Consider the following 71,805-nt stretch of genomic DNA (forward strand, 5'->3'; position numbering starts at 1 on the left):
TGTTTGTGATTGAGACCTGAATCTTATTAACAGGCACCATTACAAGAATGAAAAGGAGAAGGGTGGAGGCAGATAGATAGATAGATAGATAGAACTTGTACTATTCTAACAAGTCACCACCTTTATTATGAAAATGAAGCTGCTGCCATATCGATGATAATTTGGCCTGAACATTTCACATTTTGATTCATGACTCCATCAGACCTGTTCCACTGAATTTCATGTCAGTTCTTGTGTAATTTGCCAAATCTCAGCTTACCTGACATACTTTCCCTTCTGTAAGAATGGCTTCTTGACAGCCACCTTTCCACTGTGACCATTTCTGATGAGGCTTTAGTAAACAAGGGATAGATCAACTGAAAGACCAAATGTCTCTCTCACCTTGTGTCAGGATTGTTTCCTCTTTATTAAGAGTATGACTCTCAGATACTGTGAATCTGTTGTAGAAAGCCTGACTCTGCACATCATGCTGAGATATGCCAGGTTTTCAGCTAATAGCTCTTTGGAAATCACCTTGACTTTACGTCTGTCAAACTATGTTACCTTTGCTTTTTTTCACAGATTCAACTAAAGAATTTGGAACAAGTGTTAGATCAGTGGCCTAACAAACAGAAAATCATTTCACTAGCTGGGCCGACGTCCTCATTTTAGGTTTAACAGTGTTTGAGTAGGTAAATGCTTTGACATGAATTGAGCTGCGGTTTGGGGAAGGCCTCGAAGGGGACTGGCGATGGCTCCCGGGCCTGGCAGATCCCTGTGTACTAAGTGAAGAAGTTAAAGAATTGAGAACAAGGAGGGAGGGAGGGTGGTACGTAAACGAGAATGATTGGCTTGCAGAACTGGGGGGACCTACATAGATGACAGCCGGAAGGAGCGTGTTCGGAGGCGTGGTCCTGCTCCTGAAAGTCTGATACATAATCTCCATTTCTTTGAAAATGGACAGGTACAAGGAGTGAAGAACAGTTGATAGACCGCCAGAAAGCTTTGAGAATTATTGTCAAGAAAATCTGCATCCTTAGAAGAAAAATATAAGGAAATGAGTTTTGTAAAAAAATAAAATAAAAAAAAAGCACCGCTGATCTAAAACAAGCTGTCTAGCAGAAAATTAATGGAAAAAATTCTGACCAGTCAGAGACATCCAAGTAATTTTTGAAGTGAAAGATATGATGGTCCCTGATAAACGTGACGGTTTGCTCCTTTTTCTGTTATGTGGTTATGTGTAACGATCATATTTCCTTTTTTTTTTTAGAGATATTTGACTCTGTGCTGGAGAAAGAAATTTCAAGCAACAAAACATTAAATGATCAATCATTAAAATAACTCATCATGTAAGTATAGATGTCTCCAGCAGCTCTAATGTAACCATTTCTGTTATGTTGTTTTATAAAATCATGTGTTTTTGGTCAGGTTGGAATTAAGAAGAAATCTTTTTTTCGGTGGTTATCTGGCATTAGAGGTTAACAAATAATCATAAGTATTGTTTACAACACATAAAATGTAATTCTTATAACAGCATTCAGCTTGCATGGCTGTTTTTGCTTCACATCACTGGAATAGCTTAATGTGAAAATGATGAATTACAGTCACAAAGTTACATTTTTACTTTTTTGGGGGGTAGTAATGTGCAGTTCTTGTGAGACAAAATCCATATTTCATATTTTCACATGTTGTCAGATGCCTTGAGTCACAAGCTGCGCATATGTAGAGATCTTTTAAACCATTTCTCTAAACCAATTGTCCTAATCACTTGTAAATCCTTCCAGTCAAGTGGCTCATGAGAAGAAATCGATGACATTAAGCTGAGTAACCATAAACATCCTTTGTGGTCGTTTTCTCTCCACACTCCTGTTAAACATGCTACAGTGAACAAACGCCCTCTTCATCCCCCCACATTTCATTCTGTGAATTCCTTTCATCAGTGTGGGTCACTGACTCCGTCTTTCTGCTCTTGCTCCTCCGCTGACCCGTGCTGCTTGTCCTGCATGTCTACAAGATATGTTTGTTGACCCATTGCTCTTGTTGCCCCCCCTCCCCCCCCCCCTTCCCCATCGAGGAACCCCCTGCCGCCTGCTCATCTCGCCCTCCAGCTGGTTCCCTCCACTGTCCAGAAGCCGCCGAGCTCTCCTGGCATGAGTAGGATGGCTAATCTAGATAGCGGGAGGCCTCCCTCCTGCTAGCATACACAAGAGAAGGAAACCCTAATTGCTTATGTCATAAAGCTCTCTGACCCAGATAAGCCTTCACTCCCCAAAGCTGCTGAGATAAACCCCACTTTACCTCACCAAACCTGCCTCTCCTGATCCACCATCCCCCTCCTAACCTTTCCGCACCTTCTGCTACGTTATTAACACCCTGAGCAGGGGGAGAAAAAATGTACACCATAGGTTTTAAAGTTTAAAAAAGATGACTAAGCATATACCAATTATATATAGTATGTATGTAAAACAAATGAATAACCTAACTTAAATGCATGAGTACTCTAACTCAAAGATTTTTGCTACATTGGTAAGGCCTTGCTGTTGTACATGAGTAATAGGGAAGTCGCAATGAAGTGAGTGGAAGGCAAAAACAAAGCCTTACTTAATAAAGCTGGTGATGACCAAGTGTGCGTCCAATGAAAGCTGATCTAAAGTCATAGCATGGCGTTGCGTGCCACTTGCCCTCGTGTGCCTGGACCCAATAATGAAGGCTTAGCCACAAAATGCCACGGCCCCTCGCACAGTTGTCGAGTGCTGAATGTCACACGTGCTCCACTTTATCAACCAACAGATGGCCGGTTAAACCATCAACGCTCGAGCGAAGTTGAAGCTGAGCACAATGATACTGACGTGTTTTATTTTCTTCATCACCTTTCTTTTTTTTATTTATCAGGATATAATGAAGGCTCTCCTGGGAACCTCACTGGCCATGGGCGTCATTGCAGAGGGAATTCAGTCCATATGAAGCAGAAGTCATACAGAGAACTCATTAAACTCCAGTGTAACACAGATCTTAATTACTAAGTAGGAACTTTTAATTGGATTCTGTCCCAGCTCACCTTGTAATCACCTGTCACATGCTGTTGGTGCAGGGATGGCTTTAAAGCCTCCCCATCTTAAACCCCGTTACACCACAGGTTAGAGTCAACTAGGTCAAGTGTTTTGGAGAATGATACTCCTCTGATAACTCGCAGTTTTCTCACTTTGAGCGACACATATAAAGGTTTTACATAACGTCACGCACGCTCTGAGTTCAGACGGGCGAAGCCTGCTATATTTGAAACGCTTTACTTGGACATGAAGTGTTGCAGTTATTTTCAAATGATGCTTCTGGAAACTCTGTTGACATTAGATGTCATTGCAAATCCCTCTGGTGAAGTTAATTGATTGGGTTTGAGCAATTCCAAGTGCTCAAAGAACCTTCGCATGACTGAGGATGTTTGTTTTCTTACTTACAATTTGTTTTCAAATTACTTTTCATTTGAAACGTGTACACAAACAATACAAGAAGAAAATGTAATAATATTTAATTACTATTTATAAAAACTGGTGGTATAAAAACACATACAGTAAAGTTATTTATTTTACAGTTTTGTAGGGTGAATGAATGCATTTTTAAAAATTCAGCCCAAGGAAGTCTTTACTCGTCTTATAACAGAAGAATTTGGACCCATTTTTTATACCAAATAAGCATTTCAGTTTAATAACATAAAAGACAAATACATTTCCTCATCCTCCCACTTTACTCTTGCATAAATGATAATATATATACATGTTTAATTTTGAAGTATTTTGTACATTATTTCATATCAGTGACCTTCCCTGATTTGTAAAGTGACTCATTAAAGGAGCATTTCCTGAATTCTTTCATTTTTTAAAAAAAAAAAGAGTCTATTATCCAATGATTATTGCGATTGTTGTCTAATCCTTCAGTGCGTGATGAAGTTTGACTGAATGCTTTACAATATTTAAAAAATTGTCAGGGTCTCGGGGGGTGGTGTGGGGGCTAAGACAGGGGTTAGAGGCAGAGGCAGCACACTCTGTGGACAGGTGGCAGTCTGTCACAGGGCTCACTACAGCTCAGTTACATCTAAACAATTATTATTTTTGTCCAGTAAAGCTGAATTTTAAGCATGTTCACAGTGTGGATGCTGTTACATTTCCTTTGATTTAATGAAGTCCAGTCTGAACCTACTGTAGGTTCAATAGAAAAAATTTGATATTTTAAGTGATATCAGTCTTACCTGTAAGTGTCAATAAATTAGAGCCATTAACACAGATCATTTCCCAATTTTCCCCAAATACCTCTTGGAGATGTTATATTTGTATTTCTCCCTTTTATCAATCAAAAACCTTCAATATATAGAAACCTCTCGACTTTGGTTGAATTGAAAACTGACTGAATGGCCAAAAGGGATTTCTGAAGTTTCTATGTGTAGTATGTTTGCTAATGTTGGTAAATAGACTGCACAGGATTAAAGGTAATATATAAAATTAAGAAATTACAATAGTAAGTGTTTTGCACACTTCCATTACACTGTCTTGTCTTGTTTTTTTGCACATTGCACTTTACATAGTCCTGTGTTTGTCTGTCATATGTAGGACCAGGAATGTTGTCTCGTTTCACTCTGTACTGTACATGTTTGAAATGACAATAACAGTCACTTGACTTGACATCTTCATGCAGCACATTTAGTGCTTTCGAACAAACAGACACTCTCTCAGTGGATGCACTGGAGGCAGCTCAGGGTTCAGTATCTTTCCTAAGCCATGTGGGCTGGATGATCCAGAGATCAAGCCACTGACCTTCTGACTAGAAGATGACCTGCTCTACCACCTGAGCCATTCTTTCTTTCGCATACTGAGTTTGTGATATAATCAGGTGTGATTTCACTAACTTACTCTATTCTTGAGTTAGAGCTAGAGTCAATCACAGTCACGGGTCAAATGTAAATAATCCAGGTTTATTAGAAATTTCAACAATACAAATCAGGCATCATAGAGAAAAAATAAATAAATAAAAAAAACAATAAATTTCCAAATAAGGAAGAAACACTGCACCAGGAAAAAGCACTGCACCACATAATCACATAAGGTAACGTGTTCAAACTGAATCTGCTCCAAAAACGCTAAATAAATTATTTCATAGTGGTTTAAATTTGGTGCTACAGGTTATTCTTTGTGGCTCGAGGTCATAAAAAACTATTCCTGTTAACAAACAAGAGTTTTTACAATAAATATATCACAAACATGACGAGTGAGGAAGAAAAAACACGTCAGTCCGTCTCGAATCGAGAATTACATTTAAATTAAACACTTAAACATGTGAGTCAAACACATCTGAAGTGTATATGCATTCACTACAAACAAAGAAGAAGAGTGGTAGTCGAGGTTAATACTGTCTGTATGTACCGTAGTTACAGAATAAAGCCCAAGATCAAACATTTGCTGTCTTTTACTCCAATAGTAGCAAGAGAAGCAAACCTTTAACACCACAGGCTGCTCCTGTTTGTGGTTCACACTTTGATTATGCTTTATATGTGTGCTACATTAGTGCCTGTAGCTGCCTGCTCCCAACACACACTCCAGCTGAAGAGGTAAAAACAACAACAAAAATCTCTTGATAAATGTAGAGGGCTGCCAGCGTCAGATCCCCAGTGTTATAAATACAGCAGTTCTCCACAGTGTATGCAAAAATCTAGTGTTGTGCATAATCTCTGTACACAGGCTCCCACGGCTTTGTTCTCATGAGATGAACCCTTTCAGTCTGATAAGCACTCGCAGCCAAATGTGCTAACGGCCGTGCTGCGGAGCTGCTTCGCGTCCTGAGCACCAAACAGCGCCGCTGATGTGCGAGCGCTCTGCTGTTTTTACCACAGGCTGAAAACAAACCACAACCGGGACGCTCGAGCGATTGTTGCCACCTTGTGGTCAGAGCACACTACAAGACACGCTTTACTCCCATGATTGCAAGTCTGCAGAGCAACAATCAGACTACTTCATCATTTTTTTTCTTGAATAGCTGACATAAATGTCTGAAACCAGGCCAAACAAGTGAAGTTAAATAGTGTGAGGAGGTTTTTTAGCCACAGAAATCTGTGTCAAATCAAAAGATGCAGATCCATCTGCTGTGACGACCTTGTCAGAATAAAGGAGCAGCTTTATCTTTAAACTAGTGTTTTTGCCCTTGGAGGAAATATAATAATCAGACCTTTCAAATCCCCAAAAGGAAGAAATGTAGCATTTTCAGCTTCTCTTCCAGTCAGAGGGCTGTTAGTGTTTGTATATATGTCGATGGAGAACTTGTTTCTGTACAGAAAGCCTGATTAAAGCATCTTCAGCATCGCTCTAGAAAACAACGCCGCTGCCTTCCTGCTGATGTCTCCTTGTAGACAAGTAAACCTTTGTGATGCTCCACCACCTTCCTAAAAATGAACCTGCTCCGTCAGTCTGCAGGAGAATAAGCTGGTCAGGAGCTCCACATTAAGCAGCTGGTCCTTACTGTTGGTCCCTGATGTATCAGCGAATTCATTTTTCTGCCAGCTGCTGTCAAACACCACCACGCATGTTAACTTTAAACACAATGTCTGAAATGTAAGACGTTAAAACTTCATGTTACTCGCAGTGAAATCTAGGACTCTGCTCCATTTTTGAATCTGGACGAGTGTAAAATGATTTCCAAATATAGGATGCATTCCTTATGTGCTTTAAAATGACCCCAAATGTTTTCTGAATGTGCATTTGAGTGAAATCGCAGTGAACTCCAGATTTTCTGCCCTGTTTCTCACTCTTGAATGATCATTTCTTTTTCTCCCATCTCAGCGAACACTCAGAAATCCCCAGGCAGCATTTCCCTGATGCTCATTTTCACAAAATTTGAAATAAACGCCTACTGTGCCACCATCACAAAAAAAAGGAAAATCAGAGAGAAACTAGGAAATTGATGTGCTGACTATGAAAGTTGGGCAGAAAGGGTTTTACAGGAAGCTAAATCTGGATACAAGACGAAAGCGTCCGTCGTTTCAGCTCGACAGCGACGTCATCGGCGGCCGATGTCCTCGTCTTTTTTTCAGCAGCGCCGGGCGGAGGACGGATATTTGGTCTTCAGGCCCTCTTTGAAGTTGCGAAACAGAACCCGGTTGCGTTTGTTCTCCTCGTCTTTCCTAGCGTGGAACTCCCCCTGGATCTTGAAGCCGCGGTGCACCACAAAGGCAGTGCTCAGCACGGAGAACCTGTATCCGGCCACGTGGAGCTCACAGGCCTGGAGGGAGATTAAACAACAGCATGAGGAGACAGACTTGGAGTGGGAAGTGATGAGAGCGAACGGGGGGAGGTGAGAGAAGATAATGACACAGGAGACGGTTTTGGTATCGAGGGCAGAAGGCATGAGAACAAAGGTGAGAGAGCGGACATGAGGAAGGAGAGATGAAATGTCTTCTTCAGGTACGAGGTGTCAGGGAGAGGCTGCGTGGAGTGATGAAACCGACAAAGGTGTGGAGACATTTCCACAGGGGAAAGGAGAAGCTTAGAAAAAGAAGGCCATGAGGTTTAGAAGAGACTACAACCAAAAACGATTTGTGTCGAGCAGATTAATTTAATTTAAAGGAGTCTTCACACCTTTAATACAGTACTTTCCTAAAGAACCTGTGAGAGGTCAAAGCTGATGCACCAGAGGCAGACGTCCTGTGACCTCTCGTCCTCAGTAAAGGTGTGTCCACAATCACGTGTTTTAGTGTTAAAATGTGTACCTCTTACTGCATTTACATCCTCGTCTGAAGTTTTAGGAAGCTTAAAACTCCATAAAAAAGCTGCTGACCCAGTTTTAGTCTGAAAAGTCCAGGATTATAAAAAAAAGATATTTTATGGGATTTCATCCCGCTCTGGGTCACGTCCTCTCCCACTACTGTGACTCATTAAACTTCATTTGTGATGACTCCTAATCTCTTGTCCATCTCCATGACCTCTTTACACTTTTGTGTTACTTTTGGTAACTTCCATTCATTTTCCAAACTGTTTATAGTGTTTATGTTAAATGATCTGCTATAATGATAAAGTTCAGCCAATTTGAAGGCAGGAAGTAGAAGCAACTTAAATAATACGCGTGTGAGATAACAGACTTGTCAATAGCACAGCTCTATCACTAAGATATGGGAGAGTATTTAAATTAAAATAATGTTTAAAAGACAGTTTCAGTTTTTATGCTTTCAGCTGCAGCTTCGGTGGCGTTTAACAGAAGTTTAAAACAAAGACATTAGATACTGTTGGTCTGTGGGATCTCCAGCAATGGCGATGCTATTATTAGAATTGATTATCAGTAGGGGGTAATCTCTAAACCTGTGTGATCTCTAAAGCAGAAAAATGACTGGTAGCATATATTTGTGCACATGCTTTTGAATTTAGTCTGCAATTTAATTTAAGCAATTCATCTCCAAAAGTTGATTCTGTTCATCTGGACGTAGCGTTTTGCGGGAGAAACGTTTCGTCACTCATCCAAGAGACTTCTTCAGTCTCAGCTGACTGCAGGTTTCCCCAACCTTATAAACAGTACATTTGCATGACTGAAACCAGTCATGCAAATGCACTACGTCCAGATGAACAGAATCAACTTTTGGAGATTTACTTTCCTGGATGATTGAGAATGTATCAAGACGTTAAGCAATTCATCTACAGAGTTTTGGACCTGGAAAAAAAAACCCTGAATCTTTTAGTGCAAACAGAAATAATAAAGAAAGTCCTTGATGATAGAAAAAGTGAAGAAAAAGCCTCCATCTGAGTAAAGAGTGAATAAACTGCAGACTTCTGTCAAACTGTGTTTGCAGATCGTACAGAGTAGTAGTGCACCAAGTACTTCTTCCTAAAATGAAAATATACACGACTTACAGTCAAATTAAGAGATTTAAATGCAGAGGTCAGCAAAGTTGTCGACCACTTTCCAGTTTTTTAAAAATACAGCAAAGTATAAATACTGCTGACTTTGGTTTACTGGGACCTGAGCTTTTAATTTTAGAAGGCTGATTGTTCCAGCCACCAAACACCTGGAACAAGCTGCTGCTTTACTCCTTTAGTCTAAGAGCGATACAGATGCTGACCGTGTGTGGTAGCTCTCTCCTGTATGTTCAGTGATTGTTGTGGTTTTGTATTTAAAGACCTCATGGGCTTCAGCTAACAGGCAGATCTTCTTGAAATCATGACCACCTTTCTCATACCAACCTGGCTGATACGATTGAAGCCATACTGCTTGAAGTTCTCATCGTAGAGAGGCACAGAGTGGTGCCCGATATAAAAGGGCTCCCAGGGGTCCACCCAGGTGAGCGTGTAGGCAACTTCCAGGGTTCCCGTCTCTCTGACGTGGCTGTTTACCCACTGTGAGTAGTTGGTGGGGGCCTGACAACGAGGACACAGCTCTTCATAAAAGGGCCGGACTTCACCGACCTGGTAGAGCTGAACCAGCTCTGCCTTGGTGGCTGGCATCTTCCTAGCGTGGCGAATCTCGAAAGCTGGTAGGACGAAGACCTCATCACTCACTGGCTCACGCTTGGCGATCATGGCCATGAACTGCTCATGCAGGTCGGCGCTTGGCATCATGTCCATGTCAATGACCAAGATGTAGGAGGACTCCGTGCCCCCTCTGGCGATGTTACGAAGAAGGTTGTTGGGGTAGGAGATGTTTCCGCTCATGGCATAGTTCTTGTACTTCTCCCCGTGAGTCTCCAGTCTGGAGAACACTGAGGCACAGTCCTCAAGACCTGCAAAATGCTCACGGTCCTGCTCCGGGAAGCTGGCCATCTCTCCAGAGAGGCAAACCAAGTGGAAGTCCACCAGGGCTTGGATGTGAGGGCAGAAGAAGCTGAGAGCGTACACCAGAGCTGTGGCAAACTTCACATCTTGGCCGTGAGCAAATATGGCCACAGAGATGGGGTTCTGCCACCTCTCCAGCAAGGACTCCAGGTAGTGCAGGTTATTGATAGTGGTGTGTGTAGCTAGAGCCAGGATGTTGGAGCTGGGGTCAGATCCCGGCTTCTCATTCGTGGTGAAGTCACTTTTGATCAAGTTCTTGTACACTCGGTACTGCCCGCTGTTGTCAAAGATCCCGCCGGTGGACAGTGAGTACCTCAGGCGCTCCTTCCGCGAGTTTTTCTCCGGGTGGGCATTTTTCTTGGCCCCGGAGCCTCCGAAGAGCTCCGAGTATCGGTACCGCTGCTGCTTTCCGTGAAACTTGGACAGGAAGGACAGGTAGATGAGCTGCAGCAGCGCCACTATCAGCAGGGCGCTCAGCACTACTTTGAAGGCGGAACATTTCTTGGAGAGATGCATCCCAGACAGGCTGCAGGACACAAAGAGGTCCGAAAACCACAGCTGGATGCCTCTTACTGCTCTATTTCTGTCCCAGCTAGCGTCACCGACACTGGCGCCTCGGTGCTAACTGCAGCCTCCTCGGCTGGAAATGTAACGAATACTCGATCGCATGTTTTCCCGGTTAGTGGCAGCGCTGACCTAGATTTCCACACGACTCAGAAAAGAACAAATAATAGCGATCATCCAGTTTCTGTGATCTCCATCAAAGCACAGCACAGTTGTCAGCAGTCTGCTGCTGCTGCGACAGCGGCGCACACCGATGTGTTATAACCGTAATGACGGACGCAAAGGCGCCGCTGAATTTACTCCTGGAGAAGTGTTTGCGCTTGTTTTTAATTTGTCCTAAAGGCCAATGTGTGAACCCGTGGATGTTCTAATTACGGTGCCACGTTACGTGAGAACGAAGTCTTTAGAAATAAGCCAAATAAATATGGACACTATTCTTCTATGTTGCCCTTGAATACAATTTGCTGTTGCGGTAGAGACATTCAGACGAGGTGGCCGAGTGGTTAAGGCGATGGACTGCTAATCCATTGTGCTCTGCACGCGTGGGTTCGAATCCCATCCTCGTCGGTGTCTTTTCACTTTTTCCCACTTAATCCCGAATCACGTGTTTTGTCAGTTACGTAACGCCATATGTTCAAAAATAATCTCAGTTGCTCAGTATCACTTGCTCACATTAGTCCAAACGGACCATGAGGTTTAAATTACAAATGAAAGAGCTTCAATCAATCCGCCTCAATCCCATATAAAACCCAGAATGAATACTATAAAGTGTAGCTATATATATATATAGATAGAGATAAATATAGATACGTGCAAATATGGCAGTGCACACAGACGCCCAGAGAAAATATCTCACATTTTTTATTGTATTTGTTAGCTTTTCTTTTCCCCTGTCTCAGTTTACTTTAGTTTCCAGAGTTAATCTGATATTTTAAGGTTTATTTTTTTGCCTAAGAGTTTTTGGTGTGGTTCATTCTAGTTTTCATTCTATAGTTATAATTTTTGTTGCTGTTGGTTTTGTTTTTGGTGGTTATTTGTCATAGGTAAGATAATAAGTTCACAAGCACACGGCTCTCTACCACATACTCGTCTCAACTAAACATAAGCTCCAGTGTCTTTTAATGTTTGACAAAACTAAACTTACAAAAATTATAACTAAAGACATTTTTTGTTTATTTTTTGGTTTAGTTTTGTAAACAATCAACATCCTGTCCATTTTTCTTTAAAGTGTGGTGTTTCAGTTAAAGTCCTTTCAGTTCCCCACACTAAGTTTTAATTTTTGTTATTTATAATTGCCTTGCAGACAAATTAGGAGCAATCCAGAACTTGGACACCAAAATCTGTTGGCTGACCTGTGGTTTTGCTCTTTTTTTGCTTTAGAATGAAAGTGAGCACATAGATGGCTTGATGTACCTTAAAGGTATTATATCTTACTTTAACTGACGTGTATTTTCCTGTTGATACATTTTAGGTGTTTTCTGTACTTGATGATAAGTTATCTTCCTTTCACTGTGTCCAAAACCTTTGGTGAGTGGCAAACATTTCACTCTCCCAGAAAACCCCCAGAGGTCTTTTTATAACTCCATACAAAAGACTTTCCCTATCTTGAAATCAGTCTTAGATCACCATGCTGAAGGATGTCTCAGTTTCTGAACGTCATGATTTGACAGAGCTATAATAAATGATAGAGGTTTATCCTTTGAAAGCAGGTGCTGCACATACAGGCAAATATACAAACCATGCTATGAGAGGGACTCTTTAAACTAGTCCTTTTTCCTTCACCATTCGTGTGTGAGAACAATTTATGATGCACTTCTGTTGAACCTCGTCTCATTTTGTTTAAAACTCTTGTTGGCGCCACTCCTAATGGAAGTGATGAGATGAACTGAGGACAACAACAAAACACAACTGTGACATTTTTTATTCATGATCATTAACAAAAACAAAGGCCTTACAACACATTAACCGTGTGGACAGTGCTCAGGGGGTCCTAGGAGGCATTTCCTCAGTTATGGTGGGTTTTTATTATTAAGGTGTGACAGTTACACTTCCAGGTTCATCACCCCTGAACACAAACCGACCTCATTCAGAGCTAATACTCTACATGGCTCATGTGTGCAGCTAAACGAGCTCAGAGGAAACGAACTCTCACAGAGGGAGGCTGAATGTAACGTGTCTGTTGTTAAGTCTGATGATGTACTTAGAGTAAATTTAGATGTTCATGCTAAAGACGAGTGCTTTTTAAATGCCTTCATGGACATGAACTTTTGCTCAACTTGTTAATTTTTTACAGCACTATGAAATCTAATTTTTGCACATCTTTCAAAATGATTTATTTTACTGGATGTTTAGGTGTCCCATTTCTTCTTACTTTTCGAAATTACTCTTTAATTTTGGCCAAACACATTAGCACATTATCATTATTGTGTGGAAAAAACACTTTTGATAATCTTAAGACAGCAAAATCATGTTTTTAGCTGCTCCTGCGTGAGTGCGGGTAAATGTTCAGGTGGTTGAATTCAATCAGTGAACTGATGTCACAGTATTTCAGCATTAAAAAAGGCAAACATAAGACAGCTTTAACTTTCACACTGAACATAAGGAAGCAGAATACACCTGCTGCAAATTAACAAGTGCGTTAGATTAAGCAGAGATTTCAGTAAACTTCAAATCCAGAGTTATCCTGCAAAGAGTTTGTTTTCCACCTAAACTGTGTGACTCCATCTACGTGTTCAGCACTGCAGAAATCAAAGGGCCCTGCTGTCACTGTCCATGCTCACTACCTATGAAACTAAAACACCGGCTCCGCTTTTGGATCCGCCTCCTTCGCTGTCCCTGGAGGGAGCGGCTGACTGGCCCTTTTCCTCTCCTTCGCCCTCTCCCACCAAACGTATGTTGTAGCGTTCCCTGTACTCTGTGAGCTCCCGCCCTTTCGTCTGCATCTGTGAGTTGATGGACTCGATTATTTTGGAGATCTGCGAGGACAGAAGGAGGAAGAAAATTAAATTTTGAGTTAAATAAGTGTCTGAGTACAATATATGAAGCTATTAAACGCCAGAGCACTCAGTGTTTAAAGAAAAATTGTAAAATGCTCTCATTTCCTCTTCCATCACCTGTTCTTTGTTGTTTTCCAAGGCAGGTAGAACTTCTTTTACTGTCCTCTCCACCAACACTCCTCCTATTAGACGAAAGCATTTCCTCGATGGATCCACCTCCTTCAATGTGTCTATTACTAAGCTGAATAGAAAAACAGAAATGTTAAAAAGAAAACTAATTCAACTCAAAAGGTATCACAGGAATGCCTCAGCTAGTAGCTGACATTGTGATTCCCCAGACTGTGAAATATTTGCGGCTAAGAACATGCATTCAGTGTTACATTCGCATGCACCACTTGGTCTGCCCTAGGGCTTATTACGTATTTAGATGCTTATAATGTCAGGCCATAAGTCTCAATTAACCTCCACATCCACAAGTCCACTAGGATCATAAATTTCATCATCAGACAGTGAGTGTCCATGTGTCTACGAGGACGTATCCACGGAGACTTTATTTCACCATGCACCGACCACACATGCACTCTGGGAGGTGAACTTAAAAGAAGTATAACAGGAATAACGACTCAGCCATTAGGTCTTCCACCAAGTATATTAATACCCATACAAGTATATCTGACACCTCATTTAAGAATTTATTTATTTTTTATATTTAAACGTTTTAAGATCAGTTACTTAAACTCAGTTACCAAAGTAACTACTGCAAACCAGCCACCTGTTCTGGTTGTGCCAATGAACTGTTTGCAATCAGTACTGTTTGCAAACATGCAAACGTTTCCTAATACTGGAAGTGAGAAATAAACACTTGCTGTGTGTGTTTTTCTATCATCTGTCTGCTTTGTCTGTGTACACGTGTGTGCGCACACATTTGGGCCACACATCGCACATTTGAGAAGGCACGCAGTAAAACCATAAAATAATTTAGCTGCTTCCCAGAGCGTGTTGCAAGCCATGGTCAGATGGATTAAACTCCACCATCTTGGACTTCTGCTCTGAGATCCTCGATGAGCTGGAGGGGCACTGGAGCTACAACCTGAGCTAGAATTTGACGAGGACCTAGAATCAAGGCATGACCCTTGATGCCTAGATAACGTCTATCGCCACTAGGATTTCATTCTGCTGTCGTAGCATCGGAGTCGTCAAATAACATAACAGAATTTTGTATATCAATAAATCATGTTCATTTCTCTCTTTCTTGAACTGCCGCATGAAACTTCTTTGTAAATGTAAACTGTTTAGAGCGGATCAGAAGGTTTGTACCGACCTGTGCTCGTTGATGTCCATCTCCAACTCTGCAGCTTTAGAAGCCATACTGCGCTGTTCCTGACGCATCCTCTGAAATGTTGCCACCACCTGCCACACAAAACCACAGTGAGCACCATCATGGACCAGCAGAGCTATTGCATATTATTTTTATATTCACGTTTCTTGGAGATGACTGGACATGTAAGCATGTCTGATCCACATATAGTTAAGGTGTAAAAGTCTATGTAACCTCACTTAACAGAAATTCACACATTTTCAGTAATTTTTTGGCTATATCATAAAAATAATGGCATTTTAATTTTGAGTAACTTAAACACCTCCTGGTGATCAAAACCAGTGAGCCCCGTTTCTACCAGTGGGGGCTGTGTGGAAACTGTCAAGGAATGTTCACATTAACAATTAACCAGGCTTCACTAAAAACACATACGTTCTCTACAACAACACACACAGCCATCACTATTTTCTGAGATGACTGAGGTATTTTAATATCCGCTCAGCATGAGTCTGTGATGGTCACTGCCGTAGTCTATGCTGTTCTGTGCTGCGCTGGGACAGCAGAGGGCAGCTGACACCAACAAACGCAAACTGATCCATGATGGACAGCCTGCAGGAGCACCACATGAAACCATTGCATTGATCACATCAATCGCTTTCCACATACTTTTGTTGAGAGCAGCTACACTGCAGGACTTTTACGGCAGACTCAGTTCATCGTTACAGGTACTTTATGAATATCTGAGTAATGTGGCTTCACGTTGATTGATTCGGGCTGGGTGGTCTTCAGTTATAAAAATAGCATCTTCTATTCACACAGCCAAACCACCTCCTTACACACATGCGCACATTTAAATACGTCTAACAGCCATAAACCGCGCTCTAGAAGCGCACACCTGACCCCAGCTCACTATATGAACGCTTAAATCTTCATGTTTAACACCAGCTGCTTGTTAGAGAGCAGACCATGACGGCGATGGGAAGCTAACGTTAGCTTTAGCTATCCGGGACTCAAACTGGTGGCTGTAACTCCACCGCACACGGCCCAACGACAACAATATCAACGACTGCACCGGTGAAGCAGCCTGAGGTGGAGGGGAGGGTACCTGTTCAGCTGACGGGCCGGACTGTTTCCCACCGCTGCTGTTGCTGGATTTGCTACCCGTGCTGCTACTGTTGGCTGCCATCTTGGAAGGGTGTTGCTGCGAGGGACCCAGGAAAGACGTACAGGGTTGGTTTACGCGATTGCCTGTATAGAAATGAATAAAATAAAGTGTGACTTTTCATTATGGTATTAGTTTCTTTTAATCACTGTAGTATGTGAAATTTTGGACTACCTCACATTACTAGGCCTTCAGTATGGACCTTAAATGACATTGTTACACAGCCTATGTTGTTTTTATTGTGGATTATACAATTTTTATTTTTACTTCTTATGGTGTTGCTGCAATACGGCAATTTCCCTTGCGTGATCAATAAAGAATCTGTCTATTTACACTCTATGGCGAATTCATTCTTTTATGAAATCCATTTTTAATGCCTTAACATTAGAGTTTTCCATATTATTTATGAGTGACTAATGCTGGGCTCACACTGTGCGATTTTTGGCCCATTTTGAGCCGATTTTTGAGTCGTGCGACCGTTTTGGCGATCGGCCCGATTTTGGCCTTCATCGTGCGTCGTGCATCGTGTAGTATACGTGGGGTAACGAGAAGCGATTAACACCTCACGACCAGCTCCCGATCATCAATCCCCGACTGTCGTGAGGGTGTCGCCGCAGCTGCTCACACTGCGCACGCGCAAACACATAAATGTCGGTGAAAAAGACAGAGTAGCACAGCAGTGCAGCGTGTGATCTGGACACAAGCGATGGAGGCATCCGAGCCTTTTCGATGTGGCTTCACAAAATTATCACGACCACAACAACCGTGAAAATAGTTGGATAGACATTGCTGCTCAATCACAGCTGCCTGATCATGTTTTTCATTAGCAATTTAGCAAAGTTGATGGTGGTGTGTGTCTGTGTGAGTGAAAGACAGAGAGGGAGAGCGAGCGACAGATTTTCTGTTATAACCTTCATTTTTATGGACGCGCAGTGTGAGCACTCGGGTCGCATCAGAGCATCGGGTCGTATAGTGTGATACCCTGCATCGTGACCTACGAACTTCTAACTCCTGCGAGTCAATCGTACAGTTTGAGCAGGAGCTGAATCGCGCGACCGAAAAAATTGCACAGGCTTTTCCATAGACATTTATAGGACCTGAAGTGTTTTTGAAACTACAGCAATTAGCATCTGGTGGTCTTCAGACAGAATGCAGGTTTAAGACACTTTGGCTTCAGTGTACACTCAGTTATTCCTCTTGTTGTTTTCTAAATATGTTCTAGGTTAGTAAATTTATTTGTGAACGACCCATTTCCCCATAAGAAAGTAAGCAGTCTTTGCTTTTTTGGAAGAGGGCTGCCCACCACCTGCCAGCTGCAAAAGGTTGTGTGTGGCAAACAGCTGGCCACTAGCTACCTAGATTTCTTTTTTTAATTGAGCAATTGTAAAATACAAACTCTCAAAGAGGATAACACAGGTAATAATACAAATGAAAATTTGGAACAACAGTACAAGCTTGTATGAATCGGGAGTAGTTCACATTTTTTGATATTAAGAGATAAACCGGAAGCTTTAGAGAAGATTGAGATAATACTTGGAAGTTTTATCTACCATTGATTTATCTTTCAAAAAGATAGATGTATCATCTGCAAACTGACTTTGAACTCTTTATTAAAAATTGATATTCCTTGTATGTCGTTAGAATTTTTGATTAATAGTGTTAAGAAATAGGGCATCCTTGTCGGATTCCTCGTTGCACCTTGAATCTAGGAGTCATTCCTGGATTCAAGGAGACCGTGCTACTGATGACAGTGTAAAGTATTTCATCCTTGTTGCAAAATTTACTTCCAAAGCCCAAAAATTCTAAAGCTTTTAACAAAAAGGAACGCTCGATTGTGTCAAAAGCCTTGAAGAAGTCCAGAAACAACACATAACTGTCTGTTGTGATAAATTTTCTGTAGTCTAGCAGGCCAAGAATCAGTCTAGTGTGGTTATGTATGTTTCTACCCTTCACAAAGGCTGACTGGCACTCATCCACTATTTTGGATAGCCCCAAATCCAATCTATTGGAGTAAATATGAGCAAGCAACTTGTATTCATTGCATAATGAAGTAATTGGTCTCCAATTATCCAGCAATAGTTTGTCCGTACTGGGTTTTGGAATTAATGTGATAACAACCCTTTTCATGGTAGACGACAGAGATGACCAGATGAAGTACATTCCAAAAAGGCATTACAAAGCAGTACCCTGATATCATTCCAAAAATGAATATAAAATTCCACTGTTAACCCATCCAGTCCTGGTGACTTTCCTTTTGAAGTATGCCCAATTGCTTTATCTAGCTCTGCAATTCTAAGTTTATCTTCCACGTTGTAACAGGGCGGCCCTTAGCGGCTGGAAACACAGTGAGATGGACCAAGGCAAGTGTAGTGGAACAAAAAGTATTTTTCTATACAGCTCTCCTTACAATAATTAACTTGTCAAGCTTCTTCACAGCACAAAAATCCACACTCCAACTCGTCTGTCGGGGCGACCGTGGGGGTTGGGAAGCGTATCTGTAACCGGAAGGTCGCCGGTTCGATCCCCGGGCTCTCTGTCCTGGTCGTTGTGTCCTTGGGCAAGACACTTCACCTACCGCCTACTGGTGTTGGCCAGAGGGGCCGATGGCACGATATGGCAGCCTCGCCTCTGTCAGTCTGCCCCAGGGCAGCTGTGGCTACAACCGTAGCTTGCCTCCACCAGTGTGTGAATGTGAGAGTGAATGAATAGTGGCATTGTAAAGCGCTTTGGGTGCCTTGAAAAGCGCTATATAAATCCAATCCATTATTATTATTAACTGGGAGCCTTAAATATGTTCAGCTGTCATAGACTTAACCATTATTCCACTCTAAGGTAAGTTATTAAATCCCAACCTTCCACCACAGTATACAATATATCAATAAGAATAAATAAATACATAAATACATTTAACATTTACATATTAATAAATATTTCACACTTTAATGTTACACCAAACCCAATATTATAAAAACCCAGAAACCCAAGCACAAAAATATTCACCACACTCTCTTTACCAATGGTCTCTCCCAGAACCTTTAAATGGTGTCTGGACCCCCAGGAAATATTTGCCCAAACACCTTGAAGAGGACACAGGCAAGAAAGGTGAGTAATCATTATCTTACACTTATTTGCACCACTTTTATCCCTAGATTTCACACACACTTGCATTAGTTTTCCTTACTGGTAAACCTTAATCACAATTTCAATCACCATTCTTTTCTCCTGACAGACAACCACCACATTCCTTGATGAGGAGCAGCTGTGGAGGATCTGAAATAAGGCTACCAACTGATTTTAAAATTCCCAATAAATAGTCAATAAATATTTAAACTTCTTGTGTGCAAATGTTTTACTGTGCAAATCCATGCTTAAAGTGCAATGCTAAATAAAGTGCTTGATAAGGTGCTTTTAATAAAGTGAAAGGTGTGCTCTAAAGTGCTATACAGATAATATAATATAAATAAATGTAGTAAGGGAGTCCTCTTCCTTACACATGTGTTGCCTAAAGGACTCGTCAATTATTGTACTACTTGGCCTAATTATTTCAAAAAATGTTTGGCAATCATCGAGTGAAAAGTTAGATTCATATAATTTCTTATAAAAATGTTCTATTGACTATGTGCACGTTAGCATATGCTACTTCCGGTGTGGAAACTCCTGTGGGGAGCTTTGTTTCCGGTGTCCTATTCCCACCTTGTTTACGGTCCAAAACAAGTTAAGCAAATGAATGAATCAAGCGGCGATTTACATTTCTATAGATGTCTTGGGCATTTACCAAATATATCTGTAAATGATGTTCATCAACTTGTCGATATTTTTTCCCCACGCCTCAGAGCAAAAGAGAAAATGGATTCAAATGTTATATTTCAAAGCTGTCCCTCGTTTATCGCGGGTGTTATGTTCTAAAAATAACCAGCGATGAAATGAAGTAGCCACTTTTATTTTTTGACGGTGCAAAACGTTTCGTGGACATCGTGGACATACAGCACTGCACTTCAGAGTCACACTGCTAGCAATCGATGCAGCGATTCTGTACTGTACAGGAGAGACGTCACGGAGGAGATCGTCTGCAGCAATCAGGACGCAGGACACAATGTGACGTAAAAATAAGTATGCAAACTTGCACTAAAAAATCTGCGAAACAGCGAGGTGAAAGGTGAACCGCGTTATAGCGAGGGACCGCTGTAATTTTGAAGGTAAGTCACAACATACCCTTCGTAAATACTAATGTATAGAAACCCTTACCAGCAATCATTCCTTTTTTATGTGGCTTTTTTCACGGTTTGTTAACATGCTGTGTAGGTGTGTACTTGACTAGCTGATATCAACATAACGGGAAACATCTGGTTTGACTATTCTTCACCTGTAGTTTGAATGCTGAACATTTGCCTGGTTAAATCATAAGACCAGTCACTATAGAGATGTGCTTCTGAATGTGGACGATGTGTCTTCTGCTGCAGTAATGCAGTTCTGCTTGTGTTGAGTGATGTAAACAACTGATTGATCTAAACTCTTTAAACGTCAAAATTGATCATTAGATTTTTTGATGACACAACAGTGGTGAGTGTTCCCACCTTCTGCTCTTTGTAACTTAACGCGATCTTTCCGTTTTCGAGTTTTGGACATCAATTTTGGAGTATATCTTCGCAGTAGCGACTGACCGCAAAGTAAAGCTACCGGAAATGTACAACCCCACATCCGGTCTCAAACCAGGAAATTAGCATTTTCTCATGCACAGGGTCAATTTACTCATTTATTTGTTCTTGGCTATCATTCCTAAGATTATTAACAAGTAGTTTATTGATTTTCTTTTTTGTTTGTCTTTGTTTTTCTAGGCCAAAGAAATGAGAAGTATTTTTTTTCACCTTCTTGAGCATATAAATGCTCCTTTTGCTCTTTCCAGATATAAACTATCCAACTGATTTTGAAGATTATTTAGTTTGATTTGTTCTTCTACAGATGGGTCTTTTTTTGACGTGTTCTATTCATATCATTAATAATATCATGTTTCTTTTTTTTTTTTTTTTTTAACTTTTGAGATGCCTTTACTTATTTTTATGGCATCTTCTTTGATTTTAAATTTTAAACCATTCCCATTTACTCAAGGGTGACATTTCCAGTAGATTAATTTTGTTTAACAAGTTTTTTTTGTTTCATTGCAAAATTCCTCATTGTCTAGGAGGCTACTGTTAAACTTCCATAAATAGTTAGGGATATGCTTAACCCCACCTGGTTGAAAAGACATTGAAATAGCACAGTGGTCAGTCAGGGGTGATACTGATATTTCACATTTAAGGACCTCATTTATCAGGTTAGTAGACATTAACCAAAAGTCTAACCTTGAACATTGACCATTATTAGCCCAATTGTACCATGTGAATTGTTTGACATTGGGATTTCTCATTCTCCAAAAATCAATTAGATTTTCTTTAGTAATAAATTCAGCTATAATCTCCTCATAATAGTGGCTATTTCTTCTTGGAGGAAGGCGATCCATATAGACGTCAGGGACCAAATTAAAGTCTCCTCCAAGTATGACTTTGTCAGTGTTGGAGTATTATAGGTCACTTTCCATTCCTCCAACATCTTACTCAAGGAAGAGTCAAGTTGTTTGATCTGTGTTCTTTTGTTATAACCATAAACACAAATCAAAATATATTTAATATCATAACTCAATCACCATCATTAGCCAGTATCCATTATTGTCACTACTGTGGTTAATTACAATTCTCAAAAACCTGTTGAACAGGATCATCACTCCAGCAGCTGAATGTGAAGTCCCATTGCTGAAGAAAACATAATTTTCCATTGTTGTTTCCAGAAATTTTTATCTGCCTCCCCTGAATGAGTCTCTTCAAAAATAATGTTGCTCTTCTGCTCTCTGCAAAAAGGAAAAGTTGCCTTACGCTTTGCATTGTTCTTTAAACCCCCAACATTCAAAGAAAAAAAGGATAACATTCGCTAAATAATAAGACTGCACGAAGAGAGTAGTAATGAGTAATGAGCAGCTAATGTGTTCCCTACAAAATTCAACATTAGCATTTATTGCAGCAACCCTTAAGGTGTCTGAACATTCGTAGAACTGGTAAAATAGTCACAGTACCTGAAATGGAACAATGTTACAAAGGATGTTCAAATAGGATCCACTCGACTGTCATCAATCAGTGCGTAACCTTCCTTCGGAAACGCTCTTTTTCCTTCTTCCTGGCCTCCTGAACCATTGGCCACAGCTTAGAATAAGCCTCCCTGTCTTCTTTGGAGAAATCTTCTCTGAAGTGAATATGCATTTCATTACACACTTGGGCTTGGGCTGAGCACCTGCCCCTTTCCTGATGGGTGCCCAAAGTGCCATTTTCTTCAGGCAATTAAAAAAAAATTGTAATTAAAAAATAATGTGTGTGTGCGTGCGGAGTCCTGTCTGTGTTCCTTAACAATAATATTTAACTATTAATCACAGTTTTGCTAAATAAAAAGATCTGACTTGCATCAGTCACATGACTACCCATTAATCAATGATTGCCCTTGACGGCAGAGCGCACTGGTTATGAGCTGGGAACGAGCTCGCGAAGAGCACGCGCATTTTCTTGCTACCAGAGAGCAGAGTGAAGCTGACCCCCCACCCACTTGAAACGTAAAGGCAAATAGGCGGAGCGGTTAGTGTTGCTTTTGTGCCGATTTGTGCAGGTAAAATTAGCATTTGTGCTGCTACGGTTTTTGAGATATTAAACTTTATTTTATAGGTCATTCAAAGGTCACCATCCCCCAAGACTGCTCCAAAACAGACCAGAATTGTCTACTTTTTAGTGCTACGTTTGTGCTGATTTGTGCAGGTAAAATTAGCATTTGTGCTGCTATGGTTTCTGAAATATTCTGTTATGGTATTACTGCTGAAAAATGTCTTTTTCAAATGACTTTTAGCTTTGTGTGATCACTTGTTCAATAAAGTTCTGTTAAAAAAAAACTCTTCTTATTGTATTTAATCATCTAAATTTGTAATGAGTGTAGTCTTTTTTTTTTTTTACTTCAGTCACTTTTTGTTCATAAAACTACGATGCAAATGCTTGAGGATTTTTTTTTAGAGTGGATTAAAAAACTTTATTTAAAACTACATTTGAACATTTTACACACACATGAACACTTTGAAAAACGAACAAGCTAGCAGTCTTTTGCATCAAATATACATTTTTTGGCAGAAAAAAGTATTATTTGGCATTACTGTGTCTGACGGATTCTTAGAACAGCGTGTTACATCTGATTTCTGAACAAGGTAAGCTTACATTTAAAATACTGAGGTTTTAGTTACTGAGTTAATACATGATATAGCTAACTGTCTGGATCAAAGGGATTTTTTTTCAATGTTAAACATTTTCAAAAACACAGCAATTGCAAATTTGCAAATCCGAGAAAACTTAAAAAAAATTGTTTCTTGTATGACAATGCATCACTCATTCCATCATGGGTCCATACATTTCCTTTAGGGAATACACTCATTAAGTATAAACTGGTGACCAGATTATCTCAGTGTACTTTCCATTCATGTACACCTCCTTTACTCTTTCACAATTCCTTAACCACATTTTTGTTCTAACTTTACGTCTTTCAATGAATTGTTAAAGAAGACATGGATTTGTTGCTGGGGGTATTTCTGTGTGCACCATTCAGTTTTTTGTCGACCTATGAGGGAAGGTTCTGGCCTGAACTGTGACCAGTGTTTAATAGTCCAGATGTATGTGGACAAACACGGTTGATTATTGTCATATATTTGGGGCTGAATATAGTTTATTTAACTCCAACACATAAAAACGGATACAAATAAAAATAACACATCACTGCGATCCTGTGTCACATCACTTAACTCAACAACTGTGACAAACAGACATAACTGAGGTCATTTAGGATTAGAACTGAGTGACTGAATATAATTAACTCAACTTGTGGATCTCACCAGAAAGAAAATGAATCCTGTAAGTCCTTTAAAAACTGGGTGGAAGATCAGATATGTCAGTGAAAGAAAAGCTTATAATTTCTATCAAACAAAATCAAACAAAATCACATAGTCAAATGAATAAAAAACAGTTTGTACTCAGATGATCTTTTAAAATACTAAACATTTAAATACTTGACTCAATAATCCTCATAGAAACAAAAACTATATACTGAATTTTTTAAATTTAAGTCATTTGAAACAAAAGTTTAACAAAACTCAAAATGAATCAATTACATGTCACATATCATATGTATTTAAAAGTTAAAATCAAATAACTAATTAGTGACTACATGCATATTCTCAGTGTCTATTGTACTGCCGTGAATGTCCAACAATATTTTCACTGACTTTAATGTTTCGCGGATGAATACAACAAAATAAAACCAGTATCAGTACCAAACCAAGAAGATTTATTCATAACAGACAGGAAAGTGCCCAGGGAAGCCGAGTTAACGATAAAAACAATGAAAAAAATAATGATAAAAACCGATAAAAGCCCTGAAAAACCATACATTTCACACCCGAGCCTCAACTCTTGTGGCCCGGTACCAAACGACTCACGGACCAGTACCGGTTCGTGGCCCGGGGGTTGGGCACCGCTGAATTAGAGTATTTTTTATGAACTTGATGAAAGTGATCAGCCAGCATTTTGGGTTGTTTTTTAAATTTTATTGTAAGCCACAGTAGTTATGTTTCTGTGTAGTAACAATATCTTAATTTAGAAATTTTTCTTCAGTATCACAAAAACAATTATTGTGATATTTTCTGCTGTAAGGCTCCAGTCAACCGCGCACCATGAATTGGAAAGTTACTTGATGTAAAATGATTCTTTCAAACTTTTTTCTGCCTGTTCTTTGTTGATTTTTTTCCAAGCTTCTGGAATGACAGCAGGTGCTGCTTCATATTCTTGAGCAAAGTTACTGTTGTATTTTGTCATTACATATTTCCAGTAGTCTGATGCCTCCAGGCTCTCGTCCGGTTGAATTTTCCAGTCTTTAAGAATTTCCTTGTAATTCTTATAAGGGTGTGGTTTATATTGTGTTTCAATGCAGCAAAATTTTTTGTGGCTTTTCACATTGGAAGAGCATAAGTCAGTGAGAAGTATACCTGTCGAGAATTTCCTGTATTCACCCAGACCCTGTGGCCTGTGCAGTGAAACAAAATGCTCAGTATGGGCTTTTCCTCCTGCATCACAAGGAGCTGCACAGAATGGACACTGTTTGCCACAACCAATCAGCTGCTTGAAAAGCTCATTCTGTGGCTGCACACGGAGATGTTCTAATCTCTTGTCAAAGGTAGATTCTTTAAACTCATTTCTGAGAGTTTCTGGCATGTCATTCACAGATGTTGTGAGCCAGTCAGCAAACTGTTCCTTCTCAGCGTTGTTCAGTATCATGAAAGCACCAAGAGCATCCTGGGAAATGACCAGTTTATCACCAAGTTCTTTGCAAATATCTTTAACAAAAGCCTTGAAGCCATCACTCTTTCTGGTTTTTGCCTTGTTGATGGCAGAATTTATGCTGTCAATACATGACTGCAGATGTCGCTCCTCAAACTCAAAAACTGTCGACTCATTTGAGAAGCGCTTCTTTATCTGTTCAAGTATCCATGTCTTTACATACTTCTCATATGAGCGAATGTAGCTCACATAGTTTTGAAAATCATCCTTGGAGAGCAAATCCAGTAAAATTGAATACTGGAAGGACATTCTTGTGCTGAAATGCTCGAGTTTCTTCATTTCATGAATGATATCAGGACCCAGGGAGCGATTAACAAAGTCTTCAATGGCAGGCTTCAAACATCGATTTGTGAATTCTTCTGCCTTTTTCTGACACTGGTCTCGTTTATGAAACACATCTTTGAAGTCCTCATGAAACTTTTCCTTGTTTTTAGTCAGACATCTGTACGGATCATTTTCTTCTATGAAATCTTCGTGCATTTTCTGAAACTTTCTAGCTGCAAATCCACAGATGTGCTGTTTTAGCGAAACTTCAAACTCGATGTTTATCTTAACATCTTGATGGTTTTTCAGCTTCTCATCAATCATGCGGAGGATCTCCTGGATGTAATTGTCATGGTAATTGATTTTTTTTTTCACTTGTTTATTCACAGAGTGTTTGCAAGCAGCTATGATGCTGTCAGACAGACCTTTTATGTGATCCTGACCAGTAAAAACTTTGTTTGTTGTGTGTTTAAATTTGCTTAACCATCTTTCAGCTGTATGTTTGAAAGACTCGTTTCCACAATCTTGCAGACGATTTTCAGTTAATAATTGATGCGCACGGCTCCCCCTGTGTTTCAGATTTTCTCTGAGATAGCGGTACACGCTGTCTGTAACATTTACAATTTTTTGTTCAGAGAAAGAAAGTTTTTCTAAAGTTTCCCTCCACATCTTCTCAAACTCTTTGTCCAACTCTCTGTTTGTCATTTTGACTTTATTTTTTCGACATTTATCAATTAATGCACACACTGCTTTTTCAATCTCTTTCGTATGATTGTCTTTGATTTTATCAATTTCTGTCATTCCCTGTCTGATTTCTGCTGCTGCTTCAAGCTGATACATTGCACCAGTTTCTATTTCACGACGAAGGACCTTTGCACTGTTTGAGAATTCCTCTTTGTATCCTTCAACCAGATACACATGACCCTCTGTTTGCTTGAAATATTGTGTCAGATTGTTCAGAATCTTTGTCTCCCATGCAGACAGCACTGTGGAGGCTTCACTTTTCAAAGATCTGAGAAATTCTCTCATGTCAGATGTTTCAGATTTTGCTGCAATGGTACCAAAATTTGAAATTTTCGTTTCTGCATCTTTTACCCAGGTGTACATTTCTTTTCTGAACTCCCACTCCCATTTGTTGAATTGTGCGCAGAGCTTCATGTATGCATCAGCTACGAGGCTGTTTCTGAAGCTGAAGATGAAGTTTTCATGCTTTACTGCATTCCACAGACTTTTCACCCACTCTTTAAACTCCATGACATTATTAGCAGATGACTCACAGTTTTCCAGTAGTTGGATGATGTTTTTCTTGAGCTCATATACAGCCTCACTGTATCCTGCATTAACTGGTGCCATTGGTGGGTTTCCATTCCACAGTCCAGGAATGTACCAGTTCCCAGTGTCTGGACTGTACTCCATCACATCAGTGAAGCCCTTGTTCCCCTCTTTCTTTTCCATTTTGGCTGCTGCCTGGGTCATCTCATTTAACTGATCCAGGAGCAGTTTCCTGTCTCGTAAGTTCTTATCATGGGCTGAAACATCCGACACATTCTGGTGAACAAACTGACATTTAGGCTTTTTGCCCACCTCCTTCATCCTGAGAAAAGCGTGCACAACTATTTGTAGGATGTCTTTCATTTCTGTTGAATTCTCCATTGCAATGTTGACAATGGTGACATCACTCAGCCCCACAACAAGTGTTGCAAGCTCATTGTCGTGCTCATAGCTGTTGTCCAGTTGTGCAAGTTCTGGTGACTTTAAGCCCTCAGTGTCAATGATCACCATGAAGTCACAGTTTAGGACATTTTTCATGTCTTCATTGATTTTGATGAGCAACATAAAGGCACCTCGAGTACATCGACCACTACTGACTGCAAACTGCACTCCAAACATGGTGTTAAGGAGAGTGGACTTTCCTGTGCTCTGAACTCCAAGAACTGTGACTACTCGTATCTTACTGTTTGGAGACACCAAGTCACTGAGCTGAGAGAGAACATCACTCACCCATCTGAGAGGGATGTTGGATGCATCTCCATCTACGAGCTCAAGAGGAAATCCATCAAGCAACAACTCTGCACACAGTTTGGGCAGATGCTGCAATTGTTGACGTGATCTGTCTTTTTCTGGAAGAGACAGTGAAGCTTCATAGATCTGACCCATTTCACGGAAGAAGTGTTCAGTCCCCAGTGAGCTGTTGGAAATTTGTCTGTCAATTTCTTTGATCTCCTCTTTGTTCTCAGAGTTCTTGCATTTTTCTTTATATTTCTCTCGGAGTTCAGACAGTTTTACATGAGACACATTATCGAGGTTCATTCTCATCCATTTCAGGAAATAAAACCTTTCTGTTCCTGGGCTTGATATCCCAGTGATGAAGTTTGTCATAGCTGTCGACATTTCATATGAGTTCTGCTTTTTCCGCAGTTCTTCTTTCTGTTTCTGAAGATCACTTCTGTAATTTTCTACATTTTTAGACCCAACATTTTGAAGTCGAAACTCTTCCTTCTGTAACGAGGTCAGTGTTTTCCATATTTGGCCTTGTCTGGGAAGCTGATCTTCTTTGTATTTATGGATGTCTTGATTTCCTGCAGTGATGGCTTCTGCATTTTTCTTTGCAGTCTGGCACTCTGGTGCATCTTCATCAACCAGGATTCCCAGTTCATGGGCAACATCCACCATCTTCTCTATTTTCATCTTCAGCTCTGATTTCTCAACCACATTTCTGACTGTCTTCCTCAAATCTTTTACAAAGTGTGCTTCATTTTTCTGCTTTGTCTTAAAAATAATGTTGTTATTGCTGAAGCACAACTTGGTTGCCAGGTTTTTCACAGTATCCAAATTGAAGCGCTTGCTCTCACAGTTACCAACCAAGAAGATCTGTGCTTTTTTGTTCTGGCTTTTAAGTAGACTGATCACAGAGTCAGACTCAGAATCCAAATGATCAAAGAAGACAAAAACTGCTGCAGATGTCTGACACAAAAAGGAGTATTGTGTTTCAAATGAAGCAATGTCTCCGCGAAGGTTAGCTACAGCCACTGGCTGACTGAAAATGTCAATGTTTGTGTTTCCACCAGGAAGATACCAAGTAATTTCAGTCAGTCCATTGGAAATTCTTCTTGGACTGTCACCACACTCCATGTTGTGGTGAACAAAGGTGTTGTGGTACTGCTGATCATTGCTCAGAAGCTTATTGAGAATCTCTGACTTGGACAAGGAGCACTCACCCAGTCTGACAAAAGAGACCATTGGAAGTTCAGAGAGAACAATCCTTTCTTCAATGAAGCCTTTTGACTGTGAAAGAGACTGAGGTCTGTACTTTTTAACAATGTCTCTCATGGCCCACAGCATGAGTGTGCACTGTTCTGTGTCACAATTAGGAAGCAGCAGAGGGACAGAGAACTGACACATGGACATTTTTAGTGCCATTTCCTGCTGTAGAAAACCATCAGAACACAGAAAGAGAGCAGTGATTATGTCGAGGGGGTTCACCATGTCCTCTGTGTTTGAATGGTTGATCATATTATCAAGATCTAAGTATGCACTCCCTGTTTCATCATCACTGTTTGATTCACACTCTGATGTACATTTCACATTAAGCATCATTACTTTCTTTAGAAAATACCATGGAAGGTCAGATTTACGCCTGGCAGGTTCATCAGTGATGGTCTTCAAATCAATCTCAAGTATTCTGCTGAGTGATAGCTTCTTTGTGTAGCACTGCGTCAAGTCCAGCTCTTCCAATAAGTTCTCCAGGTGTTTCACTGTGGATGTGAGATTTAAAAGTTATTGCATCCTGCTTTTATTTACAACTTAACCAGTATGTCATCTGGTTTTGTAATTGGTGTTAACTTTTACCTGTGTGTGTGTGTGTGTGTGTGTGTGTGTGTGTGTGTGTGTGTGTGTGTGTGTGTGTGTGTGTGTGTGTGTGTGTGTGTGTGTGTGCGTGCGTGCGTGTGTGTAGGTAACAATAGAGTGACCTTTGCTTTTATCCTTCATGTCTTCAGGAGTCTGGCTGGACTTTTGTTCCTCTGGTTTCAGGTTGTCTGGCTCTGAGCTGTCCATGTCTGTCAACTCTTTTCCTCCTGTCTGCATGTAATCACTGTGTAATTCTCACTTTCACCAGCAGGCGTGTCCAAATGCTGAGACACTAACTCACTGTTGATATTAAACAGTATTGTCTTGACGTGACAACTAGTAACTGTAGGGATAATAATAGTAATACTTATAATATTAATATATTAATGGTTTTTATTTACAGAAGTCACATCATATCATGTCCTTCTGCTGTGGCAATAAAAAGCATAAAGCTCACTTTTACCTCCTGTAACAATCTGCTGACAGTCATCCCTGCAGGTAGAACATGGTGCCGATGGAGGTCATCCTCACAGTATAGTTCAACAACTAAATCTTCATCATATTTTTCCTTTTTTACAAATGACGATAAAAAGAGAAAAAACATCGAAATACATTATTGCAAACACATCTCAAGAGAACAATATCTCCGTTTCTCTCCTTATCTCACAAACAATTTGAGTACTTTTAATAACATAAGCAAATGAGTAAAACCCTGACCATGATTTTCATACTCGTTTGCAGCCCTGTGCCCTAAAATATGTGGTTCACAAAACCATTGTTTTGTGTTAATAAGGGTTTTGAATTGTGGTTTTTAACTATTTTTGTCCCTTAATACAGTATGAATTTAAAAGCGTGGGGTTAACAGCCTGCCTGCACCCAAGTGATGTTCTATTATTAGACTTCAGGGCAAGTAACATTAACAAACACCATGTTCATACATTGTCCATAAGTGCACTTGGCACCAGGACAAACTAGGTCACAGGTTGATGATCAATTTTGTCATCATATCATCGGATCTGTGGCCATATGTTCTACACGCTTGATTGAAAAGCAGAGCTGAGCTGTCAGAATGTGGCTCGGCCAGTAGCTAAATAAAACATAACTTTTTTCTGCTTCTGCACTATTGACAATAAAATTGTTGTACTATTGCTGTGGATAAGTCACTTCCTTTCAATTCCTCAGGCAGTATAGTGCAGGGATTCTGACAACTCCTCTTACACTGTTAGATGAACACATTCCATTTTACTCAGGATCATGTGATTTCTTGTAAAGGTGTATAGTGCCTCCTTTCCTTTCATTCTGTAAAGCAGTGTAGTGGACCTTAGGTGTGGTACAAACTGTTAGTTGAACACTTTCAATTTTACTCAAGTTTATGTGATTTCATATACAGCTTTTATAGTAATTTGCATCAGATGATTTAGTGCATAAATGTTTTCTGCAGATTAAAGACATTTTGTCAAAAAGTGAATGCTGAAGCCATGAAGTAAATCGTTTTTGTGAAAATGAAAACACACACTTAACTAAATACTTAACTAAAACTAAACCTAAAAAACTAAATGTGGAAAAATATTTAACTAAGAAAATTGTCAAAACCTACTTTTTAAAAAACTGTTGTTATGCGGTTCAGAGCTGCGGATCTGGAGATTTTTTTTGGAGATCTGTATCTATTGGGCGCATTTAAGCGTATTTAAGCTTTTGTGGGTGAGCAAGAGACATGTTATGTGTTATTTTAGACATTTGTACATACAGACAAGTTTTTGAAAGTCAAAATGATCAGATTCGTGAAAGCTGAACTTAACAAATTGTGTGTAAATTATCAGTATTTATTCAGGTTTGGATGTATGCATTCGTGAAATGCTTTTACATGTGTTCTTTAGTAATTGTGTGGGAATTGAAGCACGCATGTGTGAGTCTTCAAAGGTTACATAGAAATCATTGTACATATTTGTAAAGCTTGGTTTACACTTGTGGATCATTTCACATATGTTTTAATTTAAAGTAGGCCTGCACATGACAGCTCTGCTCTGCTCTTCAAAGTGTTTGTTAAACAGTTCTTTCAAGCAAAACTCTCTTCTCCTTATCTTATCATTCTCGTATTAAGTACAGGGTGGGCCATTTATATGGATACACCGTAATAAAATGAGAATGGTTGGTGATATTAAAGTCCTGTTTGTGGCACATTAGTATATGTGAGGGGGCAAACTCCTCAAGATGGGTGGTGACCATGGTGGCCATTTAGAAGTCGGCCATCTTGGATACAACTTTTTTCAATAGGAAGAGGGCCATGTGACACATCAAACTTATTAGCAATATTACAAGAAAAACAATGGTGTGCTTGGTTTCAACGTAACTTTATTCTTTCACGGGTTATTTACAAGTTTCTCTTTGTTCACCGCCATTGACATGTCGAAGAGGTTAACACGTGAGGAGCGGATTGAAATTGTGTTGATATCTGGTGAACGCAGTAACTAGTAACTAGCATTCCTAGATGAACAGTTTCCTGGGAAGTGGATTGGTCATCGTGGGCCAGTTGAATGGCCCCCAAGGTCTCCCAATCTGAACCCCTTAGACTTTTATCTTTGGGGTCATCTGAAGGCAATTGTCTATGGTGTCAAGATACGAGATGTGCAGCACCTGAAACTACGGATACTGGATGCCTGTGCTGGCATTTCTCCTGCGGTGTTGCTATCAGTGTGTAAAGAGTGGGAGAAGAGGGTTGCATTGACAATCCAACACAATGGGCAGCACATTGAACACATTTTATAAGTGGTCAGAAACTTGTAAATAACTCATGAAAGAATAAAGTTACGTTGAAACCAAGCACACCATTGTTTTTCTTGTGACATTACAAATACGTTTGATGGGTCACATGACCCTCTTCCTGTATCCATATAAATGGCCCACCCTGTATATGCATCCTGTCTGATTTGGATAGTTTTCTATCCAATTTTATCTGACTTGTGACCTGTTATTGTTCTATACCAACCCCAAAATGCACATAATACAATTTATTCAGCACAGTGTGTTAGACTAATGTGTGCCGAAGCATACTTTTTCTTAACCCAATAATCAGACTGTAAGTCTACAAAGAATGAAAGCCTTTCTTGAGAAATCTTTTGCTTATTGCAGACTAGACTATTGCATTGATAATCACTGAAAAAAGCAGCTTGGTGAATTCACTAGTTAACATCTGGTCTTCCTTATCATCCACATAACAGAAACATCCCTATGAAAAATAAATAAAAGTATTAAACAACCTACCGTAATGGAAGAGATTTGTCGTCTAACTTGGTCTGCTTCTGCACTATTGGCAGCACAATTGTTTTCCTGTTTCTGTAGACAAGTCGCTTCTTTTGAATTCTTCAGACAGTGTAGTGCAGCCAGTATTCTGACCACCACTTTTATACTGTTAAATGAACACTTTCATTTTCACTCAGGATCCTGTGATTTCTCGTAAAGGGGTGAGGTGCCTCACTTACTTTCATTTTGTAAGGCAGTGTAGTTAGATTCAAGATTCTTTATTTGTCACATGCATGGTTATACGGGTATAACACGCAGTGAAACGTGACCTGATACGCTCCTCGACTGTGCAAAAAAAAAAAAAAAGTGGTGGTGGTTAGTGGCAGTTTTTGATATGGGCGACATGGGCCGTAGCGTCATGGTGGGGGTGGCATCATGGGCATTGGCAAAAAAGTTGCTTGCACCCAATGTTCCCTCTAATTTTTCACGTGTCTGAGTGAACACACAAACTCCCTGAGCGATCCCTTGGACCACTGTGAGCAACATCAGACAATTCGAATCCATCCAAGTTACATGGTTTATTAAAATAATCAAATTACAGCATTTACATGTTACTTTTAATTAACTGCTTTAGCCCACTTACAATGAAAATTTTAAAAGAAATCTTGTTCATGACCTGTGTAGTACGTTAACACTATTGGAAGTAAAAATAACTTGAACTCCAATTTTGAAAACACAACTTTCTTTCTTTCTTTTTTCTAAAGCTGACTTGTATTATGAGTCTGTGGTCTGGGAGAGAGTCCTGTAACTCTCTGTCTGCAAAATACAGTATATAATGACCAATGTTGGGCAATTAATTACATAGTTACTTCTTCAAAAAAGTAACTGAGTTATGCAAACAACAAAGTTTTTTGCAGCTGTTTACCTAAAAATGCAGCCAAGGCGTTTTTTTTTTAAATAAACATTTCAAACTATTTACAGAACAATCAGGTGTTCTGCATCATATCTGATGCCACACAAATTATTTGTGTCACTCCAAAAAATAATTTCTGTCCACTATGAGATAAAGGAGAACAACAGCATGATATCTGCAGGCCTGACAACAGGAGATGTATCACTCCTGTAACACCTGTAACATTCAGCAGTCGCCTCATTGTTCTGACACACACAACAAAACTATTGACTACACTACACACTAACTACACAAGATTTGGCTAAACGTCGCAAATCTCTCACATCTCAAAACACCGCCTCACTCCTAAAACTTCCCCCTTTCCTAAACAACTAAATGCCATGTTGCCATATCATTTTTTGATTGGTCAACATGGTACATTTTTCCACCAATAGGAAAGGGTGGGGTTTTTTTGGTTTTGTCTTTGCTCACAGGCGGAGAGAGCTTTTGAGCGTTTTCCTTATAAAACACAGTTTTTACTGTTTTAGTATTCAGGAATAAAACAAACATTGCATATATTTTTTATCATAACTCTGATTTTACATGGCCAATCAACACAATTTAAAAACTGCTATAAAGTTTTTAAATTGACACTTTTCCCATCAGTTGTTCCGTCTGTCCTGCTCACATCTCCAATGGTTGTACACGTTGTCATTAACGTGGCTTCACTCCACATCAGCCACGCTGCTTTGCTAGCTAAAGCACTGGTGTCGGCACATTAGGACGCTGTCATAGCCTGTCAACGACGTTGATTAGGGGCGTATATACGAATGTAAATCGCGTGATTGGCTGGACTATGGGATAAGGTGGCATCGTTCTAATCCCATACAGGAGCAGCCAGTCACTTACTGACTAACACTGCAAAACAGAATTGTTAAAGTTTTAATTTTATTTCAATTCAGGTTAGATTTTTTTTTTCTGTGCGCAACACAGATTTTCTGTGCGCAGAGACCGTGCCAGCAGTGCACAATTGCACTTAGAGGGAACATTGCTTGCACCCATGTTGTCATGCTAGTGCATTCTGGGGATTGCATAGGCACCGATTGGTTTTCTACTACCCATTTGTAGGGAGTATGGACGCCTTCCATTTGTGAGGTGCACCTGCTGCTTGCTGCACTGGAAAGAGAGGGGCTGGGTGGCATCTAATTACTAGCTCGTGAAATAAAACAAAATAAAAACAAACCAACAAATACAAAAACACCACACAATGACCCCCAAGAGCCTTTATACTACTCGTACAAATTTCCAGCCCAAAAGCTCTTACAGGAAGCCCAGAATGAACAGCACACGGACGGAGGGATATTAAACCCCTTGTGTAAAAATGAGTGATTTATGACTTAGGATATTAATACAATTGTTATTTCATAACTTCATAACTTTATTTTCAATGTTTGTGTTTCCACAAGGAAGATACCAAGTAAGTGGCCTGCTTTTTGATGAAAATTGTCTGGAAAGGTTGGCCAGAATAAGCCAGAAAAGTTTGCCACATTTACAGGGCTTCATCACACCAACACTAGACACAAATTCTAGATGAGAAACTGAGATTAGAGTTTCTAAGAATCTCAAAGAGTTTGAAAAAGAATTATGACGGAGGATATTAACATACTATCAGTGGGACTCTCCACCATAAGGGAAATTGCTAACAAACACCCTCAACTGCATCAGTCCCCAATAATTTCACACATTTTTTAACTATGTAAAGGGCGCTTGAAGAAATTCAGATTAGAGCTTCCCCACTCGTTTGATTCCTCAGAATGCATCCTCACTACAACCAGCCAGCTCTTCCACTGAGCCTGTGGATCTCTTTCATGAGCCCAAGGGTGCTGCACTGCTTGAGCCGGAACTTGAGATTTCTGAAGATCCCGCACAACATATCCAATATCCAACTCGGATACTCTCATGTTGCCTGAGCCCATGGGTCTCCCAATCGTTTCCCAAGCATCCTAATTGTTTTGGAATTCGTGTTCATTTTTACCTACTTTTTTTGTTTGTAGGGTTAACAGCAGACTGACTTTTGCTTTTGTTCTTCGTGTCTTCAGGAGCCTGATTGGACTTAGAGAATAACAGAAACACACATAAAAATCTATTATTGCAAACACAGTATGTAGTGAGGACATTTTATTTTTCATATATTTTACCTCCGTTGTTGGTATTGACTCCTACAGTTGCTCCGGGTTATTTGGTATGTTTCTCTCTGAAAGTAATGAGAGCCAAGCCTTTAACTAATTTGAGCACTTTCATAAACATAAGCTATAAAAACCAAATGAGTGAAATTGGAGAGAAAAAGCTGAGCATGATTTTCCTACTCATTTACAGTAGTTTCTGTTTGGGGTAGGCATTCTCATGGGCGTATCCATGTCTTGTTAACAGCGTCTAGACTTGATAAACCACTGTTTGAAACTATGTATGAAACTTTTCAGAACTTGTTTAGCATGTTAGTAATGAAAGGATTGATTACAGAGAGGGAAACTTCTGCCATGTCCGGTTTAGCCAAACAGACAAGTTCAACAGTTGCCAACACTATCAGATGAACATTTCTCAGAAATCACTTGGTTGCCTCAATGTTCAAAGTTTTCCATTAGATCCCCTTTATTTTTCATGGATATTAAATCCTGCTGTAGACACATACAGTTAACCATGTCACACTGTGCTTAAGATTTAATTCAGCTGCTTTTTCTTGTGAAGATGTTTTAATTATCATGGTTCTGGGTCAATTTTGACCCAGCTTTTTCTGTTTTGTTTTTCCAAATATATGCTTTGTTTGGGTTTTTGAGTTGTGCTGGTTTGATTTTGTATTAGGGGTTATTCTTGGTTTTCTTCTCATTACTTTATTTGGTGTTCTGGCCTTTAGTTTAAGTCACTGTCTCCTCTGTTTTGTGTCATATTCTTCCTGTTTCTCTCAGTGTCAAGTTTGTGTTTTTGTGAATTGTTTCTTATTTCCTGTTTTACTTTGAAAGTTCATGTCTCATGTCTATAGCTGTGTCCCAAAACGTCGGCTGCATCCTTCGGAGGACCCGGTCTTCGTGGTCTACGTGGGCGGGGTCCTTCAAAGACCGAGAAGGCCGGAAGTGCGAGGCTGTGAAATGGGACAGTCTAGCCTTCAGATTTGCGTCACCGCTGTGTCTGTGGAGCTTAATAAACTCGGCCGTCTGCTTCTTGCTATCTAAAATATAACAGGACACTGGCGTAAATTGTCGACCGTCTCATACTTCTGTTTAATCAGTTTTCTGTTTGACGTTTATTCAGCTGTGTGAAAACCAAGGAGGAACCCACCCGGCGGATTAATAAAGTTTTATTTAATCTAATAATCTAATAACTTTGATCTCAGCCAAACCGATTTACTCCGGAACAAATAAAACAGAAAAAAGCCAAACAATTACATTTTTTATATCCGAGTGACTTATATATCATGTTTAAGCTGAGTAGCGAAAGAGCGGGGGTCTGAAAACGATGAAGCCGGGAGTCCGCTGCTCTCGCCGGCTGGAGTGACCATTGACCATGGGCTTGCTATCGAGTGGGTGGGTGACAGACGTCTCCGAAAACGTCGGCACACTTTTGCAAATATGCAATGTCTTGATAAACCAAGCAGATATTTGTAATTTACACCACTACTTTCTCGCCTGAAAATATGTTAAAAGTTTATTTTGTCACCCAGAAAGATTAATAAGAGTAATTTTAAAACTTAGTAGCGGCCGCCATTGCCAGAAACTGGAGTTTGGCTGGGCCGCGCTATGAATTCTGGGATATGGTGGGCCACGAAGGACACACCCGACCCATCCTTCAATTTCGGGAAAATGAAGGACGCATTTGTCGGCCAAATTTGAAGGAGTCGACGAATTGGGACAGACTTCGTCGCCTGGCTGTGACGTAATCGGCCTTCAAATGCGGCCTCTGGAGGATGCAGCCGACGTTTTGGGACACAGCTAGTGTGTTCAGTTTTACCTCTTCCGTTAGCCTAATTTCTCCCAGCCCTCCTGTTGCCCATTCCCTGATTACTCCCCTGTGTATGTAAGCCCTGCGTTTTCCTGTGCTCTCTGTCGTGTCGTACCCTCAACTTGCTGTGTGTTTGTTATGTCCAGTCCTCCAGCACCTCTGTTTATGTAGCCGGTCTGGCCTTAAACTCTGATTGCCGTTAGTTCTCTGCGTTGTGTTGTGCGAATGACCAGAGGAGTCAGCTCTCACTTTGCTAGCTGGGTGGATTTATTCTCCCAGAACTGTTTAAAATAAAAACAAAACAGTACAGCGACTTCATTTTACTTGACTTCTGCATGAACACCTCTCCTCAGCGGGGCCTCTAGGCGACTGAGGTGCAACATCACAATAAAATCTAATTAACAAATAAAACTGCTAAAATATTAAAATGTATTTATATACATATATAACAAATGAAAACGCACTGCATCGTGAACATATAGTGACAATTACCTCATCAACAAAATTATACTTTAGGGAGACTTCATTTACCAGTGGCAATTTTACATATTTTTTTAGTTACATATATCTAACAGTAAGTTGAAACAGTGAACATGAATCACAAACAAAAGATATAACCAGTTCACATGACACAAAAATAAAAGAGGGAGTTCACATACCTGTTTAAAATAAAAACAAAACAGTACAGCGACTTCACTTTACTGGACATCTGCATGAACACCTTCAAGTGAGAGAGAAGGATAGTGGACCACATGAGAAGCCACCTGCATGCTCCTATGCTCTCATCTGAGAATGGCTAACTAGCATGTTACAATAAAGTGCTGTACTTGGCAGAGAAACAATAATTCACACTAAAACATCTAACAGAACTGTGAGACAAAATGCACAAAGGGAACGAGCAGTGTTTGAATTACTTTTAGTTACTTTAACTGTGTTTATTCGCTCTGTAACTGAGAACACTAGCATACACACACCTCTCCTCAGCAGGGCCTCTAGGCGACTGAGGAAAATAGCCCGCAGCTACAGGAAGTGACTTCGTGGGAAGTCAAAGGTCACACAAACAAAATAAATGCTCCCAAAATATAAATACAGAAAATAAACATATATAAATAAACACATATACATAACCAATACTGACAAAGCAAAATAACACTGCAGGATGGATCTTTGGTGAATTATAATATAATAATTATATTATTAATTATTTTTAATACACCCATTACATTTAGATTCTTGTTTTGTTTTTTGCTAGTAATGGCCAAATTAAGCTTTCAGTATGGGCAGAAATAAGTTAAATTTGACTTTGAATTGCTCGGATTGAATCTGAATTGTAACTTAAATAAGTGCTTTTAAAAACTGAATATGAATTATCCTAATTTGAAATTCAATTTATTGGTTTGAAAATGATTATCACTAAATTGAAATTGAATTTTATATTTTGAAAATGAATTAATTTGCTTTGGAACCGTATTTTATCCTTTATAAATTTAGCTCTCGAATAATTTCAGATTCACTTCTCACCATTCAGTTTCAGTTCTACAATTCAATTTCATAAGAACAAGCGTCATGTTAACAAATGATAGCCGTACGGTAACTTTTATGCTTATTGTAGCTGTTAACTCAAAACGCTAATTTAGCGTAGTTTGCCCTGAATTCAGCTTTGACAAACAAATATGATCGACTGTTTCTAGTAGAATTCCAAAGTTGTCATCTTGTACCCTCTCAGAGCCCTGTATGCTTGTAGAGACTCCTACAGTAGGGAAACATGCAAAACGATGTCCAAACCTTTGTATTTTAGCTTTATTTATGTCTTACACAGCATCCCAACTCTTTAGCTAAGTTAATAACTTTAGCTAAAGTGAATAGTTAGTCTATTTCATTAGTGCAGCATTACTGGATCACCTCTGTTTGAAGTGATATGATATGTGACTATTTCTGTGTTTAACTACCATAATAATTCTTAGGGTACTGAGTGCATGCTTAATTTTTTTTTTTTTTTTTTTTTAAACACACTACTCCATTGCTATGTTTGACAGGCTGAAGTTGTCGGGTCACCTCCTAAATCGACCATCTTTTACAGCTGTTTTGTGCCAGAAATGCTCTCCAGGGTTCCTAAATAAAATATGGCATTGAGGTAATTTCTTCTGAATTAATCCCTTCTTCTGAAATATAAGAACCTCTCCTGGTTTTAATGGAACTTTGGATTTCCTTACTTTCTGTTCCACTCCCAACCCCAAATAGATGCTGACAAGCTGACACAGTAACATGGAAGAGGGAAAGAAGTTGGAAAGGACTAATACAAATAAACCTAATGCCTAACAATGAAAAATGTAAAATACCAGATAAAAGATGAAGTAACAAGTTTTTAGTTTTTAGTTTATTCCACATGATCATCCAGATGTCTGTGACATGTGATGACAAACACCATAATGGAAGGCCTTTGTCATCTCATGCTTAAACTCATCATATATTTTTGCATATGCTGAACAGGCAGTCAGACATGCTGTAACTGTGGGGTAGAAAACTGCATGAACACCATACAGCAGGGGTCTGAAACTCCAGTCCTCGAGGGCCGCTGTCCTGCAACTTTTCCATATGTCCTTGTTGCAACACACCTAGTAGGTCATTAGCAAAACTATAGAACTTGACTGCATGCCGAGTTGGCAATTCAGCCATTTGATTCATGTTACAGCAGCTCATGAGTGAATGAACATGGTGCAATAAAAGTATTTTTAGAAGTATATGTTTCCAAATACATACATTTACTTAAATTTACTTAGAGTAGGGTTTGGGCAAGGGCGTAGATTTGGCATGGACGGAAGGGACATGTCCCCGCCACAATTTAATCTCTTCGAGTAAAGAAAAACAAAACCGATAAAAAGAAAAAAAAAAAGATTTGTCAGCGTCTCATTCACCCAGCCGGACAGAAAGAGTTAAATTACGTTCTCTACTGGAGTCCTACATCATGTGACAAATATGGCCAATGTGATTGGCTGTGCCTTTCAGGGAGCTCTGTTTAGTTTTAGCAGCGGCAAGCCTGCACTGTGAGGAGGAGAGGAGGATGGCAGCAACAAGGAAGAACCTGGACATAAGAAAGTATTTTTCAAAGAAACCTGTAAGTTACGTAAAGTCAAGTTCACTCATAAAATGTGTCCGTCATAATAATGTTACAGGCTATGCTAGGCTTTGGCCCACATCAGTCTAAAATTGTATGTAACCATGAATAACGTGTTTGGGAAACTAACGGCACAACATGCAGCACTATTAGTTATCTCAGTCTGCCAGAGTAGCATTTTTAATTTTGATTGAAACTGTCAGAGAAAACGGCAGCCTCAAGCAGCCAGGATATTAGTTTACAGAGGCTGTTAAAATTATATGTCTAACATTAAAATGTTGGTGACATAATAATTTCATCCTAATGTTACTGACATATTCATAGGATTAATTTTTGAGACAAAATATTACGAGGTAGTCATGATTTTGCAAATATTCCACCTTGTAGTGCAGTTTGCACAAATTGTTTTAAAAATGCACTCACCCTACAAACATTACTGATGAGTCAAGATCTGCACAAATTGACAGAAACACTGAAGCAGCTCCACATTTTATTCTTATTGTCATGTATGTCCTATTTGTCAGGTGACAGAAGAACCAACATAAAGCTCAGAGAGTACTGGTGATACAAGATCACAGGTGAAATTGGATGATAACTTGGTGGTGCACATGTGTGACTGCATGTATTTTGTAAGGGTTCGGTGGTTGAATCATCCGTCCCCACCAATGCCAAAACCAAATCTATGCCAAATCTTATACATGTAATACATTTATTACCAACCTGAGAGTTTATCCGCTGGTCATTAGACATGACGAATGACTTCTGAAGTCTTAATTCAGCTCAAGACGCTGTAGATTCCCGTCAGTAACACTTTCGGTCCGCTAGTAAAACATAGTTCTATTAATCTGCGCTCGATTACTCTTGAACCGGAACCGGATGTAAGTCCCAAAAAACTGAATTGACTATGTGCACGTTAGCATATGCTACTTCTGGTGCGGAAACTCCTGTGGGGAGCTTTGTTTCCGGTGTCCTATTCGTGCCTGGTTTACGGTCCAAAACAAGTTAAGCAAATGAATGAATCAAGCGGCGATTTACATTTCTATAGAAGTCTTGGGCATTTACCTAATATATCTGTAAATGATGTTCATCACCTTGTCGATATTTTTTCCCTGCGCCTCAGGGCAAAAGAGAAAATGGATTCAAATGTTATATTTCTCAGCTGTCCCTCGTTTATCGCGGGTGTTATGTTCTAAAAATAACCAGCGATGAAATCAAGTAGCCAATTTTATTTTTTGACGGTGCAAAACGTTTCGTGGACATCGTGGACATACAGCACTGCACTTCAGAGTCACACTGCTAGCAATCGATGCAGCGATTCTGTACTGTACAGGAGAGACGTCACGGAGGAGATCGTCTGCAGCAATCTGGATGCAGGACACAATGTGATGTAAAGAAAACAAAAAGCATGCAAACTTGCACTAAAAAATCTGCGAAACAGCGAGGTGAAAGGTGAACCGTGTTATAGCGAGGGACCGCTGTAATTTTGAAGGTAAGTCACAACATACCCTTCGTAAATACTAATGTATAGAAACCCTTACCAGCAATCATTCATTTTTGTGTGGATTTTTTCACGGTTTGTTAACATGCTGTGTAGGTGTGTACTTGACTAGCTGATATCGACATAACGGGAAACATCTGGTTTGACTATTCTTCACCTGTAGTTTGAATGCTGAACATTTGCCTGTTTAAATCATCAAGACCAGTCACTATACAGAGATGTGCTTCTGAATGTGGACGATGTGTCTTCTGCTGCAGTGATGCAGTTCTGCTTGTGTTGAGTGATGTAAACAACTGATGATCTAAACTCTTTAAACGATCATTCGATTTTTTATGACACAACAGTGGTGAGTGTTCCCACCTTCTGCTCTTTGTAACTTAACGCGATCTTTCCGTTTTCGAGTTTTGGACATGATTTTGGAGTAAATCTTCGCAGTAGCGATTGACCGCAAAGTAAAGCTACCGGAAATGTACAACCCCACATCTGGTCTCAAACCAGGAAGTTAGCATTTTCTCGTGCACAGGGTCAATTTTGTAACTGAAATTGAATGGTGAGAAGTGAATCTGAAATTATTCGAGAGCTAAATGTTTAAAGGATAAATGCGGTTTCAAAGCAAATTAATTCATTTTCAAAATATAAAATTCAATTTCAATTTAGTGATGATCATTTTCAAACCAATAAATTGAATTTCAAATTAGGATAATTCATATTCAGTTTTTAAAAGCATTTTTTCAAGTTGCATTTCAGATTCGATCTGAGCAGTTCAAATTCAAATTTAACTTATTCATATTCAGTTTCTGATGGCACAGATTTCTGCCCATATTTCTGAAGCACTGAAGCTTGTATTGAAAAACGGTTCATTACTCAAAGCTTTTCAACACAGTCCTCTCTGGTGACATCTTGTGGCCAAAAATATGAAGAGCAGCTTGAAACAAACTGCTTCATTATGATTGCCCACTCTACAGAGTCAATATCTGTCTGATATTGGGCCGCCGTTGTGTTGCTTTGAACGTGTATTTTTGGGGGGTTAAAAAAATTTGGTTTATTTGTGTAATAAATAATTTTGACCAGTAAACCTTCCTTGTTTAAACATGCACCATGGTGTGGTCTTTCTTTGTTTGTGACTTCTTGATGTTGGTAAATACAATAATTAAAAAATACCACGTTACATATAATATACATATAATATTGTACAACACATTATGGAGTATGCTTCTGCTGTGAGGTCCTGCCTCCATGCACTTATGCAATTAACCACTAGATGGGTATATTTATAAATAATATTATATTAGGGAAATTTTCCTACACATATTTTTGACCTGGGGGTAGAATTGATTGTGAACTGGAAAGGGAAAATGCTTATGAACTTTAAATTTTAAATTTAAAACATGATGCATTTAAGGTAACCCTTTTCATTTTTATTCAAGAAGAGAATTTGTTCTACTGTGCGATGGCCGAACCTGTTCCTTTTCGTGGAGATAATTTGTCCTGCCTTAAGGAAAATCCCTTCACATGGCACAGAAGAGGCTGGAGTGCAGAAAAACTGGTAGAGATGCAGTTATACATGTTATGTATGAACCAAGAGTATTGTGTGCTATGCAAGCCATCGTCAGTAGGGGGCACCACGCCCAGTTATGGTGTGTGTTACTTCTGTGTTTTCCAATAAAGAAGAAGTCAACTTGTAAGCAACGATTGTGTGTACAGTGTGACTATATGAGCTCTAATAGTGTACTGACACCACAGTGGGAATATAACATAAATTGGCGACGAGTTGTGACGTCTGGAAGACTTGGCCGTCTACTGAGCGTGAACTGACTGCGTGGCTGAGTCTGGACGAAAAACGGACGATCGCGTGGTGAATTAGCATCGGAGCTAGCTGCCAGCTGCTTTTTCTCCGACGAGTCAGAAACGACAGCGTTGACTGTGGACAGCGGATACATCATGGCTGGAATGATTGGGCAGATGGACCCCTTTGATGATGCTGGTGAGCAATGGGCGACGTATATTGAACGTTTTGAGCATTACATCCTTGCTAATGACATTCAGCCTGAGAAACGGGTCCCGGTGCTGCTGAGTGTGATGGGTCCCAAAACGTACGGTCTGCTGCGTAATCTAGTGGCTCCAAGCAAGCCTGGGACAATGCAGTATGACAATATTGTGGGTGTTTTGCAAGCTCATTTTGCTCCCAAACCGCTGGTAATAGCTGAAAGGTTCCGGTTCCACAAGAGGAATCAGGGGGAAGAAGAAACGGTCGCACAGTATGTGGCGGTGCTGAAAAGACTATCAGAACATTGCGAGTTTGGTGCGTATCTGGAAGATGCTCTACGCGACAGATTTGTGTGTGGATTAAAGTGTGAAACGGTGCAGAAGCGTCTTTTGACTGAAAAGGATCTCACGTTTCGCAAAGCAGTTGATTATGCTGTGTCGGCAGAGACAGCAACACGGGAAGTGCAGCAGTTGAGTGGTTCCCTTAAAGTGAATGCGGTGCTGTCACAAAAAGGTGATAAATGCCGCCGCTGCGGAAAAATTAATCATACTGATGATGACTGCTGGTACAAAGACCGTGACTGTCACCAGTGTGGAAGGAAGGGCCACACGAAACACATGTGTAAAGGTAGAGCCAGAAGCAGCCAACATTGGAACAGGAAAGAGAAAGAGGGGAAACCTGAGCCGAAAGGCAATGTAGTTAAAAACAGAGCAAAGGACAAAAAGAGGAGAATTCATCATGTTGCTGCAGAGGAGAACGAAAGTGAAGGAACCAGACCCGACACTGATAGTGAGTTGGAGCTGTATTCTTTGTCTCAAAAAGAGAAATATTCACGTATCTCCCTAATGCCTGTAGTTAACGGGAAGAAAATGGAGATGGAGCTGGATACAGGGGCTGCTGTGTCTTTGATCCCATGGGAACAGTACAAAAGTATGCTGAGTCAGTTGCCGCTGCAACCCACTGACATCATGTTGAAAACATACACTGGGGAGCCACTGGCACCAGAAGGGGTCATCAAGGTGCAAGTTGAACTGAATAAGCAGCGTGCAATTCTACCCTTGTATGTGGTAAAGGTGGATGCTCCACCACTGTTTGGTAGGGAGTGGCTGAGAGTGATCAAACTGAACTGGAAAGACTTAAAGATGGTCCATGCCAGAGAGCAAAGCGGAAATGACAATCTGGAGGCTGTGTTAAAGAAACACTCAGCCGTTTTCTCTAAGGAGCTGGGCACAATGAAAGGAATTAAAGCCAGATTGACTCTTAGGTCTGATAGTGTCCCCAAATTCTGTCCACCACGTAACGTGCCTTATGCTCTCCGCCCTCGGGTGGAGGCAGAACTGAAACGCCTGACTGAGCTTGGGGTGATCACACCAGTGGAGCATAGTGATTGGGCTACGCCCGTGGTCCCTGTCAACAAGAAGGATGGCTCAGTGAGACTCTGTGGTGATTTCAAGGTCACTCTTAATTCGCAGCTCTGTGTGGATAAGTACCCACTTCCACGCATTGAGGACCTGTTTGCTTCTCTAGCAGGAGGTCAGCATTTCAGTAAGCTAGACTTAGCAAATGCCTACCTACAGATGGAGGTAGATGAGGAGTCTAAGAAGCTGCTGACTATTTCAACACAAAAAGGGCTGTTTCGTTTCAATCGCTTGCCTTTTGGAGTGGCGTCTTCACCTGCATTGTTTCAGAAGGCCATGGATCAAGTGCTTCTCGGCCTACCATACACCCATTGTTATCTGGATGACATCCTCGTCAGTGGTCCAGATAAACAGACACACCTGAGAACCCTTAAGGCAGTTATGGGCAGGCTGGAGGACTATGGCCTGCGTCTCAAACAGGAGAAGTGCCAGTTTTTCCAAGAATCAGTGGAATACCTGGGCCACATAATTGATGCGGCAGGGTTACACAAATCACCAGAAAAGGTGCGTGCCGTTATGGAAGCTCCAGCACCAGCTGATGTCAGCCAGTTACGTTCTTTTCTGGGAATGCTCAACTATTATGGACGTTTCATACCTGATTTAGCTACGGTCCTGAAGCCGCTGAATGAACTACTCAGTAAGGAGAAGAAATGGCAGTGGACATCAGCCTGTGAGTCAGCTTTCCAAAAAGCTAAAGAACGTCTGGCCTCACCAAAAATACTCACCCACTACAATCCTGAACTGCCTCTCCGTTTGGCATGTGACGCTTCACCATATGGCGTTGGAGCCGTGCTCTCCCATGTCATGCCTGAGGGCCAAGAACGGCCAATTGCTTATGCTTCACGAACCCTCAGCAAAGCAGAACGAAACTATGCTCAGATCGAGAGGGAGGCTTTGGCAATTGTTTTTGGAGTGCGCAAGTTTCACCAGTATCTCCATGGCAACAAGTTCACCTTGCTCACTGATCATCGCCCACTGACCTCTATTCTGAGTCCAGTAAAAGGTACACCATCTATGGCAGCTGCGCGAATGCAGCGTTGGGCGCTCCTTCTGTCAGCACATAATTACACCTTACTGTATCGGAAGGGGGCACATCACGCCAATGCTGATGGTCTGTCACGTTTACCTCTGCCCCTCGCACAGAAAGAGAAACAGGGAGCGGTTGAAGTATTCTACGCATCTCAACTGGACACATTACCAGTCAGTGTCGCCGAGATCAGACGTGACACTTTGTCTGATGTCACTTTGTCTCGAGTCCTAGAAATGGTAACAACTGGACGTTTTCCAGCAACAAAGGACACAGATCAAGAGCTGTCACCCTATCTGAGGCGCAGACATGAACTCACGATACAGCAGGGATGCCTCATGTGGGGCGTGAGGGTGGTTGTGCCACCTAAGCTGCGCTCTCATGTCCTGAAAGAGCTCCACACTGCACATCCAGGGATGGTGAGGATGAAGAGCTTAGCTCGCAGCTATGTTTGGTGGCCTGGCATTGATTCTCAAATTGAGCTTCAAGCTAAAGCCTGCCACTCTTGTCAGCGTGTGCAAAAAGAGCCTGAGTTAGCACCTTTGCACCCCTGGCTGTGGCCTTCCTGTCCGTGGGAACGGATCCATGTGGATTTTGCGGGTCCATTTGAAAGTCACATGTACCTGGTGGTGGTAGATGCACATTCCAAGTGGCCTGAAGTGCATATTATGGATAGCACCACAGCTGGTAAAACCATACAAGTGTTGCGGGGTCTCTTTAGTCGCCATGGCATTCCCCATGTCCTGGTGAGTGATAACGGACCACAGTTCTGTTCGGAGGAATTCAGGGTGTTCCTGAAAGCTAATGGAGTTAAACACATCCGCTCCGCGCCGTACCATCCTGCCACTAATGGTTTGGCTGAGCGTTTTGTGCAGACATTCAAGCATGCACTGAAAGCGTCCAGGGGTACAGCACCTGTGCAACAACGCCTTGACACGTTCCTCTTGACATATCGCAACACTCCCCATGCAACAACTAGAGAAACGCCAGCTATATTGTTCATTGGACGCAAGCTACGCTCTCGACTGGATTTTTTGAAGCCCAGTGTGGCTGGAGCAGTGCGTCGGTCGCAAGATGCGCAACAACGATGCCGACAGCAACACTCCAGGGACAGACAGTTCACTGTTGGCGAGCCTGTCCTGGTGCGTGATTATAGGAAGGGAGAGGACAAGTGGAGGCACGGTGTCGTACTGGAGAAGACTGGGCCAGTGTCATACAAGGTGAATGTGGGAGACCAAGGAGTGTGGAAACGTCATGTGGATCAAATGCTGACACGGCCGGAGTCAGTATCTCAGCAGGTCACAGTGGATCCTCCGACAAGTTCTCAGATGTCACCAGCCCAGAGTGATATTGACGCCATGCGTCACCCTTGTACATCCCTGCAGGAAGAGACTGTTGAACAAGTTCTGGGCACCACTTTACCTCCAGAAACACCCCAATCTCTTAAACCACCACCGTCTGACTGTACACAGGCTACAGAGTCTGTAAGACGTTACCCAGTGCGAGTCACTAAGCCACCCGCTCGTTATCGTGAGGGGTGAGCGTACTAATTAGTTCTGTGAGAATGTTGGGTTCAGCGACATTATTCTCAACTAAAAAGAAATTCATACAGAAAGCAACATTAGTTCCAGTTTTCATGAATGTTGTAATTAAAGAAAAAAAAAAAGGGGGTACTACTTTGGTTATGGGAAATGTTTCTGCGGGTGGTGCCACGGTCGCATAGCTTAGTGGGGAGGAGATGTTATGTATGAACCAAGAGTATTGTGTGCTATGCAAGCCATCGTCAGTAGGGGGCACCACGCCCAGTTATGGTGTGTGTTACTTCTGTGTTTTCCAATAAAGAAGAAGTCAACTTGTAAGCAACGATTTTGTGTACAGTGTGACTATATGAGCTCTAATAGTGTACTGACACCACAGTGGGAATATAACAATACAGTCTACCTGGGCCCCACAAACTATCAGATAAAGAGAATAAATAAATTAAATTGCTGCATTTGCAAGTGGATTTGCAATCTGCATTTGGCAGACTAACATTTTAAGAGTAATTTAAAAATAAAATATATATTTTTATAACAATAAATTTAAAGAGACAATGTTAGTTTTCTAAAGTTATTTAATGATATTTATATTATGAAAAGCAGATTTTTGACATTTTAAGTTTTTCCCGTTTTCAGATAAAATAAACGCACAAAACAAAAGCAAACAGCCAGAACACAAAGCTGGAAAACTCACCCGATTGACCAAAATCAACTCAAAATACTCCCACACAACAGAACCTCCTCTATTCCTCGCTGGCTCCATATCTCTCAATAGAATGATCAGTGGTTTGCTATCTGTCACCTTCAAAACAATCCACAAATCCCGTGAATGATTCACTTCCTTATAAACCATTGAATCAGATACCGAAGCAGTTCGGTTCTAAATGAAGCTTCGGACGTCATTGATCATGTGACTCTGGCTAAACGAATCAAGCTTCGACACAGCGCTTCTGAAGCAGTGTGTTGATTTTTTTGACATACGCACCAGAGCGTCAGCTTCAAGCAAGCCATCACTAGTTTTTGCTTTTGTGAGTTTTATTTTATGAGGAGTTTGTCCAGCAATAAAGCTGTGTTTTCAGTTTAAATCCCATCTCCAAGAGTCCTACATTTTGGGTCCACCACTTCTGCCTGCCTGCCACACAGCCAACCATGACAGAACGACACGACCAGTACATGGACCCAGCAGCACTCGCCCCGTCTGATGATCTTAGGGAGGACATAATTTATTCAGTTAATAAGTTATGTGACCTGTGGCTGGATCATCCGGAAAAGGAGTTTCAGCATGCTGTAGTCCAGCGGTCCCCAACCTTTTTTGCGCCATGGACTGGTTTATGCCCGAAAATATTTTCACAGACCGGGCTTAAAGGATGATCTGATATCGTCGTGTTCGTGTTGTTCCCAGATCATCATGAAAATGTTGTTCCAGGTTCAACATTGCAAGTGACCAATCACATTGTTGTGACGTTATTCTTTTGCGCGCCAAGCCATTCGTGAATTTATGACATTCCAATGTTGCAAGGACAATATCAATTCTGCTTACCGTTTATTAAAGGGTTGCGGTTAGGGTTAGGGTTAGGGTCAGGGTCCGTTGATCGGCGGACAGAGGCGGTTTCTCGCAGCTTAAGAACAGTTTTTTGTTTTACGCCGGTTTTTCCCGAAGTCGCAAAAGTATGATGTCACAACATTCTGATTGGTCACTTGCAATGTTGATCCTGGAACAACATTTAGTATGATGATCTGTGAACAACACCAAAATGACGATATCAGATTGTGCAGCCTTTAAGGTGTTGCGGATAAATACAACAAAATAAAACTAGTACCGGTACCAAAAAAAAGAAGATTTATTCATAACACATGTGAAAAGACCTAGGAAAACCGAGTTAACGATAAAAACGATAACAAAATAACGCTGAAAACCGATAAAAACCCTGAAAACCATACATTTCACACCTGAGCCTCAATTCTCGCGGCCCGGTACCAAACGACTCCGAGGCCCGGGGGTTGGGGACCGCTGCTGTAGCCGACTGGCTCGAACGACTGGTTTCTGGTCTTCCCTGGCTTCTGGACTCGCTTCACCCGCTCATACAGGATTTCTTTCTAAATGAGCTTCATCTTCACCCCCAAGCCGCTACTCCTTACCCACCCAGCTCGGGGAAAGATGTGCTGCCCAGCCAGCCAGACTTGGAGTTGCTCGGCCCATTGGAGCCATCACAGAGGAGGAAGTGATGGCCGCGCCACCGGCGCGTCACCCCACAGCCGGACCCGAGGATGTCAAAACAGCCGGCTGTGGTGAGTGAAAAGGACACTTTTTCCGTTTCTTCGGACCATGGGACTATTTTTTCTGGGGCTATATTTTTTGTATCACCTGGCCAGCCAGAAGCTCGTTTAGCTGCCCAGCCAGAAGCTCAGTTAGCTGCCCAGCTGTCCCCAGTTCAGTCTCCTCCTGCTCAGTCATCCACTCAATCACCAGCTCCACCATCACCACAACTGCCACTACAATCTGCAGCTCAGTCGATCTCCATTCAGTCTCCTGCAGCTCAGTCGACCTCCGTTCAGTCTCCTGCAGCTCAGTCAACCTCAGTGCACTCTCCTGTTCAGTCAACCTCAGTGCATTCTCCTGTGTTGCCTGCACCTCCACCATCAGCTCCACCGTCTATTCAGCCACCTTCTTCACCCACTCACTTTCAGGAGGGGGATAGCTCGATACAGACTTCTGTTCCTCCTCAAGACCTGGCAAACTTAGAGACTTTTATTCTCTCCAGGGCCTCCCCAGAGGTTGAATTTCAACGTTCAATTAACTCTGGACCCCTGAACACTAAGAAGCCAGTGCAACCTTTTTTTCCTGGGAGCTCAACAGGGCTGTCTCAGCAATTGGTCCCTGTTGAGAGCTCAGAGGAGTTAACACTACCACCTTCGTTCCACGCTGGAAGCTCCAGTGAGCTCATTCGGCCAGCTAAGGACTGCATCCTGCTGTCACTGCCTGAACACAGCCACTGTCCTGCGCAGCTCCAACCAGCTTCATCCCCGCTAGGGTGTTCCCGCCTGCTGGTTCTGATCTGTCTCTGCCAGAGGTCCCAGTGCCTGCTGGTTCTGATCTTTCCCGGCACGAGGTCTTTGCGCCTGCTGGTTCTGATCTGTCTCTGCCAGAGGTCTTCGCGTCTGGTGGTTCTGATTTGTCTCGGCCAGAGGTCTTCGCGCCTGCTGGTTCTGATCCGTCTCTGCCAGAGGTCCCCGCGCCTGCTGGTTCTGTTCTGTACCCGCCAGAGGTCTCTCTGCCTACTGGCCCTGTGCCTGCCTCCGCTGGAGGGTCCAAGGGGCCCGTTGAGCTGCCTGTCTCCAGCCTCTGCATCAGCTCCAGCTTCGCCTGGTCCAGCCTCTGCATCATCTTCAGCATCGCCTGGTCCAGCCTCTGCACCATCTTCAGCATCGCCTGGTCCAGCCTCTGCCTCGCTTGGTCCTGCGGTTGCTACACCACTGTATAAAAGGGTGTGGCGCAGCGTCACCTGTCAAGTAAAAGATGGCGCCAGTGTGTACGGCAGGCCATCCTCGTCTCTGTTGTCGATCTCTCTTCCTTGATATTTGTTTATTATTTGTTATCTTTCTGGCACTATGCCCCCCAGATGGTTATGCATTAATCACCTATGACCGGGATACTTTGTTAAATCTTCGTTTCCCCCCCTATGCTGGGTTGGATCAAGGCTGGAATTTGGGAGATGCTACCTTTCCACGTATCATCTCTTCTACTGGTTCATACGGTTCCCCTCTCTGCTCCCCGCCTAAGAAGCAATATAGGAAGCGGGGCAAACGGAGTGTGTTTCAGGTTCGCTTAAAGGCTTACCTTAAAGCATCAGCTGCAGCTAATTCCCTCACCACCGCGGGGATTATACAACTTCCATCCGCTCGGGATCCATCATCCTTCAGGCTGCTCAACCATTGCTGGATCTTTACGGTCGGTAAACAAGCCTGTCCGGTTTCTCCGGTAGTCTCTCTGCCTGTTCGTGTTTGGACTGGGTCCCCCAGTGATGGTGCACGGCTCAGGCATTTAAGCCAGCTAAGATGTGCTTCCAGCAGAGATAAGATGCCAATCTCTCGGATGGCTTTATTAAACGCAAGATTGCTGGTGAATAAAACCTTCATCTTAAATGACCTCTTCCTCACCTCTTGGCTTGATGCTCTGTTATTGACTGAAACTTGGATTCGTCCTGGTGAGTCCTCTTCTTTTTCAGAGCTACTACCTCCGGACTGTGTATTCTTCAGTTCACTAAGGCCTTCGGGAAGAGGTGGAGGCGTGGCCTCTGTTTCAAATTCAAATTCAAATTCAAATTCAAATTTTTATTTGTCACATACACAGTCATACACAGTACGATATGCAGTGAAATGCTTGGACATACTGCTCGTGACCTAAAGAAAAAAAGAGAAGGCTATGAATAAGATAGGAAATAAATATGAAAATAAAAAAGGGTAAATTTAACCAGGAAGGAATAAAATAAGATAAAATATAAAAATTAAGCTAAGAATGAGATAACTGTACAACACAAATTAGAATGAAGGGTAAAGGGTAAATTTAACTGGGAAGAATAAGATAAAATATATAAATTAAAGTTGAAAATAAAATAACTGTACAGCAAAATACACAGTATAGAAATATATAAGAATGTATGAAGAAATATAAATATAAATATATATATACACACAATAACAGCAGCTGTACAGATATTAACTGGAAATGAGGAATATAATGTCCAGTGTTGTGCAATCCACATTATATAGTGTCTTGTGCAGTGCAAATATGCTTAAAGTGGTTTAAGTGATGAAGTGAGAACAATGTCCAGAATGTCCAGTGTGTGTGTAAGAACTATATGTGTGGGTCAGTACTCTGTGGTGGTGTGATTGAGAGACCGTATCGCCTGCGGGAAGAAGCTCCTCCTCAGTCTCTCCGTGTTGGTCTTCAGGGAGCGGAATCGCTTTCCTGACCTCAACAGAGAGAACAGTCCGTTGTTGGGGTGGCTGAGGTCCTTCACGATCTTCCTGGCCTTGGTCCAGCACCGCCTGCTGTAGATTGAGTGCAGGTCAGGGAGCTCTGAGCGGATGGTGTGCTTAGCTGAACGCACAACCCTCTGTAGAGCTCGTCTGTCCTGCATGGTGCTGTTCCCGAACCAGGTTAAGATGTTTCCCGTCAGGATGCTCTCTATGGTGCAGGAGTAAAAGTTCCTGAGCACCTTGGGGGGCAGTCGGAAGTCTCTCAAGCGTCTGAGGTGGTAGACAGGCTGACAGGCCTTTTTCACCACGGTGTTGATGTGACAGGACCATGACAGGTCCTGCGTGATGTGAACTCCGAGGTATTTGAAGCTGTCCACTCTCTCCACTGGGCACTCGTTGATGACGGGGGTCTGGTGGTTCCTCTCCTGCTTAGTGCTGAAGTCCACTATCAACTCCTTTGTCTTACTGACGTTTAGAAGGAGGTTGTTCCTCTGGCACCAGTTCTCCAGATTCCTAATCTCCTTCAGGTAGGGCGTCTCGTTGTTGTCAGAGATCAGGCCCACCACGACGGTATCGTCAGCAAACTTGATGATGGTGGTGGAGCTGGTAGTGGCCACACAGTCATATGTGTACAGGGAGTACAGCAGGGGGCTCAGAACACACCCCTGGGGGGCTCCAGTGCTGAGAGTGGTGGAGGCTGAGACATGTCCGCCCATCCTTACTGCCTGTGGTCTGCCAGTTAGGAAGTTGGAGATCCACTAACACATAGATGAGCTGAGTCCCAGATGCTCCAGCTTGGTGGTGAGTCTGGAGGGAATTATGGTATTAAATGCAGAGCTGTAGTCTATGAAGAGCATTTTAACATAATTCCCCCTTCTAGTGTCCAAGTGAGTAAGTGATGTGTGGAGGAGATGAGAGATGGCATCGTCTGTGGAACGATTTGGACGGTAAGCGAACTGTAATAACTCATTATGGTTATTTTTCATTGGGTTTTCACTGTGTAACAATTGATTGTTTGTATCTTCCTTTAAATGCCATTTTTTTTGCAATGCTCCTTTCAAAACACTGCATATTGTCACGTTTATGAACAAGTAGATTCTTCACTACCAGACCAGTGTGTCTGGTAGTGAAGAAATGATGAAGTCTCTGACCAGGCGTTCAAAGCACTTCATCACTACTGAGGTGAGGGCTACAGGGCGATAGTCATTGAGAGAAGCAGGGTGGGGTTTCTTTGGGACAGGAACAATGATGGACTCTTTGAAGCATGTGGGGATCACCGACTGAGATAAAGAGATGTTGAATATCTCAGTGAACACAGGAGCTAGCTGGTATGCGCAGTCTCTGAGGATAAGACCTGGGATGCCATCTGGTCCTGCTGATTTCCTGGTGTTCACTCTCTTGAAGGCTCTCCTTACTTCATGCTCGGAGATGACGAGCACGTTTCCGGTGCTGGCAGTATCTTCCTGTCTGCAGCCGTTAGCCCCGCTAGCACTCGCATCGTTGGAGTCCTTAGCTGCAGCCTCGAAGCGAGCATAGAAAGTGTTCAGCTCATCTGCCAGAGTCACGGCCGTGTTCGTCATACCGGTTGTTGGTGCTTTATAATCCGTTATTGTCCTTAGTCCCCGCCACAGGCTCCTAGAGTCACTCTGTTGGAGTTGTGACTCTAGTTTCCTCCTGTAGCGCTGCTTCGCCTCTTTCACCGCCTTCCGCACGTTATATGACATGGCTTTGTACGGGTCCATGTCCCCCGTCGTGAGTCCCATGTTGTAGGCAGTCTCAGAGTGTCGCAGATGGTTTTATCCACCCACGGCTTCTGGTTGGGAAACGTTGTGATAGTCTTTGTCTCCACGGTATCATCCGCTAGTTTCCCGATGAATCCCACAGCCGCTTCCGTAAACACGTTGACATCATCGTCGGAGCTGTTTCTGAACATGTCCCAGTCTGCGTCGTCGAGTGCGTCCTGTAACGCGGCCACCGATTGATCCGTCCAGTGCGCGACCTTCCTCTGAACCGGAACTTCTTGTTTCAGCCTTTGTTTGTATTTTGGCATGAGGAAGATGGCGGCGTGATCGGATTTGCCAAACGGAGGGCGGGATTGTGCCTTGTAGCCGTCCTTGACCGTAGTGTAGCAGTGGTCCAGTGTCCTTTCACCTCTGGTGGGGCAGGTGATATGTTGATAAAAGTTCGGCGCTGCGCGTTTGAGGTTGGCACTATTAAAGTCCCCCGTTACAATAAGCGCAGTGTCCCGGTGTTGTGTCTGGTGCTGTGTGAGTGCCTCATGCAGCTCGCATAAGGTGGTGACCGTGTCCGCTTGTGGTGGAATATAAACGGCACTTATAATGACCGATGTAAACTCTTGAGGTAGATAAAAAGGACGACACATGATGGACAGTAGTTCCAGATTTGGTGTGCAGGAGCGTGTGAGAGGAACAACGTTCGCACTGTTGCACCAATTGTTGTTCACCATTAAACACACGCCGCCTCCCCTTGACTTCCCCGAGTCCCGTGTCCTGTCCATGCAGTGAACCGAGAAGAACTCGGCCGGCTGGATGGCGTGGTCCGGCACCGCTGGGTTCAGCCATGTCTCGGTGAAGCAGAGGAGATTGCAGTCCCGAATGTCTCTCTGGAACTTTATCCTAGCCCTGAGGTCATCAAGCTTGTTCTCCAGTGACTGGACGTTGGCGAGCAGGATGCTAGGCAGAGGTGTGCGGTGTGCACGAGATCTCAGCCTGTTCCTGACGCCGGCTCGTTTCCCTCGAGGCCACCGCTTCGCGTCGCGTCCTTTGTTCCCCCTCAAGATCTCACTCGGCCAGCTCGGATCCGGAGTTAAAAACTTCGAATTGTGAGTACATTGTATACCAAACACACCTGTTTTTAAAAACAAACTTAAAGTTCGGCAACTGCCCTCTCCTACCTATTCTAGTTTTGAGGTTCAACTTTTGGAGCTTGCCGGACCCCCAACGATTCTATGTGCTGTGATTTATCGACCACCTAAATATAATAGGTATTTTATTTGTGAATTTGCTGACTTCTTAGGTTCATTTTTATTAAGTTATGACCAAGCTCTTATCACTGGAGATTTTAACATACATATTTGTTGTGCTGATGACCCCCTAGCCAAGGATTTTCTTGCCCTAATTGACTCTTTTACCCTTACACAGTGGGTCAGGGAACCAACTCATCTTAAAGGTCAACCTTGGATTTGGTCCTCTCATATGCTTTGGATATTTGTACTATGGACATTGATAATGCTGGTATTTCTGACCATTTTTTGGTTATGTTTGATGTTGAGCTATGTGCAATTGATTTAAATTCTAAAGGCTGTCATCGCCCTGTACGCATCATTAACTCTGAGACAGTGGCTAACTTCATTACGACCTTTCTAAACTTTGCCTTTTTTGATCCAGACTTCACTGATACAAACTGTTACACACCTCCATTGGTTGATGATTTTGCCAACGCTATGCTATCCACCTGTTGTTCCATCTTAGATACTGTGGCCCCTATAAAGATGAAACGTCCCAGAACTTCTCATCAACCATGGCTAAATGACACTATACGAGCCTTACGTCTTGCCTGCCGTCAATCTGAAAGGAGGTGGAAAAAAGACAGGCTTCAGACATCCTATGACATTCTTTGTAGGAGCCGCTTTCTCTACCAGAACTCCGTAAAGGCAGCTAAAGCAGCTTTCCTATCAGACATTATTGAGACTAATAGCCACAACCCCCGAATGTTATTCAAAATTTTTAATTCAGTGATAAATCCCTGTCCGGACTCTTCGAGCTCGGCCTCTCAGGCTCTCTGTGAGCAATTTCTTAATCATTTTACTGGAAAAGTTTTATTACTGAAGACTTCACACTCTCACTCTCTTGTGCTGAATCCTGTTCCGGTTTTAGGATGCATGTCCACCTTTTCTCACTTTGAACTGTTATCACTCCCCACTCTTAAGGGAATAATTAAACAACTGAGAAACTCAAATTCTGTGCACGATATCCTTCCATCCCGAATTATCAAGGAAGGTTTTGAGGAAATTGGGCCTTGCATCTTATTCTTAATGAATTTATCATTGTTAGTGGGCTGTGTCCCAACTGCCTTTAAACATGCGGTAGTACACCCCGTTCTTTAAAAAAGTAATTTTGATCAGAAAGACCCTGCCAGCTTCCGTTTTTATCAAAAATTTTAGAGAAAGTCTTTCTCCAAATACAGGCTTACTTAATTGCAAATAATATCACTGACAAATACCAGTCTGGCTTTAAGCCACGCCATAGCACTGAAATGGCACTGCTAAGAGTCTATAATGATCTTCTTGTATTTGCTGACTCTGGCCGCCCTGCCGTTTTAGTTTTATTGGATCTGTCTTCAGCCTTTGACATGGTTGATCATAATATACTCTTGAGGAGGCTAGACCATGATGCAGGCATCAAGGGTTCTGCCCTTAACTGGTTTAATTCTTACCTCACAGATAGATCCTTCTCTGTTGTGATGGGAGGATACTCTTCCTCTGTTGCCCCTCTCTGTTGTGGTGTGCCCCAGGGGTCTGTATTGGGCCCTTTATTATTCTCTTTGTATATGCTACCCTTGAGCTCCATATTTGAAAAATACAATATTTCTTATCACTTTTACGCTGATGACATTAGAATCTATTGTCAACTAACTGATGATTTGTCAGCATCACTGAACTCCCTGAACGATTGTCTGAGAGAGGTTAAAGATTGGCTATCAGATAATTCTCTCATTTTAAATTAGGAAAAAAACTGAAGTTATGGTGTTAGACAGCCATATTCCTCGAGACCAGCTTGTTGCCCTGCTGGGGCCCCTAGCTAACTCTCTCTCTGATTCTATGCGTAACCTGGGTGTCTATTTGGATAGCTCCTTTAAGCTCGATAAGCAAGTATCATCTGTAGTTAAATCTGTTTTTTTTTTTCAACTGCGCCAGATTTCTAAAGCTAAGCATTATATACCACACAGGGACCTGGAAAAACTTATCCATGCTTTTGTGACCTCTAGGTTAGATTATTGTAATTCTCTCTACTGTGGTCTCCAAGCCTTCTCTCTTCAAAGGCTGCAACTCGTTCAGAATGCTGCAGCTCGCCTTCTTACTGGCACTAGAAAATTTGACCCTATTACTCCGGCTCTTGTTGATCTACACTGGTTACCAATCAAATATCGCATTGAGTTTAAAATCTTGCTACTCACTTTTAAAATCCTGAATAACATTGCGCCCAGCTACCTCACTGACCTCCTCAATTTGTACACTCCTTGTCGTGCATTAAGATCATCAGGTCAATTTCTCCTGGCCCAACCTAAGTTTAGACTGAAGACCAGAGGCGATTGTGCCTTTGCTTCAGCTGCACCCAACCTTTGGAATAGCCTCCCTGCTTCTATTCGAGCCTTGGACTCTTTCCAATCCTTTAAATCAAGATTAAAAGCATATCTATTTGACTTGGCTTTCCCGACCAGTTAATACCCTTTTAAATCTTTTAATTTTTAAACTTTTAAATCTTTTATTAGATTTTATTAAATTTATTATTTTTTATTAATTTTACTGCTGTTTTTGTCTTCTTAGCATATTTTGTATTTATCTAACTCTCCTGGTCTGTTAGTGCCTCTATCCTGTCTGTGCTTGTGCCCGATTTGTACCCTGTTATTGACTTATGTTGACTCTCCATATTACTGTGAAGCACTTTGGTGTGCCTTCGGGTTTTAAAATGTGCTATATAAATAAAATTGTATTGTATTGTATTGTATTCAAGTTCCTCTTCTTGCTTCTAAGGAACTTCATCTCTCCTTACTGTCAAGAGCTGCGTCCCAAAACATAGGCTGCATTCTTAGGAGGCCCATTTGAAGGCCAATTACGTCACAGCTAGGCGACAAAGGCTGTCCCAATTCGTCGACTTCTTCAAATGCGGCCGACAAGTGCATCTTTCATTTCCCCGAATTTGAAGAATGGGTCGGGTGTGTCCTTTGTGGCCCACCATATGCCAGAATTCATAGCGCAGCCCAGCCAATTCCAGTTTCCAACAATGGCGGCCGCTACTAAGTTTTAATATTACTCTTGTTAATCTTTCTGGGTCACAAAATAAACTTTTAACATATTTTCAGGTGAGAAAGTAGCCGTGTAAACTTCAAATATCTGCTTGGTTTATCAAGACATCGCATATTTGCAAAAGTGGTCCGACGTTCCCGCTCAATAGCTAGCCGGGAGTTTCAATGGTCACTGGAGCCGGCGAGTGCAGCGGACTCCCAGCTTCATCATTTTCAGACCCCCGCTGTTTATTAGATTAGATTAAATAAAACTTTATTAATCCGTCGGGTGGGTTCCTCCTTGGTTTTCACACAGCTGAATAAACGTCAAACAGAAAACTCAGTGAACAGAAGTGTGAGACGGTCGAGAATTTACACCAGTGTCCTGTTACATTTTAGATAGCAAGGAGCAGATGGCCAAGTTTACTAAACTCCACCGAGACAGCGGTGATGTAAATCTGAAGGCTAGACCGTCCCATTTCACAGCCTCGCACTTCCGGCCTTCTCGGTCTTCTTAGGACCTGGCCGGGTTCTCCGAAGGATGCAGCCTACATTTTGGGACACAGCTAATGTGAGTGCTAGCTTAACTGTCCACACGAGCAAGCTAACACTTTGGTCCCCGGGCACTAGCATGGCTCGCATTTCCAGCCTCCTCTTCTCCAAAGCGCCAGGTTGGAGAGTGTGTTAGCTACCACCACACACCTAGCACAACAACAGCTACCAACCTAGCTACCAAACTACCTGTCTTTGCTACACACAGTCACCAAGCCAAGTAGCACAAGCATATGGGCTCAAATTTTGGTCAAAAATATTTTGTACTTGAAAATCAGAATGTGTATATTTGTGCATCTGTAGAAAAGAATTTGTGTGTGCGTAAAAAAGATTTGTGTGTGTAAAAAGAATTTGTGCGTAAAAAAGATTTGTGTGTGTAAAAATATTTACACAAGGTACAAATTCTTTTTGTTAAGGTCTGGTACAGATACAAAGCAAAAAAAATAAGTGTGAAACTCTGCACTCAAGTTTCAACTTACAAGTACGAATTTTGACCCAATTTTTCTTCCTTTCGGCTGATGGGTCAATGTCATGTCAATCACAAATTTAACTATCCAATCAGAGAACAGATGGGTTTGGCTGTTGGAGGGATGCTTTACTGACACACAAATTCTTATCTATTGATGTAAAAATATACACATTCTGATTTACAAGTACAAAACTGATTTACAAGTACAAAATATTTATGAACACATTTAAACCCATACACGCACTAGCCACCACACTAGCTAGGTCATACTAGGTCACCATAGCTACCTGACCAATTTTTTTTTTTTTTAAATGCGTTATTATTCCTGTCCAGCCATTCCAAGCTAGCTACACCAAGCTTCCTTAAGATGGCAGACTGCATACTGCCCAGAATTTGTCCTTGCGTTTGCAAAATCTCAGGTTCAGATACACATGACGCTTGTGTGATGTGCCTCGGACTGAAACGCCCAAGCGGCTATTTCCACACCAGGTTTATCTGAACACTGCACTTGCTTTACCCTGAAAATATAAATAGCAACACTTCACTGAGTTCTTTTGATTCCTCAGAGGCATCCGATGGAAGACAAAACACTGCTCAGTAGACCATTTAACATTTTATTACTTCTAGAAGGGAGATGCGTCCTGCATGACACGTTGCCACGGATCAAAATGGTGGTGTCCCCCCAACAGTTTTATTACAGAAGCTCTCTCATTCTAGTCTAAACAACAGTGTCTTAGTAACTTTCCACTAGAGATGGTCCCCTCTTATCTACATTTTCCCAGGCAAGCGTGAGCGAGTCTGCAGCTTTCTACTCCCCAAGGACACATGGTCTCATGCCTTTATTTTTCAGGGCTGTGTCCACTTAATACTACACTATATAACTTTATAAAACTTATTATTAATAAAAAGCATAACATTATTGAGGCACTGAAAAATTATTTATTCCCAACAGTCCCTCCTTTGATCTGATCAGATCAGATCGACACTACTATAAGTCATCAAGTATCATCATGTTGTCTTCAGATCCCCAACAGCCCTGTTAACCAACCTTACCAATAATAGCCAGATAGAAGGCACACAACAATCACCACAAATTACCCAATTAGCTGTAAAAATGGATAAGGAAACCCTAATGGACATAATACACCCCTTCCATTGGCCAAGGACAGACGTCATCCACTCCTCCAACGGATTATCAATTCCAAAATATTCATGCATTTATTATTTTTCTTAAATGATGTTTTGAGTCTTCGCAGGGCTCTAGTTACAGAACCATCTGGGGTTGCTGGGAATGAAAGTGCAGCACATCTCTCCAAACATTACACATACACACCCTTTTTACCCACTAGGTGTCTGCCCCCTTTAATGGTTGCACCATATGGGATGACTGCTGTGTCTGGGGAAATGTTACACATAAAAATCACAGACTACGACTAAAACAAATTATCAGATCTCCCATTACTTTTCAGCTCCCCCGATCTCCATTCTGGTTGTTTCCTGCTTTTCTTTGTGCTCAGACTAGAACCTCTGAGGGGCTTTTGACCTTCTTTACAGTTAAATAACTAATCTTCCAGGACGGGCGATTCTCTGCGCTCTTCTCCTCTTCTTTCTTCAACGTCAGGGGTTAGACTACCCTTCAGTTTGGTGTATAGATTAGGGGATTTATTCTGCCCCTATGTCAAAGATCTATGTGTTCTGGGGTGACATATGTGTCCCCCTTTTTTTTTGGCCAGACCCTTGGTCTGGTGCTTCTGGATTTCCGCCAACCCATTTGTGGTTATTGCTGTGGTTCTGGTGTCCATTCTCTCGTGACTAGCAGGAGCCCAAACGGCATGACCCTTGACCCCAAATACTGTCTTGGCAGTCTCTGTGTCTGTCTCTGCTGCAAAGGATCCTCGTATCTCCGTGACCTTGTCTGGTGTCTGCTCCTTCCTCTGTAAGAGACGGTAAAGGAAAACACCTCTTTGCCTAGCCTCAATTGTCCAATTTTGTCATCCATTGTTCTTCTAGTGATTCAAAGTTAGAATATCATGTTCGGGACTCTCTGACCTAGAGAATTTGTCTAATTATTATCTATGTGTGTAAGCGTGTTTGCAGTTGTTTTTCCTGAATACTATTGTTGTTTATATTTAATGCGGGAAGAAACGGTAAAAACTGTGTTTTATAAGGAAAGCGCTTGAAAGCACTCTCTGCCTGTGAGCAAAAACAAAACCAAAAAAACCCCACCCTTTCCTATTGGTGGAAAAATGTACCATGTCAACCAATCAAAAATGATATGGCAACATGGCATTTAGTTGTTTAGGAAAGGGGGAAGTTTTAGGAGTGACAGCGAAGTTTTGAGATGTGAGAGATTTGCAACGTTTAGCGTGTTTGGAGTCTAAAGTTAGTGTGTTGTCTTGTGTAGTTAGTGTGTAGTGTAGTCAATAGTTTTGTTGTATGTGTAAGAACAATGAGCCGACTGCTGAACGTTACAGGTGTTACAGGAGTGATACATCTCCTTCTGTCAGGCCTGCAGGTATCAGGCTTGGGATGTTCTCCTTTACCTCATAGTGGACAGAAATTATTTTTGGAGTGGCACAAATAATTTGTGTGGCATCAAATTTGATGCAGAACAGCTGATTGTTCTGTAAATAGTTTTAAATGTTTATTTTAAAAATCGCCTTTGCTGCATTTTTAGGTAAACAGCTGCAAAAAACTTTGTTGTTTGCATAACTCAGTTACTTTTTTGAAAAAGTAACTATATAATTAATTGCCCAACATTGGTCATTATATACTGTATTTTGCAGACAGAGAGTTACAGGACTCTCTCCCAGACCACAGACTCATAATACAAGTCAGAGCTTTATTTAAAATAAAATGTAAGTGAGCTGAAGCACTTCATTAAAAGTAGTCTAACATAAATCTAGATGCTGTAGTTTGATTATTTTAATAAACCATGTAACTTGGATGGATTTGATGCTGGCGTGGCCACAGTGCACACATCTGCTGTTGCTCACAGTGGTCCAAGGGACCGCTCAGGTAGTTTGTGTGTTCGCTTAGATACATGAGAAATTAGAGGGAACATTGCTCTCAAGCATAAGTATATAGTAGATTTCAAAATGGTATAACCATGCTAAATATAAGATGCCCAAGTGTGCACTAATGCACCCTAATGCAGGCCATTGAACTGTATGTTTATAAGTACATGAAGTGTACTTCTATCTCTATATCTGAAAAGAGTCTGTGTAAATAATTTCTGGATCTACTGATTTGTTTTTGTTGTAGCACCTCTTTTATTAAGTCTGTATTATAACCTGCAGATGATGAAATCCTCTTTATTTTAGAAATTTTCCTTAAACTATTTGATCAAGAAAGGTAACATAGCATTTAAAGACACATCTTAATGGAAGCAAAAGTGAAAATTGTCAATGAAGTTTATGTGACTGTTCATATAAAATCCAAAGAAGAGTGAAAATCCAAAAACTGCTGCAATTCTTTGTATCGATCTCCCTGTCTCTTTCTCTCTCTCTCTTTCTGTGTGTGTGTGTGTGTGTGTGTGTGTGTGTGTGTGTGTGTGTGCATGTGTGTGTGTGTGTGCGCGCATGCTTGGCAAAGGGGAGGTCATGACAGGAGCTTTCTGAGTTGACATTTCCCAGTACATCAACCATAATATCAGTTTGGAGACAGGACTTCCGGAGCTGTTGGTGAACATAGAAGTACAATCACTCATGACAAAGTTACTTTTTTTATCCACCATCATGTATTTTCAAACACTAAGTTGTAATTTTGTTTCATTTTTGAATGCATTTCCAATCGGCTTATTTTCAAGAGGTGCGGTTTTCAGTACACTTTATAGATATGAAACTCTGTTTTTTTTATTTAAGACAGTGTAAAAAAAAATCTAAATTTTCTGTATCACAATCATTTCTATAAAAACATGCTGTCTTTATGGGGATAATATGACACATATTTTGTGGTGCCTATTAATGATCTGTGGTCATTATTAAAGAGGAAACAAGAACAGGAAGCTTGATCCCAGGTTCTGTCCATTTTCATGACAAGTGACAGCACAGAGATCTGTTAAGGTGAGAATGTGGGGTTTTTTTATCATAAAGATTGTGATGTGAAGTATCAGCAGTATGTTAAAGTGTCACTACAATAATGCTGCTCGGAGAAAAAGGTGCTTTTTAGAGATGTTTTTAACAGAAGGCTTAAAGCACAAAAACTATAATTTTTGTTTGAAGAACTGAACAACTGAAGCTAGTCTGTAGTAAGGACATTGTATTTTGATAGACCAAGTGATTGTCCCTGTGAACCCTTGAAACGCATGCTGTTCTCGACAGTCGTTCACAACTCACCATTCTTCTGGCATGAGCTACTCAGTATCTCCACCTAAAGTGGAAAGTTTAAAACTTATCACTTAGAACTCTCTGCCAAGAAGTTGAAACCATTCAAGATTCTTTGCAAGTTTCCAAATTTTCCAGCAAGCCACCTAGCACTTTCAGACCATACATACCCCGTATTGTCAAAGGAAATACAAGCACATCCACTGCTGCTTGTAGGCTCTGATCATACCCACCTTATTACTCCTATTGCTCGTCAGACATGGCCCTTATGGGTCTCCTGCAGCAGTCAAAACCCGCTTAGGACGGACACTCCATGGTTCTATCACAGACGTCCAACCTCAGAACTGTTCAGTGCATACCCAGGAAAACGCTGCTAGGAACATGCCAAAGCAACAGGTGGCGATATATTCCTAACCGTGTAGAAATGTTGGCCAATCAGAAGTCTAGAAGCCTCGGTGCACTGTAAAAAAAATCCGTAAAAATACAGTACAATCTACTGTATAAACGTGAAGGAATTTTCCGTATTAATAATTTACAGGTATTTTTCTGTATTTCTCAACTACTGCAATGCATTGTGGGAAAAAGAACCCGAAAAGGAGGGAAAAGTAAGCGCAAGAGCAGCCATTAGGCTTCTTTCAGGCTTCATCTAGATTTTGGACTCTGAAGTTGGAGAAACTGCCTTCAAATTTCTGTGGTAAGTATTAAAACTCATGTTTCCTTATATTAAAATAATGTTTTTTAAAAGACTCCACGTTTTTATTTAGAAAGAAATGTTAATTTATTTGTTAACTGGTTTCGGCTGTCTCCAGACAAGTCAGGAATATTTTGCTGACTCATTTTTTAAAATAATTGTTATTTAGGTTTAACATGACTTAAGCTTTCCATTTTAGTTAATGTTAAAATTATTTTTACTGTGATACCGCCAGTTTTGCCCTTCAGTGGCTGAACAAGTTTTCATATTATAGTTAGCTGTCTGTGTCTCTCTGGGTATTACACAGCTGTGACTGCTAACTAGCTAATTAGCGAAAGTCAGCGATGTGGATAACTGGGAAAAGTGAGAAATTTATGGTTCTAGAAATTATTCTAGGACTCTAATAAGTACTGTATCAATACCTGTGTTTTACAGTTGGCTCTACTGTACACTTTAAAGGGTTTCAGGCAAAGTTACATTAACACTAGTTTAAGCCTCAGACCTTCCTGGCTGACGCTAGCAAATGCTAATGTTAGCCTCTGATTTGGGCTGCTAAAGTAAATACTTTTAGCTAGCTGACCAGCATAGATTATTTCGGTGGTTAACAGACTGTAGTGGTAATATTATTGAAAGTATAATTTCACCTCAGCACATTTACAATTATGTCTATTTTGTAGCACATAGAAATGTTTAGTTAATATTTACAGACACATTTTCCCTGTAACTGTGTTTTTACTCCAACATTTGTTGAAAATGTAATTTATGAAATGCTGAGCAGCATTTCTAGTATGTGGAATATTTTTGTCACCCACTGTGCTAATGTGATTAAATACTAATAATTATTACTAAAAAAAATTCAATAATAAATCAATAATAACTATTTCTTGATTGAACTATAATGTAAGCGCAGTGCTGGTGTGCAGGGTATTTATATGCCTTGTGGGGGATGCTGACATATTATAAACTTTTGTGTCTATATCAAGCTCTTAGCCAAATATAAGCAGAGATATTTGTATCTTTCTTAAAAATCCAGATCCTTATAGATTATTTGAGAAATGGATCAACAGCTATCACTACTTGAAGCACTCTAAGTCCTGCAGTGGAAAAATATCCCTTATTTCACCTTTGATCACACACTTTGGTTTTCCAGTGCAGAGCAATGGCCAAGAAAAGGAAAGACTTCCCCGAGTGGAAAAAAAAGATGAAGATACAAGCTGGTGATGATCGAGACCAGCTGGTCTCAGGAAATGAAGAAAAACCCTGATCACCTTCTCTACAGAAACAAGGTGAGTTTAATGTTGTGGTTGATTTAGTTTTTCAAGGTATGTATGTTACTTTAATTATAAACTGCTTTTGTTGCAACCGAATGGTGTTATATGTATGCAACTCTACGTGAATTATAATCCTTTGTAGGGCTGTGTGATATGACCAAAATCTCATATCCCAATATAAGACATTTCTCTCCTGATAACGATAAATATCACAAAATAGTGCATTTTCTGTAAATTCTGTGATTCTCGGGCAACTTGACTTATGTGAAGTGTTTTCAGTTGGGTGTCGTGTACTTGGAGTCGAGTGTTTTGACCGATGCATGAAACGATACATTTTTAGACATGAGTTTAAACGGCCGCCATTTTCTTTCCGAGTATTTATTACACAGCGTGCTGCGAGGAAAAGCCTGTTCTAACGTTTGAGTCTAAGGATTATTTTGAGCACCTGACAACTCTTTTTTGCTTTTCATTCGTAAACTCTCTCAAAACTCTTTCATGTGATTCTTGTGTAGGTGGTTAAAGAGGTTTGTTGTGTTTGAGTGGTGGTGGGGACCAGTTTGTGGCATAATTTGCATAGTACAGTTTTCTGGGGCGTGTCAGACTTTTCATAACCAAACCATTTCCATTGCCCCTCGTTTAACAATAAGGTCCTTGATTTCTTTTGACTGGTCCTTCTGTTTGGAGCTAGCTGGTTCTGCCTCATTCTTGCTGGCCATGCTGGTATTCTCTGTGCCTTCATCTGCGTGGTGACTGTAAGCGCCATTTATAGTCACTTCATGTTTTTATTTGAGGTCATTTGTTTGATGCATATTCTGAAAATTTGTTTGAGAATAATGTATATCATTTCAGTTTATTTTGAAAAGTCTCAACAGAAACTTGAGCTTTATTGTGAAAGGTTTATGTGGAAAATAAACAAGCGGACAGTGGAGCCACACAATGGTTTTACCGTCATTGTTGGTAACGAAAGTACGCGTAAAAACAGTCACTTGTCCATCCATAGTGTGGTTATTGTAAGTATAAGAGAAAGAGAGAACTTTAAGAAATAATATAGCAACTACAGTGACCATCAAAATCATGAAAAAAATATTGCCGTAAAGAGTTTATTTTGCAACACCACAAAACAAACAATAGTGTATAATATGAAACAATAGACATTTTTATATCGTCATCTGATATATATCGTCATATCGCACAGCCCTAATCCTTTTTTGTTTATGTTGTTTATGTTCTAGGTAAAAAAAAATATAAAAATACAAACTTTTTAAAAATGTCTTGTTGTTTCTCTTTTTTTCCTCAGAATAAATTGCGACTAGTCTCAATGGCTGACATGGAGGAGCAACACAGCGACACGTTAACCCCGACTGCTGCAGTTCCTGTATGAACTGAGCAACTCTGAAAATCCAAGGAAAAGCTGAGTGTATTTTATTTAAAGGTCAGATGGACCTTGATGTACTAACATGCAGGCTGCATTCAGGACTTTGTCACACTGGTATATGAAGAGTGGTAACAAGACTTTGTAGTAATTTGTCTTACTATTGTCTTATTTGTTGTGATTTAGGTTCTGTGGGCACAAGCAGAGGTTTTTGTTTGTAACCGTAACCTTGTTTTCAGAGCCTTGTCTAACATCTAATGGTCATGAAATATGTCAGACTTTTTCCTCTACTTAAACAGCTAAGAGCATTTGAACACTGTGGAGAAAAAGGTGTGCATTAAGGATTTTGAACTATGATGTTTAAGTGTTGTCATTGCTGAGGATTCGTGGACACAGATCCTTATTCACTACGCTGCTGTTTACAGTTTAACTTTTCATCAGAACAAGCACTACTAATTGTACTTTGCTCCTCACTGACAAACAAGTCCAGTAAATACACTTTTCTCTTTAAGTTTGGGACAGTAATCTGTCTTAATTTATTTTGTGTTTTAGTTATCATATGGGGAAAAGTCCTGTGGTTATCCATCCGTCCTGTTCGAATAAACCCAAAGTTCAGGAACATCTTCTTTAGATCTGTTCAGTTTTGGCACCACTTAAACAGTCAACAAATTTTGACTCAAGTATGTTATAGTATGTAAGGTAAAGACCCCAAAGAGTTAATCTCAGACGAATGTTCACACAAATGTGAATTACATTCACTTCATTAATGAAGTGAATGTAATTCAGTAATCAAAGGTGTTTGGCTATAACTGACTACATGTGTATACTGTATCATAAGTGGACAGACATGGATGTAAACCACACCTTAACCATTTGGCTGAGGCAAAACTACCACAAGGCAGTGATTCTAACTAAAAGGTACTCTGGATATTATTAAATATGAACATATCGTTAAATATGACATTTTTTGTTTGTCAGGTGTCCTGTTTGAAGAAAACACTTGGTAGACACACTAACACTTGAATGAATGTAAATAAACACATTTACATGAGGGCAACCTGATTCCAAGGAAATAAAAATGCTCAAATTTGAAAACTTGTGAGTTATTTTGTTCATGTATCAGCTGTTTAGTCGTTTTATGACAAGATGGATGCTGTCATTATATTTTATAATGTGTTTGAGTTAAGGAGAATAAAAGAATATTTAACATTCATTGTACCAATGTTGTTGTGTACGAAGCACAAATTAATTTAAGTTTTAATTTGTAAATTTTTGAGTACATGGTGTACTAGGTTGTAATTGCATAGAAATATACGTTTAAGGATATAAAGAACTATATTTAATGAGTTACAGTGAAAAGAAGTGCTTGGAAATAGTAATATAAACAGAAATTTCAATTTTTCTATTAACGGAAAATATCAGTTAATGATACAGAAAATATACTGTGAATAAACGGAATTTTCCATTTTATAGCTGAAGGAAATGTCCGTAAATAGTACAGAGAGTATACTGTAAATCTACAGAATCTTCCGTTTTATCATTTACAGAAAACTCCGTCAAACGTCCGTAAAAAAACAGAAAATGTACTGGCAGAAAATTACCAGGACATTTTCCGTTTTTCTACGGAATTTTTTTTTACAGTGTGGGAAATAGTAAACAAGGATGGGGCATAGAAGCAGAACCGAGTCGTATGTGTGGAGGGACAGTAACTGTGTGTGTATATGTAAGCATTTAAACACTGCAGAGAGTACAATTAACAGTAACAGTATTGTAGAAATTCATTTCACCGAAACAATAACGTGGCGCACAGTGTGACGTCAAAAAATGCGCACACCTTTGACGCTGCGTTTTCTGCATTTTCTCCGTTTTTCTCGTCCACACGTAAATGCAAAAACAGAGTTTTCAAAAATATCCACCCTGGCCGGAGTTTTTAAAAATCTCAGTGTTCAGTGTGGACGTAGCCTTAGATTCGCAGTGAATCCTTCAAATTTGGGAAAAAGAAGGATTTGTGGGCCACAAATGGGCACACTTTGTTGTGCTGTGACATAATTGGCCTACACCTTGCATATCGGACTTGCAGACTTGAGTATTGAGAAACAGCCCATCAGTTCATGGTTAGAAACGAGTCAAGTAAAAAAAAGCAACAAACATTTTAGTCCAAAAGGATTGTTGCATGGACTTCATTTGTAAGTGGGAGAAAGGACTGGCTCAATTCATTGCAGCAGCAGCTAGTAGTGGCACTTCTGGTCTGCCGTAGCAACTAGTCCTGCAACTACTCCACCAGATGTGCACTTGCTGTGCTGTTTATACAATCTTTGTTCAACTTAAACTCAAGACTTAGGATTATGAAAACTGCTAAAGACATTAAACGTATTCTGATTGTAACCCCTATAGACCTGGGGTTTTTTTTTTTCGCCTTATACTATTATTTCAAACACCTTATTATTATTATTGATATTTATATTTAAAAGTGCAATACTGTAATTTTCTGCTGCTCATTCCTGTGCAATATCCCATCTGCCCTCCCGTCATATTTCTTTTCAAGATTTTCTTATTTAATCACTAGTTTCTTGGAAACTCCGGTGAGTTACTAAAAATGATAAGTTAGCAGGAAAACCTATGCGAATTTTAAATGTGGTAACTACTCTGTATTGTCTAAATAAGCTAAAACCAGTTGGAGTACTTGAACTGTGTGTGAAATGGAGTGTTATATTTCATTGTCTATTTGATTAGGCACTTTCACAAATGCACCATACTAATGCAAGATGCACTTTTATTTTAGTTGTACATGTTATTCAGTGCCTTTTCTGCACATTGTCATTTCAGTTATGAGTTATTTTATATAAATGAGTTGTTTATACAATAATACTAATTTATATAATTATATAATTAAGTTACAAACATTTCATGATTTGATTACACATGCCTTAAAAAGGGGTGTATAAATATATTTGAATGCTCTAGAAAAATACAAATTGAATTCATAGAAACAGAAACAATGTTAGAACAACAGTGTACTTGATTTTGAAAACTTTATGAGATCTCGTTTTATTTAGAAAAACTGTTAAGAACTATTTTGTTCATTGCTCTGTACTGTATATGCAGACTATTTTTTTGTGATCCTGGATCCTGAAGTTGGTTCTGGATATGGATGGCGAGCCAGACCCTGTGAAAACTCTTGGCGAAGAGACAGTCACATGGACTATATCCAAAATTTTGTGAAAAGCTCAAACCCATGAAAGACACGGTTTACCCCACTTCCTTTGTTAGAGAACAGGGAGGATAATTTTTCACATAATTTTAATAAGAAACTAATTTATAAAACAGATGATGAAACATACGATATGTCAAGAAAAATACATGTTATTTTTTTCAACAGATTTATTGATCTGATGTCACTGCAATTTATAAAACACAATAGAAAGTCTCATTTTGATAACACACCCAACCAGAGACATTAAAACACTGAATATACTGTGTGCTTACACAAAAAAGGCATATAGCTCATCAGGATCAATTCACCACCTGGTCTACCTTCTCCCTGTGTATAAACCTATCGTACACAGGGAACCATGCTGTGAAAATATGGTGAGACAGAAGTGGGCTCTGAGGGATGGTGGATTGAATTACAGACTACAATTTATTTTTTATTTTTTGTAGATAACACACAGTTTGATCCACTGTTTGCTATTTGTGTAAGTGTAAAGATAAGACTCCTCAAAGAAACACAAATTATTTATAAAGTCTGAGTCTCTTTTTTGTTTTTACTTTGTTATTGAAAAAAAGAAGAAAACTGACTTATCCATAATAGAAATGTGAATATATCAATTACCAAAAAAAAAGAGAAGAAAAACAACACACACAAAACATATATTTGATATCAGATTATTTTTCATTAATTCAGTTAAATTGAACTCAGGGGAAGAGTTCCACACTGGTAAATTTTCTGTGTACTGAGAGTATTTTACTTTTGGCTCAGAAGATATTGAGACATTTTCTTTAATATTACAAAAACCACATCTACGATATCTTCTGTAC

The 71,805-nt window shown here is 40.7% G+C and overlaps 4 protein-coding genes, 1 long non-coding RNA gene and 1 other non-coding gene across 8 annotated transcripts in view; 2 read left to right on the forward strand and 4 right to left on the reverse strand.

Moving 5' to 3' along the window:
- Positions 1-4,928: 4,928 nt before the first annotated feature.
- Positions 4,929-10,581, reverse strand: b4gat1 (beta-1,4-glucuronyltransferase 1). Its single transcript, XM_006805496.3, has 2 exons — positions 9,189-10,581; positions 4,929-7,239 (listed from the first exon to the last, which is right to left on the reverse strand). The coding sequence occupies exons 1-2, from the start codon at positions 10,290-10,292 to the stop codon at positions 7,048-7,050; spliced, it is 1,296 nt and encodes a 431-aa protein (XP_006805559.2). The 5' UTR covers positions 10,293-10,581; the 3' UTR covers positions 4,929-7,047.
- A 244-nt stretch (positions 10,582-10,825) lies between these two features.
- trnas-gcu (transfer RNA serine (anticodon GCU)) lies at positions 10,826-10,907 on the forward strand. The gene has a single exon. It is a non-coding gene; the product is annotated as a tRNA-Ser (tRNA).
- A 1,333-nt stretch (positions 10,908-12,240) lies between these two features.
- pfdn2 (prefoldin subunit 2) lies at positions 12,241-15,867 on the reverse strand. Its single transcript, XM_006805497.3, has 4 exons — positions 15,760-15,867; positions 14,658-14,746; positions 13,454-13,577; positions 12,241-13,315 (listed from the first exon to the last, which is right to left on the reverse strand). Exons 1-4 carry the CDS (start codon positions 15,838-15,840, stop codon positions 13,124-13,126), a joined length of 486 nt encoding a protein of 161 aa, XP_006805560.1. The 5' UTR covers positions 15,841-15,867; the 3' UTR covers positions 12,241-13,123.
- An 8,739-nt stretch (positions 15,868-24,606) lies between these two features.
- On the reverse strand, positions 24,607-29,706 carry LOC102787417 (up-regulator of cell proliferation-like). Of its 2 annotated transcripts, none has more exons than XM_087836370.1 (2): positions 29,498-29,706; positions 24,607-29,281 (listed from the first exon to the last, which is right to left on the reverse strand). In XM_087836370.1, exons 1-2 carry the CDS (start codon positions 29,610-29,612, stop codon positions 24,612-24,614), a joined length of 4,785 nt encoding a protein of 1,594 aa, XP_087692496.1. In that variant the 5' UTR covers positions 29,613-29,706; the 3' UTR covers positions 24,607-24,611. The 2 variants fall into 2 exon arrangements, with proteins under 2 accessions (XP_087692496.1, XP_087692504.1); XM_087836378.1 differs by having other exon boundaries at positions 29,468-29,706.
- Positions 29,707-65,042: 35,336 nt separating this feature from the next.
- LOC148104194 (uncharacterized) lies at positions 65,043-68,974 on the forward strand. The gene is made up of 3 exons (XR_015718652.1): positions 65,043-65,127; positions 66,275-66,410; positions 67,693-68,974. It is a non-coding gene; the product is annotated as an uncharacterized LOC148104194 (long non-coding RNA).
- A 2,175-nt stretch (positions 68,975-71,149) lies between these two features.
- The window catches only part of LOC118456060 (up-regulator of cell proliferation-like), a 5,889-nt gene continuing 5,233 nt past the window's right edge, over positions 71,150-71,805 (reverse strand). For both annotated transcript variants that reach the window (XM_087839306.1, XM_087839305.1), the window contains exon 2: positions 71,150-71,805. This exon is cut by the window's right edge and continues 4,710 nt beyond it. The gene's annotated coding sequence lies outside the window, so the exon portion shown is untranslated.

The sequence above is a fragment of the Neolamprologus brichardi genome, chromosome 3 (genome assembly GCF_056152115.1).
Source record: "Neolamprologus brichardi isolate AB-2024 chromosome 3, ASM5615211v1, whole genome shotgun sequence".
NCBI lineage: Eukaryota > Metazoa > Chordata > Actinopteri > Cichliformes > Cichlidae > Neolamprologus > Neolamprologus brichardi.

Bases quoted from the DNA above. Each gene is read 5' to 3' on its own strand.
- LOC102787417 (XM_087836378.1), bottom strand. From the start codon at position 29,612: ATGCAGACAGGAGGAAAAGAGTTGACAGACATGGACAGCTCAGAGCCA. The intron at 29,282-29,467 runs GCACGCACACAC...TCACATCCACAG, and splicing joins TGTTACCTACACACACGCAC to TGAAACACCTGGAGAACTTA.
- pfdn2 (XM_006805497.3), bottom strand. From the start codon at position 15,840: ATGGCAGCCAACAGTAGCAGCACGGGTAGCAAATCCAGCAACAGCAGC. The intron at 14,747-15,759 runs GTACCCTCCCCT...TTTGTGTGGCAG, and splicing joins CCGGCCCGTCAGCTGAACAG to GTGGTGGCAACATTTCAGAG. The intron at 13,578-14,657 runs GTCGGTACAAAC...TTTTCTATTCAG, and splicing joins ATGGACATCAACGAGCACAG to CTTAGTAATAGACACATTGA.
- b4gat1 (XM_006805496.3), bottom strand. From the start codon at position 10,292: ATGCATCTCTCCAAGAAATGTTCCGCCTTCAAAGTAGTGCTGAGCGCC. The intron at 7,240-9,188 runs GTTGGTATGAGA...ATCTCCCTCCAG, and splicing joins GCTTCAATCGTATCAGCCAG to GCCTGTGAGCTCCACGTGGC.